At 57.0% G+C, this 69,016-nt stretch overlaps 2 protein-coding genes across 6 annotated transcripts in view; both read left to right on the forward strand.

Moving 5' to 3' along the window:
- The first annotated feature begins 10,579 nt into the window (after nt 1-10,579).
- H6PD (hexose-6-phosphate dehydrogenase/glucose 1-dehydrogenase) lies at nt 10,580-37,907 on the forward strand. 5 transcript variants are annotated; one of them, XM_043573722.1, is made up of 7 exons: nt 10,757-10,886; nt 11,339-11,488; nt 19,935-20,571; nt 21,623-21,740; nt 33,509-33,778; nt 34,897-36,155; nt 37,686-37,907. In XM_043573722.1, the coding sequence occupies exons 1-7, from the start codon at nt 10,807-10,809 to the stop codon at nt 37,728-37,730; spliced, it is 2,559 nt and encodes an 852-aa protein (XP_043429657.1). In that variant the 5' UTR covers nt 10,757-10,806; the 3' UTR covers nt 37,731-37,907. The 5 variants fall into 5 exon arrangements, with proteins under 5 accessions (XP_043429656.1, XP_043429657.1, XP_043429659.1 ...); XM_043573721.1 differs by having other exon boundaries at nt 10,580-10,886; nt 34,897-37,907; XM_043573724.1 differs by lacking the exon at nt 10,757-10,886 and adding an exon at nt 11,024-11,126 and having other exon boundaries at nt 34,897-37,907.
- A 21,646-nt stretch (nt 37,908-59,553) lies between these two features.
- Nucleotides 59,554-69,016, forward strand: part of SPSB1 (splA/ryanodine receptor domain and SOCS box containing 1) — a 69,740-nt gene continuing 60,277 nt past the window's right edge. The window contains exon 1 of the mRNA XM_043573726.1: nt 59,554-59,816. The gene's annotated coding sequence lies outside the window, so the exon portion shown is untranslated. The remainder of the gene's footprint in view (nt 59,817-69,016) is intronic.

Below are 69,016 nucleotides of genomic sequence, written 5' to 3' on the forward strand. Positions count from 1 at the left end.
AAAGTGTTTTCACTAGAATCAAAAGAACAGCAAGGGTGAGCCCTTCCAAAGTGCCCGGTTTGGTGGCACCGAAAGCCTGCTGGGGCGCCCGGGTGGCTCAGTCGGTTAAGCTTAAGTGGCTGACTCGATTTCGGCTCAGGTCGTGATCTCGCTGTTGGTGGGAGCGAGCCCTGAGCCGGGCTCTGGGCTGGCAGCTCAGAGCCTGCTTGGGATTCTCTCTCTTTCCTGCCTCTCCCCTGCTCACTCTCCCCCGGCCCCCACCTCTCTTGCAAAATAAATGAATAAACTTTATAATTTAATTTTTAAAATTTTTGTTAGGTGTGTTTATTTTTGAGAGAGAGCACGTGAGCAGGGGAGGGACACAGAGAGAGAGAGAGACAGAGGATCTGAAGTGGGCTCTCTCCGCTGACATCAGAGAGCCTGAGGCGGGGCTCGAACTCATGAACCATGAGATCATGACCTGAGCCGAAGTCGGACGCTTAACAGACTGAGCCACGCAGGCGCCCCTAGACACAAAAGCTTTAAAGACACGCCAGGGTTAATGTTGCAATGGCAGGGAAACACGATCAGCACACCGCGCATTAGGTAGGGCTCCATTTACGCTTCCCGCCTCACCTCTAAATACCTGTTTGGGCAGAGCCGCACCCCTTAGGGTTCTATTTGCAATGTGGATTTCTTCGAGTACCTGGGAGCCTCGCTCTAACATTACCCTGGAACTTATTACGGATAAACTCATTTGGGGCCTCATCCATGCAGTGCTTAATTCTAGAAGAATTAGGAGAACATCACTCTTGTCTTACCCAATTGCCTGCGTTCTGGGAATGCAGCGTTTCAGAGACCCCGGCATGTGCTTGAATTTCACGTGCCTTTTTTTTTTTTTTTTTTTAAATTTTTTTTCAACGTTTATTTATTTTTGGGGTGACAGAGAGAGACAGAGCGTGAACGGGGGAGGGGCAGAGAGAGAGGGAGACACAGAATCGGAAACAGGCTCCAGGCTCCGAGCCGTCAGCCCAGAGCCCGACGCGGGGCTCGAACTCAGGGACCGCGAGATCGTGACCTGGCTGAAGTCGGACGCTTAACCGACTGCGCCACCCAGGCGCCCCATCACGTGCCTTTTTATTTCGTAACAGGGACTCACATGTTCTCCCACACTGGACTGGTCATCAAGGCAAAGTGTCTGACTTAAACTAACACATAATTCGCCTTTTACAATAAAATTGCGGCTGGACAGGCATTGGTGGGGCGTCGGGAGGGACAGGGAGCAGGGGAGACGGGGGCTGGGCCCTCGAAGAAGTTCCCATTTCTGCCACATGAATGCTGTCCCAGTCCTGGCCGATGTCAGCCTCTGGGATAAACCTCCCTGTGCCCGACCCTCTCCAGACAAAGGTAGAGGGGTGGCTGGCCTGTCCTAATCCTGGGGTGCAGGAGAGACAAATGGGCACCCTAATTGAATGCTGCTCTATAAGCCAAGTGCCTCTCAGCATCTTGTCCACAGGACGCTGCCCCAATGTGACTTAACATTTCTTTTTAGTGACTTTGAAAATTGTGACAACAATTTACCATTTACCATTTAAATCATTTTTTGAGCGTACAATTCAGTGGCATTACACATTCACCACCTTGGGGTGCCTGCGTGGCTCAGTCAGTTGGGCGTCTGATTCTTGGTTTTGGCTCAGGTCCTGATCTTGTGGTTTGTGAGTTCAAGCCCCGCATTGGGCTCTGTGCTGACAGAAGAGCCTGCTTGGGATTCTCTCTCTCTCTCTCTCTCTCTCTCTCTCTCTCACTCTCTGCCCCTCCCTCTCTCTCTCAAAATAAAGAGATAAACTTTATTTTTTATTTTTTAAATTTCTTTAATGTTTCATTTCTTTTTGAGAGAGAGAGATAGACAGAGCTCGAGCCGGGGAGGGGCAGAGAGAGAGGGAGACACAGAATCTGAAGGAGGCTCCAGGCTCCGAACCATCGGCACAGAGCCCGGCGCAGGCCTCAAACCCACGAACTGGGAGATCGTGACCTGAGCTGAAGTCAGATGCTTAACCGACTGAGCCACCCAGACACCCCTAAGTAGATAAACTTTAAAAACAAAAACAAAACAACAACAACACCAAAAAAACCCATTCACAATGTTGAGTAACCATCACCGCCAACCAATTCCAAGACTTTTTTCCTGTCCCCAGACAGAAGCTCGGTCCCCATTAAACTTCCCCCTCCCCTGGCCCTGGCACCTGTCATTGTGCGTTCTGTCCCCTTGCATGTGCCTGACTTAGGTATCACATGTAAGCAGAGCCATACATTCTTTGTCCTTTTGTGTCCGGCTTCTTGCACTAAAACATAACGTCTTCAACATCCATCCATGCTGTGGCAGGTGGCAGAATGTCCTTCCTTCTCGTGTCCGAATATTTCCGTGTAGGGATAGACCACATTTCATTTATCTGTTCATCCGTTGACCGACACTTGGGTGGTTTCCACTTCTTGACTGTTGTGAATAATGCTGCCGGGGTCGTTGGTGTACAAGTGTCTGAGTCCGTGCTTTCCCTTCGTTTGGGGATGTACCTAGAATTGGCATTGCTGGATCATATAGTAATTCTATATTTGACTTTTTGAGGGACCTCGGGACCTTGGAACAGCAGCAGGTGCACGGCTGTACGACCCCACCAGCAACGCGTGACCGTTCCGTGTTCTCTGCGTCCTCACCAATGCTCGTTACTCTCCCCCTTTGTTTGTTTCGTTGGTTTGGTTGGAGTCTTCCTAGTGGGTGCGAGTGGTACCTCACTGTGGTTTTGATTTGATGGCTAATGATGCTGAGCATCTTCTCATGTGCCTATTGGCCATCATACATCTTACCATCTTCTTTAGAGAAATGTCTGTTCAAGTCCTTCGCTCATTTCTGAATTGGGTTGTCTGGTTTTTTGTTGTTGTTGAGTTGTAAGAGTTCTCTCTATATTCTGCATACCGATTCTGTATCGGACATGAGATTTGCAGCATTCTCTCCCATTCTGCAGGGTGTTCTTTCACTCTCTTGATGGTGTCCTTTGATGCACAACCAAATGTGACTTTTTGCGTGTGTGAAAAGAAGGTTCATCTGACAAAGGTCTGTCAGCTGCCAGCTGTGAAATATTAATTAATTCACCCATTTATACACGTATTACGGAGAGTATTTAATACAAATATGTGCTGAGGAGAGCCTGGCGCTGGGTGTTGGGGAGAGATTTGTGTTCCTAAGGTAGAGTTGCCACTGGACAGTTCACCTTCAAAGTGTTTAGAGTATAGTTGACAAGACACTTGCCATAAAAAAGAGGCTAAAAAACAATGACAATAGATATTTGATCAGCCTTTTTTTTTTTTTTTTGGACAGAGTGAGGGGTGAAGGGCAGAGAGAGAGAGAGAGAGAGAGAGAGAATCTTAAGCAGGTTCCACGCCCAGTGTGGAGCCCCACGTGGGGTTCGATCTAATGACTGTGAGATCATGACCTGAGCCAAAATCAAGAGTCGGATGCTTAACCCACTGAGCTGTCCAGGCGCCCCTGTATGATTATTTCCAATATGTGAATTCCAGTTGATGTGATGGGGCTGTTCAAACGTCAAGGGAGGCTGGGTAGGGAAAGCCACTCAAGTCCTTCATCACCTGGCCCAAACCACACAATCAAATTTGTCACCAACAGTCAATATTTCCACCCTCACAGTTGATGCCATGGGGCATCTAAATTATCAAGAACTGGAGAATGTTCACTTAGGTGTTATAACATCCCCCACTCATCTGGTCCCTTACCAGGTCGAGGTTATATTCTAGGGAGAGACTCCTTTCTAGCTTTGTGACGGGTATAAATACATCAGCCTATACCATCAAATCAAACCACACAGGAATTATTTTATGTCACGGGTGCTGTCCTTCAACTCTTGATTCAAAATAATGGGGAGCCTGGGTGGCGCAGTCGGTTAAGCGTCCGACTTCAGCCAGGTCACGATCTCGCGGTCCGTGAGTTCGAGCCCCGCGTCGGGCTCTGGGCTGATGGCTCAGAGCCTGGAGCCTGTTTCCGATTCTGTGTCTCCCTCTCTCTCTGCCCCTCCCCCGTTCATGCTCTGCCTCTCTCTGTCCCAAAAATAAATAAAAAACGTTGAAAAAAAAAATTAAAAAAAAATATGAGAAGTGATTTACTGTTATATGTAATGGAACTTAATGAAATACGATCTTACAAAACAAGAAAGTTAAAAGGCATTTATTTACACAGTCAAAAGAGCATATGTTTGAAAGGCTCATCTTAAATTCCTATGAAGAGATTTTCTAACACAGATAAGGTGGGTTTAGGGGAAGCATTATATTCCTGGACTATGGCAGCAGAAGCCCCCGCCATGGAAGTCACGGTCTCTGAAATGGATATAAGTCCATGGAGAGCAAAGACTTCTAAATGGTTACTATGAACTATGTATTCGTATGTATTCATAGGTACTATGTAGTATGCAATATTTTTTTAGCAACATTTCTGTGATTTAAGGCAAGGTCCGCTCATACTTCAGGGAGCCTAATGCCACTGACTTTGACCTGTCAACCTTCCCTACTTGCAGCTGGCCTTCCCTACAAGAGTTTAAGCTCCCTGGGGGATAGCTATGTCTCGTGGCCCCCCAAAGACTTGCTTCAACAGTGAGGGACCCAACTGCTTACACCAAAAGCCCCCCTATCCTTGGGGATCCTTCCTCTCCCATCCCTGTGTCTAACCCATCAGCCAATCCTGTCAGTGTCCTCTCCCAAGCTTCTCTCTACGAAACAGAGGAGCCCCCCCTGATGCTCTGACATCTGCAGCCTGGCTGGCTCTGGAAGGACTACCCTCCCAAGGCTAGCCAATTCCTAGAGATCGCAAACGATTTACCCTGGAGTGTGCATTGCACACACAAACCCACCAATCCAGAGCCTACACTCCCATCCACCTCCTCCGTGAGGCTTTCACACTTGAGGCCACCTGCTTCCCGAATCACCGGGAACCAGGTACACAGCGAGGGGGCAGCCCCCGTGCCCCAGAACCTGCCTCAACTATTCACACTAGCCAGTGCTAAGCCTGTGGAGCCTGCCTTGCCTATGCTTTCCCATGGGAAGGCCCTGCGCACACTTTCCCTGTCTCCCTCTGCCTTCTGACTGGCCCTGGGGCTTCCTCACGTGGCCCTGTGTGGACAGCACAGGGTCCTCCTTCCTGGGAACCGTAACAAACTACCCTTCCAATGACCTCCTAATCGGTTGGCCTCGCCATACCTGAGTACTCATCACACTTTTTTTTTTTTTTAAGTTTATTTATTTATTTTGAAAAGGCCAGAGAGAGCTCTGAGGGGCGGGGGCAAGGGCAGAGACAAGGAGGGAGGGGGAATCCCAAGCAGGCTACGTCCACGTGGTCGGTGCACAGAGCCCGATGTGGGGCTCGAACCCACGACCCCGTGAGATCACGACCTGAGCCGAGATCAAGAGTCGGATGCTTAACCAACGGAGTCCCCCAGGCGCCCCACTAATCACGCCTTTCAAAACCCCCTGGAGCTGTGCCCACCCCCCCGCCTGTCTGGACCCTTCGATGACCACTCCCCCCCCCCCCCCCCCTCTCAATGTGCTTCTCCTCTAAGCCTGTGGCCCAGGAACCCTGGGGACTCTTCCAAAACGAACACTGATCGTGTTGCTCTCCTCCTTACGATTCCCGGAGCCCTCTGCTGTAAGTTAGAAGAAAATCCACATTCCTCACGGGCGCCTACCACCAGTCTCAGGCCAATTCTCGCTCGGTGGTCTGGCCACACGGGATCCCTCCCGGTTCTTCCGAGATGCCACGCTGTTTCCTGTCTCGGGGACCTCTGTACTTTCTCTTTTTCACCTCCCCACCACACCCCTCCGCTTGGAGTAGAATAGAAGCTCCTCGAGGACAGGGGCCTTGGTCACAGTTGCCTCCCCGGAGCCTAGACTCCTGGCATGTCGTGAGTACCGGACAGATGAATGAGGGGCGCCTTACCTGTATTTCCGCGGCTGCAGAGGGGAGGGGTGGAGGGGGCCCGATGACTGTGGAGGTATCCCCTGCTGTGACCCTGTAGCCTCCTGGGAGCTGCTGGCTCACCAGAGGCTTCCAAACTCCCGGCCCCAGACAAGACAACTGCAGCGTCAGGGCTGGGAAAGGCAGACGGTGCCTGCTTCCTGGAGAGGCCAACGGGAAGCCGGCCTCTGTCTCGTGAGGTCCTGCTGACCATCACGTTTCCCCTGCAAGGGTGCCCTGTCCTTCCCCAGACCCCAGGCTCCTCCGGCGCCCGCTCCAGAAGCTTGGCCGTCCCCACGCTGCAACCCCACTTGGCCCGAAGGATGCGATGCAGCTTTTGTTGGTGCAGAGATGTCTGGGGCGGCTGCCAGCAGCCTTATCTTTTCATTTCATCTGCCAGCCAAGAGCTCTTCTGTGCTTTTGCCTCTTGAAGCTTGAGGCAAGAAACCCTGACCTTGATTGAGCACCGGAGCCCCTCGCTTTGTTACTCAAGGTCCCCCGTCCTGGTTCACATTCAGGCCGGCTGCTCCCCAGCCCTCTCTCTTCTTTTCCCTCGACCCCTTACCTCCCAGGCAGCCTCAAAACAAAATTTGGGACTTTTTTTTTTTTCCTGAGACCTGGCTCAGCCACTAGTGACATCATTGGTTTACCTCTCTTACTCAAGGGCACTGATGTACCTCCTCAGACTGCTGACTGCCGCCTGTCAGGTGGCTGCTTCGAGAAGACACCCTCAGAGTGACTCACGGCCACGCGCCAAGTGGAGGGGCCGCCAACACCCGAACCTGGTAGGGCTGGCTCCCCACCTTCCACCACATTCACTTGGCAAGCATTTTTTAAGGGACTATTATTTGCCAGGCATCGGTCTGCCAAGGGTCTGTCTCACCGGACTGGGCAGGGACTTTGGTCACGTCAGCATTGCACAGCTATCCAAACAGATGTTTCCGGAGCATCTTATGAGACAGTCCAACACAGCATCCTGGGAAAACTGGATGTCCACACGCAAAAGAATGAAGTTAGACTCGTTGCCTCTCAGGTCATATACAAAAATCAACTCAAAATGGACCAAGAGTCTAAATGTAAGAGCTGAAACTATTGAACTCTTAGAAGAAAATGCAAGCCTATATTTCCATGACATTGGATTAGGCAAAGCCTTTGTAGAATAGGACACTGAAAAGGCAAGCCACCAAAGAAAAAATAGAGCAGGTGGGCATCATCAGAATTACAACCCTTATGCTTCGAAGGCCACCATCAAGAAAGTGAAAAGACAACCCACAGAATGGGAGACAATTTTTGCAAACCATCCATCTGGGAAGGAACTTGTATCTAGAATATATAAAGAATTCTACCAACTCCATAATAAAAAGATAACCCAATTGACAAATGGGCAAAGAACCTGACTAGGCATTTTTGCAAAGAAGATAAACACGTGGCCAATAAGCCCATGAAAAGAGACTCAATGACAAAAACCATCGAGAACACATAAATCAACCCCGCAGTTAGATCCCAACTCACGCCCACGAGGATGGTTAGAATCAAGAAGTCAGATGATAACAAATGCTGGCAAGGAGGTGGAGAAATAGCAACTCTCCTACGTTATTGGTGGGAATGTAGACAGACCGGTGTAGCCACCGTCGAAAACATTCGGGCAGTTTCTCAAGAAGTTAATGGTCGTGTCACCATACGACTGGCCGATTCCACTCCTAGGTATGTATCCAAGAGAAATAAAACCAGGTCCACGGAAAATCACGGATACATATGTTCACAGCAGCGTTATTCATAATGCTCCCCAAGTGGAAATCCCCATCACACAGATGTCCATGAGCTGATGAACGGATAAACAAAATGTTGCATTCCCATGCAATCAAATATTATTTAGCGATAAAAAGAAGTATCAATACATATCACAACATGGATGAACCTTGAAAACATTATGTTGCTACACGTTATTTGTGTGTGTGTGTGGGGGGGGGGTGTGTGTGTATCATAGAAAGACACAAGAGGCCACCCATTATATGATTCCACATATACGAAATGTCCAGAATTGGCAAATCACAGAGACAGAAAGTGGATTAGTGGCCACCTAGGGTTGAGATGGTGGGGGAGAAATGGAGAGTGAGGGGTAACAGATACATGGTTTCTTGTTGGGGTGATAAAAATGTTCTAAATTGATCTTGGTGATGGCTGCCCCACTCTGTGGCTGCAGATGAATTGTACGCTTTATTTTTTTAACGTAAGTTTATTTATTTTAAGAGAGAGAGAGAGAGAGAGAGAGAGAGAGCACAAGCCAGGGAGGAGCAGAGAGGGAGAGAGAGAGAGAGAGAGAGAGAGAGAGAGAGAGAATCCCAAGCAGGCTCCACGCTGTCAGCGCAGAGCCTGATGGCGGGCTCTATCCCACAAACGGTGAGATTGTAACCTGAGCCAAAACCAAGGGTCAGATGCTTAACTGACCCAACCCCCCAGGTGCCCCTGAATTGTACCCTTTAAATGAGTAAACTATATAGTATGTGAATTATATTTTAGTAAAGGTATGTGTAAAAAGTCATGTGGTAAAGATCCTGGACAATCAAGAGGGTTTAGGAGTCTGGAAAGTTCTAGTTGGCGGTAGGCAGAATAATGACTCCCTGAAGATGTCCAGGCCCTAATGTCTGGAACCTGTGCTCATGTCACCTTACACGGCAAAAGAGACTTTGCGGATGTGCCTAAGGATAAGGGCTCTGAGATGGGAGATGATTCTGGGTTATCCAAGTGTGCCCAATCTAATATATGGGTTCTAAAAAGTAGAGGCCCTTTCCCAGAAGGGTCAGAAACATGAACCCCAAAACGGAGGCGAGATCAAAGCACTCAACCCTCTGTGGCTGGCTTTGAAGACTGAGGAAAGGGGACCATATGCCAGGGACTGTGGTAGCTTCTGGAAGCTGCGAATGGCCCTCAGCGGACAGGCAGCCAGGGAACGGGGATCTCAGTCCTAAACCACAAGGAACTGACTTCCGGAGGCACCCAAATGAGCCAGAAAAGGGCTGCCCTGGAAAGGAACGTAGCCGCCCTGCAACCCTGTGGTTTTAGCCCCGGGAGACCCACGCTGGACCTCTGACCCATAGGACTGTAAGATCATACGTTTGCGTTGCTTTCGTCACTCGATGGTGGTAAGTTGTCACCGCAGCAGTAGAAAAACAAACATATTGTCTGTAGCTACTTCACGCGGACGTCACAAAGCCCGTCTTTAGGAGAGAAAAAGCGCTGAGCTTTCTCATGTCTGGGGGTGAAAAACTCGACTTGTGGCTGCAAATCCACAACACCTGTTCTCCCCACTCCCCTCCCGGTGCAAAGAGCCGAGTGAACGAGCAGAGCTGACTTGGTGAGTCGTTCGGAAAATAGAACCCACCACGTGATTTTCTTTCTAACTCCACAGACCTCTCTCGTGAGTCATTCATCTTTCTGGGCCTCACTTTCCATGTCCGTGAAGTGAAGCGGTCTGAGTTAACCCTGACTCCTGCCCACCCCACAGTTTAGGAAGATTGAAACAAAAACAAACAAAAAAAGAGCTTGGCGAAGAGAGCCCCACGGTGCTCTTTGACAAGTCAGAAGCCACAGACACCGTCTGGGCCGCAACATGCCGGGGGGGTGGGGGGTGGGGGGGGGTGGGGGGGTATTGCTCTTCTCTTCCGGCTTCCTTCGGAGGGTTCTGGGCACACCTGGTCCCTGGTGATGTCGCCTGGAGCGTCTCGTAGCTGCTGGCAGCACAGAAATGAGCAAAGCTTCGGGTTGGCAAACGAGCGGAAGCCAATCACAGGCCCTAATGGACGAGGCTGCAGATTTGTGGGTTTGGCGGGGGCAACGCGCTTACAGCTGGATGAGACCAAAGTGTTTTCCTGATGGAAAGAAGGCAAAGCGATGGTCCAGGTCAGACTAGGAGGTATGGAGTTGGGACGAGCAGCTGTCGGTGGGGAGGACAGTTGTAACATCCTTGGCTCATTTCATCCTAGGTGCGGACCCCGCCCCCCTGACACCTAAGGGGACACGCGAATATTCTTTTTTTTTTTAATTTTTTTTTTCAACGTTTATTTATTTTTGGGACAGAGAGAGACAGAGCATGAACGGGGGAGGGGCAGAGAGAGAGGGAGACACAGAATCGGAAACAGGCTCCAGGCTCCGAGCCGTCAGCCCAGAGCCCGACGCAGGGCTCGAACTCACGGACCGCGAGATCGTGACCTGGCTGAAGTCGGACGCTCAACCGACTGCGCCACCCAGGCACCCCAGGGAAATTTTTTAAAGGTACCTGCAGATCACCCTTATGATGGCTGTACAGGGACTCAGGAAAGGTCCCCTTGGCTCATCTCAGTCTTTGGGCACCTGCCATCTTCCATAATGCCTCCCTCAGCCCCGGTTCGCACAGTTGTGGGAGGGCACGGTACACCTAGGGTTGCAGAACATGGGAAGGGCTCTTGGCCAAGAGTCCTGGCCTCTCCCAGACTGTTTTGCCTGGCCCCTCCCCTAGACCCTCCTGCCCACATCCAGCTGTGGAGGCAGCCCAGTGGGTACCTGGCTCCTCCATGCCCCGGCCCAGGTCCCACCCAGCATACCACCCGAATTCTTTGTGGGGCCTGCAGTGAGCTGTCAGCTCACTGCAGGCCCCCAGATGGCCCCCGGCCTTGATGACAGTGGGGCCCAGCCCCTTCCAGCTTCCCAGCCTTCCTGGAACCCTCTTGCCCAATATCCTGTGTGGTAATCAGGCCTGTTGGCCCCACACAGTTTTGCTGGCCACTGCCAAGTTCCTTCTGCTTTGCTCTCAATGCTCTACCTCTCGCGGAACCTTCATGAAAGAAAAAGCTGCTACAAGCTTTCTTCTCTGCAGTCAGAATCCCCTCTCCTGGGTGCTCTGCACTCTTCAGCAGAGGTGACCATGCATTCTCCTGTCCCTGCGGTGGGAGGAAGGTGGGCCTGGGGAAGGGGCGGAGCTAAGGTGCTCTGGGAGTAGGGATGGGGGGATCTACATCCGGGAGGTGGTCCTGGGTAGCCCTGCCTTAATTAGCCCGAGGTCACTCAGGACCTTCACTCTCAGGAAGGAGCAGGTGCCTCTCTAATGGCTGGGGCGCCACTAGGGGCCCTGACAGCCTGTAGGGCTGGGAGAAAGTAGGTACGAGGTTGCTGCAGGGTGAGGGTCAGATACTGCATGACACTGGCGAGGACGGGGGTAGAGGGCTCACATGCCATCGACTGGGTGCTGACAGAAGCAGCTGACCGTGTTATCTCACGTATCCACCTCACCACCGCCCTAGAGAAAAGGCCGTGCTCTCGTCGTCCCATTGTACAGACGAAGTAACTGAGCCTCCGGTTTGTGTCTTCAAGGTCGCACGGGTGTAAGCAGAGATTTGAAGCTGAACGTGGAGGCCCGGCAATAGCGTGCTCTCCGACCCCTATATCACGACTTCTGGGCTCTGAAAGCGAGACGGACCAAGCTGCTCATTGTACAGACGGAGAAGAGCGAGGCCCGAGGAGGCAAGTAACCTGTTCCAGGTCCGGCAGCTTCTGCCAGATGCTGGAGAGGACCCGGCCCCCCGGCTCCCAGGCTTCCTCCGCGACACCGCCACTTCCTTCCACTATTCGGGTGTCTCAGAGGGCAGCCCCTAAAGATGCACCGCAGAACCGCAGAACCCGGTGCGGGGGGGCGGCCGGCCGCTTGCCCGCCCACTTCACTCTGAAGTCCCGCCCTCTCTACGCTAACCAAGAAATCATCCGGGAGGCTCCGCCTCCCCCCACCCCTCGGTCGACCCCGAGCCGGGGGGCGTGGTCTCGCCTGCGCCTCCGCCTCTCGCCGGGGGCCTGACCGCGCGCGCGCGCGCGTGCCCCTGAGCCGGCCTGACCGCGCGGGCGCGCGCGCCGAGGCCGCGGTGGTCTGGGGCCCAAGCCCGCGGGGGCCCCCGCGCTCCCAGGCGGGCCGCGACTCGGGTGGGGCAGGGAAGGGGCGGCTGGGCCGGCCGACTTGGCCCCCCGGCTACGCTCGGCGAAACCAGAGCGCGCGGCGGCCGCGTGACGCGCACCTGTCGGGGCGGGCCGCGCCGCGCCTGCGGAAGAGGATGCGCGGGGCCCCGGCCTGGCCCGAGCCCGGCCCGCAGCGCCGCGCGCCCCGCGCCGCCGCCGACGTGTCCCGGAGAAGCGGCCGGCTCTGACGGGCGAGATGAAGTAAGCTGCCTCCCCCGCTTGGTCTCCGGCTCCTTCGGCCGCGGGCGTTGTTGACAGTCGGCCGGCGGCGGCGCGCTCGCGCCTGGCCGCGCCGGAGGTCGGTGCGGCGGCCCCGCGGCCCGGCCGCCTCGGGCTTTCGGCCGGGCAGCGTCTCCGCGGCCACCGCGCGCCCGCCCGCCCGCCGCTGCTCGCACTCCGGCGGGGGCTCAGCGCCGGCCCGAGTTGCCTCCCAGCCCCGCTTCCTCCAAATAAATTGTCCACTTCCTCCTCCGCAGAGCCCGTGGCGGCGGGGACCGGCCAGCCCCCTTGGCGGCTAGTTTGGAGGGGCCCACGGCGTCCCTTTCTCTAGGCTTTTCTGGAAGTCAGCCCGGTGAGAGGAGGAACCCCGTGCTTTCTTTCCCGAGATCAGCTTGATCTCCCTCCGGTTTCCATCAGCGTTTGCGACACACCCATCCAACGAAGAGTTTTCCAGAAGTAAACCTGTCCGCCTCTTTGAGAATCAGGTCACTTCAGCCTGAATGTTTGGTTGGAAATGAGAACTTCTGGAAAGGTCATAAACCTAAATTCTCTGCCCACCCGGCCGCCTGTCCTCCCAACGGGGCGCATGGCTCGTGGGAAGGTAGCGAATTAGGGGGAATTGGTGTCGAATGGGCAGATTTTCAGTTAGTTTCCACGTTCTCTGCCCTGATCGAAGGCGGATAGACGTTTTGAGTTTCTGAGGCTCATCTTTTGGTTAGTTTTAGGAACACTCGAGATAAATATGCTCCCTGCTTGGCATGAAGAGAGCTCATTCCTCAGACAGTAACTTTTCTTTGAGGTACGCGACTGCCCAACAAGTAACCCCTCTAGGCAGACATTCAAGTTATGTTTATACAAAGACCGGAGTTTACTAAGTTACTCTCGGGTCCGACAGTTTTAGGCCATCTGAAAGGGAAACCTCTAGGTCATCGGTGGCCGAGCCACTTCTGACTTTCTTGATGGAATTTGAGCAAGGTGAGGTGTCGCTGCATGGTGCAGCATTTCACGGTGGATTCTGCCAGAGAGACCCTAACCCGCGGGCAGAGCAGGAAGTGTCGTTTTGCTTTTTGCTGCCCAGGAAGTCCGGTTTTTGCTTTTTGAGAGCCTGGTGGCTCTTTGGGAGAGCTCTTACCACCATTGCCCTCTAAACTATTTTCACATCCGTGATCTTTTTTTTTTTTTTTTTGGGGCCCACTGTTAAAATGAGGTGGATGATCCGCATTTTGCAGCTGGGGTTCACGCCCCTATTCTTTGGGCTAGATTATAAATCCCTCAAGGGCTGGGCTGGGGACTTTGAAGCATTCTCTTTCTAGCATTCTCTTTCTTTGATTCCCGCCCCCCCCCCCCCCCCCCAGTGTGCCTGGAAGGTCATGAAAACGGTTGATGAGCCGTTTCTTGGTATGTCTTTTTTCTGTTGTGGGATGGTTAATTCATTTTGCGGCAGTTCCAAGAAACTGGCAAGAAAAGTACCTTTACTCACGATGCTGTTGGTTTCACAATGATAGAAACAAACATTTCTGGGGTGCTCACCGTCGGCTAACTCGTGCCAAGTGCTTTATGGGGATTGCCTCATCTTGTGCTTCTTATTGACTTGTTTGCCTTCCCCGTGGTTGAGACACGAGAGAGACAGACTGTTGGCACCACCGTTGAGCGCGTCTCCTAGAGGGGCAGAATCCGTGTCCGCACCAATGCGGTGTTTTAAATCCCACTGCTTGGGGTCGTAGTCACATGGTTTACTGGCACGTGGGACCTACGTGCTGAAGCCAGACTGCCCGTGTTTATAGCCGATCGCCTCTGAGCTGCCTGCCTTTCAGTAAGTTCTTTCCGCCGCCCTCCCCGTGCACCTCGGCTTCCCCTGTGCCCATTCTATAAATGGGCATAGTAATGGTACCAAGCTCCTGGGTTGTGGCAGGAATTTAAAAGCTTCGATGCATGTGAAGCTCTAGGATTCGGCATGTAGTTAGATGCTCTGTAAATGTTTCTTTTGTCATTACTGGTGTTGCTGCTGGGCCCGTGTACTGGGCCGTAGCGCTTGAAGTCACCAGTAGAGATTTCTTCCTTCGGGCCATCATTCTGATGCAGATAGCTCGCACACAGGCGACAGTGGTCTCCTACAGAATGGGATTTATTTGTCCATTCAGCACATATTTATAGTGCACCTTCTGTGTGCCAGGCCCTGTTTTGGATACTGAAGGTAATCAGCGAACAAAGCACAAAGCCCCCTGCCCCCGTTGGCACTTGCATTCTGACAGGGAGGGGCGGCAGGCAATAAAACAAATACGCTTTTCACAGACGGCGTATTAGAGAATGATACGCACTGCGGAGAGAACTAGATAGAGCAGGGGCTGAGGTGGAGGTGGGAGGTTTGCAGTTTGCCAGAGTCGCCTGAGAAAGGCTCACCGAGGTGACGTTTCAGCAAAGAATTCAAGTTAGCGAGGGAGTGAAGCATGTGGACATCTGCAGGGGAAAGTAGGTCAGGCAGAGCCAACGGTAAGTACAAAGGCCCTGAGGCAGGACGATGGGTGGCTGGAGCCTAGAGAGGGGCATAGTGGCAGAAGAGATCAAAGAGGTCATGGGTGGGGGGCCATAAAAAGGGCACCGAGGGCCATGTTCAGGAAAAGGCAGAAGAAACCGGAGGCCAATTAGGTGGTTCCTACAGGAACCCAGACAGGGGTGATGGTGGCTGGGACCAGAGTGGAGTGGTGGCAGGCGGGGGGTAGTTGTACTCTGGATTAATTTTGGTGATGGAAACTGTAGGATCTGCCGAGAGATTGGATGACCCCCAAAGTTTCTGGAAGGATAGGGTTACCATTTCTGGAGGCTGGAGAAGTGGAGCAGGTCAGGGGATAAGTCCCTTGAGTTTTGAACATAGTAAGTCTTGTAGACACCCAGTGAATGGTGTCGGAGTAGCAGTTGATTGTATGAGCCTGGAGTTGAGGGGCAGAAAACCCAGACTGGAGAGGCAGATTTGGTGTCCTATGTTGGTAAATGTGTAACAATTCTGCAGGGGTGGGGCTTGGGGAGGGGGGGCCCGATTTACAGCATTTGCCGGTATCTGTGGTGAAATATCCCTTCCCGGGCCGTTTCAAGCACCCCATCGTAGAATATCTTCACCTTACAGACGTAGTAGATGGAAACAATGTCAAGAACCCAGGTTAATAGTTAAATACAGTAAAATAGGAAATGGTAAACTGAAGGTATTTATTACCTTTGAATATAATTTTTTGGGTTATAAATTGGTGCGATTTGGTTTTAAAATTTTTTTGAGAGAGAGCAAAAATGCAAGTGGGGGAGGGGCAAAGAGAGAGGGGGAGCAGAGGATCCCAAGCGGGCTCTGTGCTGACAGCAGAGAGCCCAGCGTGGGGCTTGACCTCATGAACCATGAGATCTGGCCTGAGCCGAAGTCGGACACTTAACCGACTGAGCCCCCCAGGCGCCCTGATTTGGTCTTTAATTTAATGGCTGTGTTTAACAACTGGCTTGAAAAATTCCTAAAAATTCAGCAGGTGAATCTTGCGTGCAGGTACAGGGCGGCTCTAGCACACCTTTGGGTCATAGGGACCCAAGACCCCTGAGAAGGTGATAGGAATAAGGATTTTCTGAGAGCTGGGGAGGAAACTGGCCCCAGAGCCCGATCTTGCAACTCTTGTCCCTGACCCTTCCCAAGGGGCCCGGGAAGGGAGGAGTCGAGGCCGCAGAGTAGCTGAAGGGTTTGACTGGTTTGGGTGTGTCCTGTGCAGATGGGCCGGGACCGGGAGAGTTCGGGGAAAACACTGGGGTTAGTGACTGGAGAGGGCGCTGGGCCCCTCCCCTCGCACTCTGGTTAAAAATGATCTTTAGTTTGAACTCTTGTTTTACTCCCACACATTCTTTCAAAAATTCCAAACTCCTGGGCTATGATTTGAAGAAGACAGGCCCCTCCTTCCCGCTTGGCAAACAGAAGGTGGAGGTCAAAGGTGTCGATGTGGCACTGGGAGAGGGGACAAGGCCGCCGCAGCCACTGACCTTTACCTCTCCGCTCCTTGCCCCTGCCCCGTGTCTGCTGGGAATAGCAGACCAGTGCCACTCCCCCTGTGGTTTACCAGCAGCCACCCTGCCACCGGAGCGGGTCAGGCATAGCTGCGGGGCTGCGCCCCACACCCGCCTCTTTCGCTTGGGCAGAAACAAAGACCGGAAGCAGATTCTGATCCGGACCCCCAGGCCCGCCAAGTCGGTGTTCACAGCTTTGGGAGCGTTGGCAGAGCTGTTCTTCCAAAGGTGAACCGCCCAGGATGCCGGGCGGGAACCCCTCAGACCGGACTCGGGGGGCAGGACTGCGGACATGGGCCCAGCAGTCCTGACACCCAGACGAGCCTGTCTGGAGAAGGTCCTCTGCGCCTCCCTAGACGAGGCCCCGCGGCACCGCACGTGGTGGGGTAGTGTGTGTCTGGCAAGTATCTGAGTGTCATAAATGACACTGCATCCTTCACACACTTCGGTTAAAGCTTCAAGAGTCGGTTAAAGCTTCAAGAGTCTCGCCTTAGCTTCGGAAGGGCATGTGGTCATCAGCTCTTTGCTTCCCGTTTCAGCGCCCCTCTCCCCTCCCCCAAGGTGGGCACCCGGCTGCCCTACAGGAAGGCGGAGCTGGGGCCTCTCCCTGGTGAGAGAGGGGTTCTCTCCTTTCCTTGGAAAACCCGGGATTGGGGGGCAGCAGTCAAGTAGCGATCCTTCCGCTAAGTCTCTTCGTCTCGTAGGTGGGGCAGGGGGGCCTGGCCAGGACAGACGCCTCGGTGAGAGGTCATCGAGGTGGCGTGGTGATTCACGGCAGGAGCTGGAGAAGAACCACCACTCAGCCCAACACGCAGTCCCGCAGGCTGCCCTTCCTGCGCCGGAGCTCTGCAAATGAAACTTACTTTGAATGAAAGATACAAACGGTTCATGGCAGTATTAGCGGTTGGACTGTCACGTCCAGGCTTTTTGGCTCACTTCAGGTGTGTGATTTTAGGAGGCGCCTGTAGGCCCATTCCTCTTGGAGCAGGCAGAGAGGCAGTGGGAAGTGCTTCAAAAAACCCCGCAAAAGCCGAGCCATGCCGCGCGAGGGTGGTTTAGACCGTCGGTGGGTGTGTTGGAACCGTCTGGTATCCCTGTTGCCTCACCCCTGCTCCAGAGCTGGGGCCCTGTTCCTGACTTTGTTGGGCTTCGGGGATCCTGTTTATTTCCCTGTCGGGGCAGCAAGGAGGATGACCGTACTGGTCACTCTCTCCCTCCCCTCGGGGCCGGGCGTAAGGACCGGTCTGGGGAATGTGCCGTCAATGCCCGAGTTGGTTCCTCGGGGCTGCCTGCGGGGCTGAGCTCTGTAGCCGCTGAGCTGCGCAGTTCTGTCGGGCAGCGGTGGCATTATGCCCTCCCAGGAGCCAGGAAGCACCTGGCACTGAGCTAGGTTAGTTAATGTCCGCATAGGGCTTTGTCGCCTGCATCATCTCGGCTAATCGTCACAAGCCCCTCATTTAGTTCAGTGGTGTTAGCCCTGTTTTATAGTTAGGAAACGTGGACCCAAACTGACTAGGAGAGTTCATTAGATCACACAGCCAGGAGGTGGTCTTGAGCCCTGGTCCTCTGACCCAAATGCCACATTCTTCCACTTGACTGAGGAAGCCGTTCAGCACAGTGACTGGAGGCTCGGGCTTGGGGACACGACAGTTCTGCAGTCTTCTGGGCTTGGGGGAGAGGGACTGGTCCTTGGGGCTCCCTCACCTGCCCATCCAGGCTCTCTGAGGTTCCTGACTCCTCCTCTTGTCCCCGGCACTTGTCAGTCCAGAGCCCTGGCTCCGGGTGTGGGATCAGGAGCTCTGAAATGCAGCTCGCCAGCTGGAGGCTCCTCCTTCTCCAGGCTGTTCTCCGGGCTTCAGATTTCTCACCGCCTCTCTCCCGCACTGACCTTGCAGCTCTGTCTTCCCTCCAGACTGGCGATTGCCAGCCGAGAAGGAAATGCGTAAATGCATGAAGGGCCAAGGACAGGGATTGGGAAGCGGGAGAGGAAAGGCTGGTCGTGTGGCCCATCTGGTTCGGGAGTGAGTGCACAGGTTAAGGGAGAGTGCAAGGGGAAGGCTGGAGGCCTCGCAGCTGGTCTCTTTACCCTCCACATCAAGCTGAATAGTGGAAACGTCTGGTGTCCTGTAGATTCTGACGCACATCCTGTCGTTGGAGCCTCATCTTGGTTTGGCCGCTAACTGCAACCTCAAAAGAGACGAGGAGGAGGCAAAGGGAAAAGGGGGGGCTGGGGAGTGGGCTGTCAGAGGGTGGCCAGGTCCCTCTCAAGATGGGGGATGGTACAGGGATGCAGGAAGGTAAGGGGGCCGGGTATCGCCTCACACCTCCGTGTCCCTACCGTACAGCCAGACTCGAACCTCGTGGTGGAGGGTGTTGTTCACCCTTCATCCGGGAACACCAGCTGTCAGTCATCTTGGTTCCCTGTTCAGTGCTCCAGCGCCCCGGGCTGGGCCCCGTCGCCCCTTCGCCCCTTCGAGTTCTCAGAGCCGAGTAGCTGGCCACGCCTACTTTCCCCCCTCACTTCTCCCTTTCCCCCAAAGCACCGGCCTCGGTGGGAAATCGGAGAACGGGAGAGCCGCCGAGTAAGAATTGCACACAGTAAGCCCTACAACCTTGGTCAGAACAGAAGGCAAGTGAAAGCAGATCCTCCGGCGCATTCGTGGCGGGTCCGAGGCCTCTTGCCTTTCGTACGTGTCAGCGGCTTTAAGTTAGCCTGAAAAGCAGCCAAGACACGAGGGAGGATGCAGCACGCACTTGCTGTGTGTCAGCGCGGGGGCCAGAGAGCCTGGTGCCTGTTGGGCTCCCTCCTTCCTCACCTTCCTTCACCGTCTGAGCCTCAGCTTTTCTCTCTGCAAGAGGGAAACTATCACGGCACCCACTCCATTGGCTCTTTTGCCTGCCCTCAGTGGGATCTTATGCACGGAAGCGCTCCGTTCAGGGCCGCTGCTGTCATTAACATACCCTAGTGACACTTACATAGCGCTGGGGGGTGGTGGGCGGTGTCCTAAGCATCTGATAAATATTAACTCATTTTCTCCTTCTAATGACCCTGTGGTATAGGTCGCTGTCACCCCCATTTCAGATGAGGAACCCGAGGTTATGAGGGATTAAGTAATTGTCCAAGGTCAGACAGGGAGGAGTTGAGCTAGGATTCCACCTCGTTTGGTTCCAGAGTCCGTGTTGTTATTCACTGTGCCGTAGGAGATATTAGTAATCGTTCTGGGCCCGGAGCCCAGCAGACACGAGGGAAGCCAAGCGAGGAGTGACGGGGGTGATCCTGTCTTGTAGTTCCAGCCGTCACCCGAGGGCCGTCTACCATTCCCGAGCTCGTGGGCCTGGTGGCCTGTGCTCATGGATGAGGTTGGCGTCGATCTTCCAGTGGGCGGCTCCAAATCCCGCGGCAGCCCTGGGGGCCTCCCCGGAGCTTCCTGCGGCACCGCGGTCCGTCTCTAGCAACTGGCCTCCCCCCTCCCCGCGTACAGTCCCTGTTTACGGGGCAGGCTCCCTACGCACCAGCTTCCTGGCACAGAAGCCAAGTTGCTGAGGAGGGAGCAGCGGGGAAGCCGTGGGATTGTAACATTTTTCTGAGAAACGTGGTTGTTTCCTGCCAGGCAGGAAATGTTTGAGAGCCTGGAAGTGTGTTTACCTCCATGTCCCAGCCACCTGAACCATGTCTGATCTTTCCTTGTTCCTTGTCTGTCTCACCTCTGCCCAGGCACCCTGGCTGTTGGAAGATGCTCACAGTGGTGATGTGCATGGCCCTCCTGGGGTGCCTGCAGGCCCAGGAGCTCCGGGGACACGTCTCTGTCATCCTGCTGGGAGCAACCGGGGACCTGGCCAGGAAATACTTATGGCAGGGGCTGTTCCAGCTGTACCTGGATGAGGCGGGGAAGGACTACAGTTTCAGCTTCCATGGGGCTGCCCTGACGTCTACCAAGCAGGGCCAAGCGTTCATAGCCAAGGTCTTGGAGTCCCTCTCCTGCCCGGAGGACGTGGCACCCGACCGCTGCGCCGAACTCAAGGGCCAGTTCCAGCGGCTGAGTGCGTACCGCCACCTGGCGACGAGTGAGGACTATATGGCCCTGAGCAAGGACATTGAGGCACAGGTCCAACACGGGGGCCTCCGGGAGGCCGGCAGGATCTTCTACTTCTCGGTGCCACCCTTTGCCTATGCGGACATTGCCCGCAACATTAACAGCAGCTGCCGCCCGGGCCCGGGCGCCTGGCTGCGGGTTGTCCTCGAGAAGCCCTTCGGCCATGACCACCTCTCAGCCCAGCAGCTGGCCACGGAACTCGGGGGCTTTTTCCGAGAGGAGGAGATGTACCGGGTGGACCATTACCTGGGCAAGCAGGTGAGCTGCAGCCAGGAGTTGGAGTGAGCCGGGCGCGGGGAGACCCCACCGGCGGAGCCACACTGCTAAGGTGGGATTAGGTCTGAGCCGTCGTGAAATCCGAGGCGCCGTGGTCGTCCCGAGGGCGGGCAGGCGGCGACAGGCTGGAGGAGAAGCAGGGCGGCAAGGGGCAGGACTGCGTGGCCCTGGTCCGCCTGTCCAGCGCATTCTCGTCACTGCCCTGCATCGTCTACACGGGTGGCCCCAGGACTCTGGTGTTGGCCTGGCTTCCAGGGGGTCCCGGTGGGGAGATTAGAATTAACTTATTCCGCATCCGACTGCCTTTTTTCAGTATCCGTGTCTTCCTGAGTTCTGGTTTGAGCCGAAGGCTGGTAACAAGGTCTCGCACTGCGTAGGGACCCTAAGTCCATGTTCCTCAGCCGGGTTCTGTGGCGGAGCGTGGGGTGGCCTCCTGGGTGATGCAGGCTGGCTGGCCACTTCCCTCTGAGCAGGCCCTCGGAGCGCCTCTGGAACATCTCTCCCTAGAAACCCCAGCAGAGAGCACACAGCACGGCGCCCTCTGGTGCTGACCAGGCTGGTGAGCCCAGGGCCACGTGGGTGGGCACCTCATAGTTTTCCAGGACGGAGGCATTGCTTTCTGCCCAGCCCTGTTTGGAGCGGCAGCATCCCCAAAGAGTGGTCCTCAGACCAGTGTCTGACCTGGTGAGGTTTTCACCTGTTCCTGGGAAAATGAGAAAAGAATCTAAAGCTTTCCTTGCTCCATTTTTGGTGGTAAAAAGATCTCTTTCTTTTATTAAAAGTCGATGGTCATAGAAGATAAATAATCTGCAGTACTTTTTTCCTCGCAAAATAAAAAGCAGGTAACCCTGCGGAGGTCACTTACAAGTTTTTGGAGTGCGCGTAGAGCTGTGAGGCCCCAAAGCCCAGGGACTGTTGCATCCTGGGAGCGACTCCTCCGAGCAGAGGGTAGAGAAGCGTGGGCCCTTTCTGGGAGTCAGGATTCCTTCTTCACCCTGAGAACCAGCGCCCAACTGGCCTCCTTCCCCGGCAGGCCGTGGCTCAGATCCTGCCTTTCCGAGACCAGAACCGCAAGGCCTTGGACGGCCTCTGGAGCCGGCACCACGTGGAGCGGGTGGAGATCATCATGAAGGAGACCGTGGATGCCGAGGGTGAGTGAATGGCCCCCGCGCTCCGCGGCTCCCCGGCCTCCGCCGGCCCTGTGCCCGGTGAGATGGGAGGGCCGGGGGATCTGCCCAGCCTCTGCGCCCCGGCTGGTGCTTCTCGGAGGGAAGTTTCCGCCGGTATGTGTGGTGTTCCTGCGGGGCCTGCTGTGGCCCAGCTCTGGCCTGTGCTAACCCCCAGGGCAGAGCCCGCCCGGGCCTCGCTGCCCTTAGGGAACACAGGCTGGGTGAGTAAACTTGGCCTTTCGTGGCCAAGACCTTACGTGGGTTTGGTGGGGCCCGTCAGAGCTGCCCCAGGGCTGGAACCGGTGGTGCCCTGTGCCCAGATGCTTCTCCTCACCTCCTCCTCGCCTCCCGTCCCTCCTGTTCCTTCCCAGCTCGGCCATCACTTTCTCAGGGGGCCTTCTTGACGAGCTCCATTCCCCTCACGCCCTCGGAGTACCACGTGCCTCCTCGGTCCGCCCTCCAGTCTTTTCTGTGTCCTGTCCGGGTCCAGTGTGCCTCTCCCACCGGACCGAGGGGGTCAGGTGCCTCCTTTCAGGCTCCTGGCGTGCACGTCACAAGCGCTGAACGAATAATGAATGAGCAGCGTTGACCGGGGAGCCTCCGGCCTGTCTCTGCTGGGTGACCTCAGCACATCACTCCCCTCAGCTGCGAGATGGGCGGGCCATATAGAAGAGCGCTGCGGAGGCTCTGCGGAGTGCTGGCGTTCTGTGACTCCCTCCACTTTTTTGAGCCTTGACTGTATTATGGTCAGAGCAGCGGTTCTCAGCCAAGACCATAAAAGCTAATTCTTCTTGTGTCCGTCCCCCCCAGTGGCCATCTGAGGTGGGTCCTATTATTATTAGCTTCCACTTACGGATGCGGTTTGGTGATGTGCCCAAGAACACGCGGCAGGAAGCGGTGGGGACAGGTCCTTGGGGTGAGAGGTCTGGCTTTGGCACCCAGGCTCCGTAGCGGTGCGTCTAGCTCATCCCGCTGGCTGCCGTCTGCGGGGCCGAGGCCACTGTCCTTGGCCCACGGTGTGCCCCTGGGCAGAGAGGAGGGCAGACCCCTCGGGCCTGGCTGGGGGTCCAGGAGGTCTGTCTCCTGTTTGCCTGTTTCTCTTTTCCTTTCTCCTTCCCTTGGTTACTCTCTCCAGCTTCCCTCCTTTCCTCTTCAAACATGTATCTGGTGCTGGAGGCTCCGCGTGAGGGCCGTGAGGCACAGCCTCTGCCCCCCCGACACCTCTCGCTGGGGGGAGAGGGTCTATTAGGACAGACTCCGAAATGACTGATGCAGGCCGACAGTGCCGTGGGAGGCGGGCAGGAGCGGGGGTGCCGGGCTGGGGCAGTCGGGCAGGGCCCCGTGAACCCAGCCTCTGAGGGCGTTGCCGTCCTCGAGCGGAGCCGGGTTTCTCCATTCCGGAGCCCCTGTCGGGACACTGACCCTCTCCCCGCCGCATTGAGCCTTCGTGGGCCTCGGGAACCCGCCCCAGCGTTTCCGTTATTTCCCGTTCTGTCCTCAGCAGGGGCTCAGGCTGTGGGTCACCTCCTTGTGCCGCTGTGTGTCCGCCGCGCTCGTGGGGGTGCGGGCTGGGCCCGGCTCTTGCTTCACCGGCAGGGAGCTGAACTTCAGATCTGGTGCTGAGGGCGTGGGATGGTGACAGGGTGCCGCCGTCACCTTCTGCAGCCCAGCACCAGCCTCTGCCCAGACTTGGCTCAGCCACCGGCAGGGCCGGGACACCGGGACGCCTCCCCCGCTTCTGAGGCCCCTTCCTGTGCCCACCCTGCGCTGGGGAGGAGCGGTGATGGCTGGGGTTACCAGCTGGCACCATCGCCCCGTATCCCTTCCAACCTTCCACCGCATTTCCCTTTCGATACCTGAGGTCACTTGCAGGTCTCTTTGCGGGATCCCTAGGGAGCCAGGGGCTGAGCAAACCAGAGGCCTGCTTACCCAGCAAAGATACTTTTGGGTTTTGGAGAAAGGAAAAGAGAAGGCAAGGCACAAAGGCAGACAGAGGCCCGGGCAGGACTGTTTGCCAAAGCACGGCCGGAGGCGGGGAGAATCTAGGTTCGGACAGTACCAGACAGCCGCGGCCCAGGAGGGTGGGCACGGTGGCCCTGCCGTCAAGGCTGCCGCGTGGGACCAAGGCCCAGGCCCAGCAGCCTCAGGACGTGGGTTCAGAGGGGAAGGGGGTGCTGCTGCCACGCCCCAGAGCACAAGGCTTTTGCCCTCAGCTGGGCCCTGTGCCTTCAGCCCAGAGGCGCAGAGACACAGGGCAGGGCAGGCAACTGGGGTGGGAGGGGGGGGAAGGGGGGATTCTATACCCGCCCCCCCAGGTTCTCTAACCCATAAGGGTGTGGCCTGCCCCGTCCTCATCAGAGATGCCATCCTGGGGGTTGGATCTCCCTGGTCGGCCTGTCCGCCCACCAGTCGCCGTCACACTAGTTCAGGCTGGAGAGAGAGGACAGGAGACGTGGGCCCCGAGGCTGTGCCCCCGTGGCCAGTGAGTCCCGTGGCCAGCACATCTGGGCCTTGGCCGTGCCTTCCGCAGTCGGGATGGGAAGCGGGCAGGGGGAGGGAGGGGCTGGCCTCCTGCTGGAGGTCACCGTGCCTTGCCGTGGGTCCTCGTGGGTGGCCGGCCAGCTGCTACGGTGGGACTGAGGGCGGCCTGGGAGCTTCCAAGGTGGGATTCAGAGCGCAGCAGTCGGCGTCAGGCTTCAGAAGGCCAAAGTGCAGGGGCGGTCTCCCCTCACGGGGGGCAGGTGGCGTTTCAGCTGTGCGGCGTGGGGAGCCTCCGGGGTGGCCCAGCTCCGGGACCCTCAGGGATGGCAGGCTACACTGCCATTCCAGTGCTGCACGCCGGGCCTGGGCCCTGGAAAGGGACTTCTGAGTGGCAAGGTCGTTTGGGTGTCCCGTCCCCGCCCCTCCCCCGCTGCTGGGCCCCAGTCCAGTCATCCGAGTGGTTGAGGCTGGCTTCCCCAGCTCCCTCTCTCCTTGGCCCTTGAGTGGCTCTCTCCTTCCCTGCCGCAGCCTCTGGCCCAGAGGAGTCTGCTGCAGTGTGAAGGCTGCCGCACAGGCAGGAGGGAGAGAGTGAGAAGGGGAGGAGGAGAGGAAAAGCACTTCCTTCCCTGGCCCCAGGGCCCCCTCCCCAGTCGCACCCAAGGTGCCCCGCCCCCTCAGAGCCACAGAAAGCCTGGGGGGCCGGATCTCCTGAAGCAGCACCATGGGCTATACAAGGAGTGACCTTGGCTGTGTGGAGATGACCCCTGCTGGCCCTCATGGTGGCCGCCGGGAGGCTCTGCTGAAGGGAGGGCTGCGTCATTGATGGCCCGAGGGACAGCCGTCCAGACCGGGCTGCCCTTTATTCTGGGGGCTCCGGGATGGGATCCAAGTTCTGTGGCACCTCAGAACCCAAGCTTCTCACCCCTGTGCCTGTGGCGCAGTCCGTGCAGGCCCTTGGCAGTTGGCCTTATTGCCAGGATGTGCTCAGGGCATCTCCGCGCCCCTCTGCTGCCCTGCTTTCCCCTCTTGGTGGAAGGTTTTTCTTTCCTTTTCTTTCCTTTTCTTTTCTTTTCTTTTCTTTTCTTTTCTTTTTATTTATGTATGTATGGATGGATGTATAGATGTATGTATGTGTTTATTTATTTATTTATTTATTTATTTATTTATTTATTTTAAGATTATTTATTTTGAGAGAGAAAGCAAGCAGGGGAGGGGCGGAGAGAGAGGGAGAATCCCAAGCAGGCTCTGCTCTGTCAGCTCAGAGCCCGACGTGGGGCTTGATCCCATGAACCGTGAGATCATGACCTGAGCCGAAATCAAGAGTCAGACGCTGAACTGATGGAGCCACCCAGGCGGGCAGAAAGAGGGACACTTCGCGAGGGTGCCGTAACTGCCCCTGGCAGGGAGGGTTCCAACCACCCGTTCCCACACCGGGGAAAGGAGCACAGGGCACGCTGACCTCTGAGGGTTGGAGTGGCCATTCAGTGCCCCTCACGCAGGGACCGAGGCAGCCTGGGTCCTCCCAGGTGTGCACCAGCTGTCCTGCCCTCCAGCCCCGGGCCCCCCTTTCTGCAGGGCCATCTGCAAGGTGAGCTCAGGGCGGCTGGCAGGCCTCCTGACCGGGGAGAGCGCCGGCAGACCTGCTCTCTCCTTGGCCCTCCCTCCTCTTTATTTTTAGTTCTCCCCGAAGGTACGGGTGGGGATCACGGCTAGCTTTCAGTTTTGTGGTTCTTAAATCTGTGTTTTCCCGGGAAAATCTGGATCTCCCGCAGCGTGGAGGCAGTGGGGAGGGGGATTGCGGTCCCCGTTCTGACGGGTGCGATCCTCGGCACATCTCTGAATGACGATGACGATCTCTGTTGCCTCTCTCTTGGGGTTGTTTGGAGGCTTAAATGAAATCACATACATGGAAATGCTTTACCAGTGGAAATGCTGCTCTCCTTGCAAGTCGTCAAGGAGAGGAGGCTGCCTCTCTCTCTGGGGCTCCCTGGGACTCGCACGTGACTCGTGCCGGGTTACGCGAACACCCGTAGTTGGTCTGTGATACTCCTTTACGTCCAGCCTTCGCCTGGTTCATCTCTCTGTCACATATGGATGTGAACATGTGTTTCAGCTTCCACCTGTCAACAATCTGTAGAGTGTATACCTTGTAGTAACTATTTCTGTGAAATTTCGGTTTCTGTCACAGAATATGGATTGCTGTGTTCTTAGGCATTTCACTTTTTGCTATTTATTTACTTTTACTTTTAATTTTTTTAACATTTCTTTATTTTTGAGACACACACACACACACACACACACACACACAATGCAAGCAGGGGAGGGGCAGAGACAGAGGGAGACCCAGAATCCGAAGCAGGCTCCAGGCTCCGAGCCGTCAGCACAGAGCCCGACGCGGGGCTCGAACCCACGAACCGTGAGCCAAAGTCGGATGCCTCGCCGACTGAGCCACCCAGGCGCCCCCTTTTTGCTAGTTTAAATAGTACTTTGCAGGCTTTAAAAATTAAGATATAATTCATATATTATAAAATCTACCCTTTTAAAGTGTACAATTCAGTAGCTTTTAATTTATTCACAAAATTGTTTGACCGCCGTCATCCTAGAACACTTATGAGCCTTAAAAAAAATATTTTTTCCTTTGAGTGTACTTCTGAAGTGGAATTACTAGCCAAATGGTGGAAACTACGTTACAGCTCATTACATCTCATGAGACCGTTTTCCAGAACGTATCCAACAGTGGTGTTCGGACCTCGTGTTCCTGCAGCTTTGCCTGCATTGGTGCCAGTGTCCCTCCCGTCCTCGCCGGTGTGGTGGGCCTGTGGGAGCTTTTTTCAAGCACATGGGACACAGCTTGTCTCGCCTGCCGTGGGATGCTGCCCCCCGAGGGTCTGAGGGGTAGCCCGGCTGAGGGGCAAAGCGGTGGGTCTCCCGCGCTTGTGACCTTGTGATCCTGGGTAGCGCTGGCCTTGAGCCGTTTGGAAGCCAGGTTTGTGGTCTTGGTCCTAGTTGTCCAACCCGGTTGAGCTTTTTTCTGTCCTTATTCAGACACCAGTGGGTTTTTAACCCTCGACTTTTGATCTAGGAAAGGATACCAGGAGTGAATAGAGATCGTTTTCAGGAAGAATCAGTCCACAGTAACTGGTGGAAAACCGGAGTGGTTGGCATCCGCAGGGGAGCTGGTGCCCCGGCTGGACCCCTGTCCTGCGGTCGGCCGTGTGGTCTGTCCCGGAAAGGCGGTTCCGAAAAGGCAGAGCTTAACCGGGAGGGGCTGCAAGTCTCCGGGCGGTGCTAAACACGGCCGCCCCTGAAGCTTGAAATTAAGGAATAAAGGAAGCTCTCTTTTACACAGCGGGTAGTAAGCGTGTGAAGTGCATTCTCCCCGGCCTTGAGAGAGGATAAAAATAGGAAGAGGGCTACTGAGGGATTTGCTAAACTAATGAATGGTAAACAGATAACAGGGCCCTCGAAGGACTCTGCTGTGTTCCCTCCATCAACAATTCATCTGTTCTCCAAGCTTTAACTATCCTCTTTATACCCTTAAACCTGTAATCCATTCATTGCAGGGCGCACATTTTTGGGGGAATATTTGAACATCTCTGAAGTTGCATTCGCCGTTGACGGGGCACCATAGCTGACGTGGTTGGCAGCCCGTCTCTTTCTCAGCGGTAGTAAAACCGTGATGCTCTTGCCGTCGTCGGCATTTTGGACTTGATGAGATCCAACATGTCTCTGGCACCCATCGCCCACCCAAGCTCTAGTCTTAAACCTCCAGCTGTCTTCTTGATATTTGCACCAAACGTCACCACTTTCAGACTCAGCAGATTCAGAACTTAAGCCGCCGTCGAACTTTTCTCAGGAAGCACCACTTGCGTTGTCTAACTTCCTTATCTCCAAACGGTGACTGTTCTCTGCATTGCCGGCTGCTCGTCCGTCTTCTGCAGCTCCTATAATAATAAAAATACCAGCCGGTATCTCCCGGCACTTCCCGTGTGCTGGGCTCCGTTCCCAGCCTCGTAGATGTGTTAACTCGTTAATGCTCGCAGCAGCCCTGCGAGGGAGGGATGGGACTGTCCCTCTTTTATGTGTGAGACAGAGCAGCTCTCGTGGGGCTGCAGGGCTGAAAGATGGCAGAACAGGTGTTCGAACCCATACCTCCTGGTTCCACGGACCCCACTCCGGAGCCAGTCACCATGAAGCATGTACTCCTCCCCCGAATAACGTCTTTGTCTTTCCCGTTACGTCATCTGCCCTAGCCCTGCTTCCTTGCCTTAACTGCCCTGAACGCTGCTGCCTTGTCGGACCAGTCCCCTTCCCTGAAAGTTTGTCTCGCAGGTAGACCGGAGACGGCCTGATTGTCCCACGGCGCCTCTGTGACGGTTCTCCTTCCTGCTCTCACACTTATTTGAAAGGGTCGGATTTGACATACAATTCACATGTCAGACAATGCGCCCATTTAAAGTATCCAGGGCGGTGGATTTGTCAATTTGAGAGCATTTTCCACCCCCCAAGGAACCCCTGTGCCCCTTATCCTCATCCACATGCCCCTACCCCACGCGGTCACGAATCTGCTTTCCGTGTCTACGGAGCTGCCTCTTCTGGACATTTCGTATAAATGGAACCACACAACGGGTGGCCTTTCGTGTTTAGCTTCTTTCTCCGAGTGACGTGTTTTCAGGGTGCAGCCACGTTGCAGTATGTACCGAGACTTCATTTCTTTTTTATCGTGAATGATAAAATTTTACGTGTCCACCGGTGGATGGACGTCTGGGTGGCTGCCTCTTCTCGGCGATTGTGATAATGCTGCCGTGAACGTCCGCGTACAAGTGTTTGTGTGGGCGTGTGTTTTCACTGCTCTTGGGTGCACACGTAGGAGTGAAATTGGTGGAGCCTACGGTGATTCTGCTTAACTGGTTGTGGTCAGGAACTGTTGATAGCTCCTCAGACCTCTCAGTCTAGCGTCCAAGGCCCCTTCTGTCTGCTCTCGCTCGATTTCTGCTGTTCCGAGTCACAGACTGGCTGCTTCTGCCAGGCCGGGCTTGCGTCGTCGTATGAACCGTGTGTTGGGGCCTCCGTGGCCCGGCCCCAGCAGGCATCGGGTCCCTGACCTTTGACCTAGATCCATGCTTCCAGAGCCCGGCTCAGGTGGCTTCCTCCGCTCCACTCCTGAAATCCGCTGGTGCTCATGCCATTCAGCCCCCTCCCGAGTTGCACGTTCACCTGTATGGTTGTTAAAAACTGGGAGTGGTAGGAAGTTAAAAAGGAGGAGTGTGCGTGGTAAGAATTGCGGGCTCCGGAGCTAACAGCCCAAGTCTGATTGCATTTGTACCTCTTTGTCAGCTCTGTGGCCTTGGACGAGTTACCTGACTTCTCTGAACCTTCGTTTCCTTGTATTTTTAAAATTAAAATGTGTATTTTTAAAAAATGTGTATTTATTTTTGGGCAGGGCAGAGAGAGAGGGGGACACAGGATTCGAAGCGGGCTCTGCGCTGACCGCAGAGCACCCTGTGTGGGGCTCGAACTCACGAGCTGCGAGATCACGACCTGAGCCCGAAGTCGGACGCTCAACTGACTGAGCCACCCACGTGTCCCTTAAAACTTGTATTTTAAAAGTAAGACCTGCTTATATATCAGTATTGTGAGGAGTAAAGGGACTGATGAACACTGTTATTCTATAGTTACTATCTGTTCTTGATGTCCTTCTTCTCAGCCGTATCGTAAGAACTTTGAAGACCAGAGCCCTGTGGGGCTGGAGGAGCCCAGGCACCGTTTCAGCGGGGGGGGGGGGGGGGGGGGGGGGGCACTTTGGGCATTTCGGTTGGCACAGCTGGGCTGGATTCTCCCACCCTTTCAGGGCTTAGCGTGGCCAGGGTTGCACCCTCAAGTTCTGGCCGAGAGCAAGAGTCAGACTCCTGCCCCTGAGGACAGAGGTGCCTTCTGGCCAGCAGGCTCCTGGGTCCATTTCTTGCCCCGCGACACAGGTGCTCCGTCGGACGTGGCACATTGGGCTGAATTCAGGGCATGTTCCGCCAGTCATGGCCTGGCCCTCCTCGCTGCCCAGCTGGCGGGAGCACGTGCCACGAGCCCGGTTGGGGCAGGTGGTTCAGGACTGGTGCCGAGGACCCTGGGTGGCCCCTGTGAGGGAGCGTGCGGGGCCAGCCAGGTCTGAATTAGGGGCCATTCTTTTTGCTTGTTTGAATTCAATATTAACTAGATCAAAAAGAATTCATACTAAATATACGTAGGACGTGTAAGAACTATGATATAACACATCGAGTGTACCCACCAAGCCGTTTTTTCAAAAGTCTATTTATTTTTGAAAGAGAGGGAGAGTGAGCAGGGGAGGGGCAGAGAGAGAGGGAGACACAGGATCTGGAGCAAGCTCCGGATTCCGAGCTGTCAGCACAGAGCCTGACATGGGGCTCAAACCCACAAACCGTGAGATCGTGACCTGAGCTGAAGTCAGATACTTAACCAACTGAGCCACCTAGGCGCCCCCCAACCAAGCCATTTAAAAAATTTTTTTAAGTTTATTTACTCAGAGAGAGAGAGAGCACAAGTGGGAGGGGAGCAGAGAGAGAGGGAGAGAGAATCCCAAGCAGGCTGATGTGGGGCTTGAACTCACAAACGCTGAGATCATGACCTGAGCTGAAGTTGGCTACTTAGCCGACTGAGCCACCCAGGCGCCCTGTTTTTAAAAAGAGCTTTATTGTGTCTTTCCCCAAATTCTGTCCCATTTCCTCCCCTTCACTCTTCCAGATCTGGGGTAGGTTACTGTCTTCGTTGTTTGTGGGTAAGTCTGATTCCGTAAACAATATATTGTTTTATCCTGAAGGAGAGGCATACCGTGTGCGTGTGTGTGTGTGTGTGTGTGTGTGTGTGTGATTGTGTGTGAGTGTGGGTCTTTCTGCCCCTTTATCCTGCACTCAGGATAGTCTCGTCAGATCTGTCTTCTCATGACTGACTCTTTTCAGATGTTTCTTATCCATAAAACCCATCCGTTGAATTTCTGACTTCCAACCGTACTTTTCGTTTGTTGATGTTGTGTTTATACTAGTCATCTCCTAGCCTGTTTTCAAAATTTTTATTTTATCAAAGCAGTCCTGTTTCTTCCTCTTGACGTGATACCTTTGCAATTGATTCGTGATGACGTGTAGATGTCCGTTTTCTCTGCTGCCCGGTGTCCCGTGGGTGCGGCTGCGGGGACGTGTCGGGTGCGAGGCCAGCGGCAGTGAGCGGACGGGTGCGGCGCCTACTCTGCGGGAGCTCCTGTGCGTGGCAGGGGGAGAGACGGACGGGCACTGAGGCAGTCAGCGGGGCTTGCGGAAGACAGGGCCCCCGGACACCCCCGGGGGTACAGGCCAAGGGGTCAGTACAACCCTCCAGAAGCCGAGACTTGTAGGGCATTAGGAGTTGCCGGGCAAAAGAAGCAATCCTGAGTTCTAGATGATTCACACAAAGCCTTTGACGGACGATTGCCCCTCCTGCCGTGATGGCAGACTCTCTCTGTCCAAGGCTCTGAACCGGCCTGGGCGTTGGCCGGTCGGCGGAATATGAACCATGCCGTGTGAGGGGTTGTGCATTTGAATCCGAAGCTCTACGCCTGTTGGGTTGTGTGTATCCGAGGCACCGATAATCAGACCTCGTGCTGCGTCCGGAGGATATTGTGGAGTCGACCGTGGGCTCGGCCAGCTCCCGACTCTGCTGGGACGAGCCCTAGATGGCTGGCTCTTCCCTCCGGCGTGGAACAGAGATAATCGTGGGCGCTGCCCCTCGGGAGCCTGTGGGCAGGCGGGGGGCTGCCGCCGCGGGGCTCGGTGTTGTCCGTGTCGCTCTCCTTCACCCTCACTGTCACCCTGTCCACCTGCCAACTCGGCGTCCTCCCCTGGATGTCTTAGTCTTCAATACACCCAGGGGAACTCATGGCTTCCCCTCCGCCAGACTGTTCCTCTCCCCGTGGCCCCCTACCGCTGCCCGTCCTTGGCTCAGGCCCCCAACCTAGCAGTTCTCTTGTGCCTGCCCCCAGCGGTCAGCAGGTCCCGTCACTTCTGCCCCCAGAACAGATCGTCCACTCCCTCGGCTCCTCTGCTGCTCCATCAGCCCCGGCCTGGTTGCCTTTCCGCTGGGACAACCGCAGAGCCTCCTCCTTGGCCTCCTTGGCCTGCACCATTCTCCCCGCGGTGGGCCAGGATCTTGTCTCTTCCTGCATCATTCTCCCCACCCGACTCCTCTGAATGTAGACCCACGTGCCACCAGCCCCTGCCCTCCTGGCCTCTCCGTCTTGCTCACCTTCCGTTAGGCCCTCCCAGCCGAGCTCTTTCCCGCCTCGGGCTGTCTGCGCCCGAAGGCTTCCTCGCCAGTCTTTCCCTGCTTTTGGCAGTGCTGACTCTCCTGCCCTCAGAGGACCCGCCCTTTGCCCTCTTCTGACTCTCTGTCTGTAATTCCTTCGTTGACTTATTTTTTCCTCCCTCCCACCGAAAGCTGAGGACAGGGACCTCCTCGGCCCCTGCACCCTGCCTGGCACATTTGTGCCCTTGGTAACGGGGTGGCACCTGTTAGCCCCACTTAATGGCGGGACGCAGGGACAGACCCAGGGGTCGGGTAACGCCCAGGACCACGCTAGCAGGCGGCAGCCAGAGCCCAGAGCCCAGGCGCTCGCCTCGATGCTGCAGCCTCCTGCGGCGCCAGACCTCCCTCCCAGCTGACGCCTGGGGAGGGTCGGGAGTCCGGCCACAGATCTGCAGGTGAATGCAGTCTGGCCTTCTCCGGGACCAGACCCTTCCCCGTGCAGATTCCCGGGAAGGCCCAAAGGTTTGACAGCTTCACTTGGAGTGTTCAGAGACACCCTCTTTCCTTCTCTTAATTGAGATTTGCTCTGACATAAGTCATGTTTGGAAGTTCTACGGGCTGGGGGATGAAGACGGCAGGGGCAGGCGGCAGGGGCCGGGGGCCAGGTGTGCCTTGGGGAAGTCTGGCACGTTGCCCTCTTGTTTTTTTTTTTTTTTTAAGTTTATTCATTTTGAGAGAGAGAGTGAGCATGAGTGGGGAAGGGGTGGAGAGAGAGGAAGACAGAGAACCCCAAGCAGGCTCCACACTGCCAGTGCACAGCCCATCGCGGGGCTCGATCCCTGTGAGAGTGTGACCTGAGCTGAAACGAAGAGTCGGACGCTCAGCCGACGAAGCCCCCCCCCCCCCCCCCCCCGCCGCCGCCCCCATCACCGGGCGCCCCGCTGACTGTTCCTTACAGCCTCTGATTCGTCTCTGCTGTACAGGCCGCACCAGCTTCTACGAGGAGTACGGCGTCATTCGCGACGTGCTCCAGAACCACCTGACCGAGGTCCTCACCCTCGTGGCCATGGAGCTGCCCCACAACATCAGCAGCTCAGAGTCTGTGCTCCAGCACAAGCTCCGGGCCTTCCGGGCTCTGCGGGGCCTGCAGAGGGGCAGCGCCGTCCTGGGCCAGTACCGGGCATACAGCGAGCAGGTGCGCAGAGAGCAGCAGAAGCCGGACAGCTTCCGCAGCCTGACGCCGACCTTCGCAGGTGGGCTCGGGGGCCGGGCGTGGGCAGCCGCCGCCGGGGGCAGCTTTCCAGGCTCAAACACGCTTCGCTTTGGGTTGGAAGGGACCTCGGGTGGGGTGTTCACGAGGGTGCTTGTCGGCAAGGAGGAGATTCCTTTGCCTCTCCGGCCTCCCCCGTCTTAAAGTGGTAGATCACCTGTTGGGTCCGTGTGGGGGTAGGGCACCCGGTAGTCATCTCGGTTTGGGCCACGTCCGCACACACCCGCGGGGCTCTCTGAGCCGGGTTCAGACCCGGCCCCCCCTTACGCCCAGCCCCCAGTGAGGCTGCGGTTGTGTCCGGGCCCAGCCCGGGCCCCCTCCAGCAGGCAGCCACCCTGCAGCTCAGACAGATGTCCACCGGCGACGTCCCGTGGACAGTTCCACGGGCCCAGAGCGTTCCTGGAGAGGGCTGGCTCCCTAACGCTGCGGGCAGTAAACTCCACTACAAGAGCAGTGGCTGTTTATTGGGCACTTACGACGTGCCAGGCACTTCTTGTACGTTGCCTCGTTAAATCCTCGCATGCACAAACCCGCAAGGCAGGTACGATTATCATCCCCATTTAAAGGTCAGGAAATGAGAGGCTCGGTGAGGGTGGCACAGACTTGCCCAGGGTCGTGCAGAGAGGGGACTTGGGAAAGCCAGGCTAGGAACACGAGTCGGGAGCACGCTCAGCTTCTGGTCTTACGGCCGTGACGGCGCCCTGCAGGCCCCTTCACCCGCACACCACCCTGCCTCAGGTACTCCCGGGTGCTCTGCGGACTGGAGGGAAGCGTTCCTTCCCGGCAGGAGTCGGGGTTGGCCCGACCTCGCCCCCACCGTGAGACTTTGGTTGTCTCTCAGGGGGACTGGGACTCTAGGGTACCTCACTCACGGAGGTGGGAGTCCGAGATGGCCCAGAGGCTGCATTTTGAGCGCTGGCTGGCAGGAGAAGATGCTGGAAAGGGTGAGCATAGCAAGGTCACGGGTGCTCCACAGGCTGCCTGCAGGAGGGGGCAGCAAGGAGAAGGGCTGGCGGAGGTGAGGAAGGGAAGGCCGGCGCCCCGGGAAGTCCTCGGTTCTCTGTGCCAGAGCGTGAGCCCTGCCGTCCCCTGTCACCTCAGGCGTCCTCGTTCACATGGACAACCTTCGCTGGGAGGGCGTCCCTTTCATCCTGATGTCCGGCAAAGCCTTGGATGAGAGAGTGGGCTACGTTCGCGTCTTGTTCAGGAACCAGGCTTACTGTGTCCAGAACGACGAACGCTGGGTCGCCGACCAGAGCCAGTGCCTCCCTCGGCAGGTCGTCTTCTACATCGGACACGGTGAGCTGGGCAGCCCTGCCGTGCTGGTCAGTCGGAACCTGTTCAGGCCCTCCCTGCCCTCCGAGAGCTGGAAGGAGCTGGGGGCCCGGCCGGGGCTCCGCCTCTTCGGCCGCCCACTGTCCGATTTCTACGCCTACCGCCCCGTGAGGGAGCAGGACGCCTACTCCGTCCTCATATCTCTCATCTTCCACGGCCGAAAGGACTCCTTCGTCACCACGGAGAACCTGCTGGCCTCCTGGGGCTTCTGGACCCCCCTGCTGGACAGCCTGGCCCACGAGGTCCCGCGCCTCTACCCGGGAGGCGCTGAGAACGGGCACCTGTTGGACTTCGAGTTCGGCGGCGCCCAGCTGGGCTTCTCGCAGCAGCCGCCGGAGCGGCTGGTGCCGGGGCCCGGCCCCGCGCCGATGCCCAGCGGCTTCCAGGTTCTCAAGGCCAAGTACCGAGAGAGCCCGCTGATCTCGGCCTGGCCCGAGGAGCTGATCGCGAAGCTGGCCGACGACATCGAGGCCACGGCCGTGCGGGCCGTGCGGCGCTTTGGCACGTTCCACCTGGCGCTGTCCGGCGGCTCGAGCCCCGTGCCCCTGTTCCAGCAGCTGGCCACCAGGCACTACGGCTTCCCCTGGGCCCACACGCACCTGTGGCTGGCGGACGAGCGCTGCGTCCCGCTCTGGGACCCCGAGTCCAACTTCCAGCACCTGCAGACCCACCTGCTCCAGCACATCAGGGTCCCCTACTACAACATTCACCCCATGCCCGTGCATCTGCACCAGCGGCTGTGCGCCGAGGAGGACCAGGGCGCCCAGACGTACGCCAGCGAGATCTCGGCCCTGGTGGCCAACAGCAGCTTCGACCTGGTGCTGCTGGGCATGGGCGCGGACGGGCACACGGCCTCCCTCTTCCCGCAGTCGCCCAGCGGCCTGGACGGCGAGCAGCTGGTCGTGCTGACCGAGAGCCCCTCCAGGCCGTTCCAGCGCATGAGCCTCAGCCTGCCCCTCATCAACCGCGCCAGGAAGGTGGCGGTCCTGGTCATGGGCAGGGTGAAGCGTGAGATCACCATGCTGGTGAGCCGCGTGGGCCACGAGCCCAAGAAATGGCCCATTTCAGGCGTCCTGCCTAGTTCCGGCCAGCTGGTTTGGTACATGGACTATGAGGCGTTTCTGGGATGAGGGCCCCAGCGGCCTCTGCTCAGTCCCGCTCTCGCTCTCCCCGTACTGTCCCCTCTCCTCTGTCCTGCCACCTGCCCTGGCTGCCCGGAACCCGATGCCTCAGGGTTAGGCCGCCAGGGAGGAAAGGACGAGGCCTTATCCCAATCCCTTTGACGGTCCCTGTCTAGTTGTGGTGGGTAGACACAGATGCAAGGAAAAAACGGAGTTTCTGCTCTCGAGAAGTTCCCGGTCCTGTTCAGGAGAGAAGTATCCACCTTAAGAGCATACCTGTGGCCTTTCCCCATGAACACCAGCAGCACAGAACCGGGCAGGGGGGAAGGCTCCCAACTCCGGCAAGAATGCCGTGATCAGGTTAACCCAGGAAGGCTTCCCGGAGGGGGTGATCCTTGAGCTGGCTCCCATGGAGACAGACTATGGATGGTAGAGAGAGGGGACACAGGTGTCCACCGGGTGCAGAGCCCACGCAGAGCAGGTTGCCGGGAACTGTCCGGAGACCTCGAGTTGGCCGAGTCCCCGTTTCTTCTGTGCCCTCCTCCCCTTCTTCCCGAGCCTCTGACATTTAGCCTTCTGTTCTGGCCTCTTGGTGGCTGTCTCTCCTGCGCCCTCTGGGTTCCCTTCCTCTCGGTTCTGACTCTGACGGTGGTGGGGTCTTTTCTCATGGCTCGGTCTCTCTGCTGCCCCCCAGAGGGGTGAAGGATGGTAGTGTTACACAGCAACAAACACAAGGAGGTTAAAAGGTCCCAGAAATGTCGCGGCTTTCTCTGCGTGGGGGAGGTCCCCGCCTGCTCTCCCTCCTCCAGCCGGCCCCCTGCCCCCTTCGCGATGCACGGTGCGCAGAGACGATTCGGCCCTTCCAGGGATCCCTCACTTGTGAGGGTCCTCTGTACCGTGGGGGACTTCCGGTGGGCGTTTCCACTCTCAGTATACCCTCGAGCTTTACCAGGAAAGATCCAGTTAAGTCTTTCTCTGATGGTGACACATCATATGTGGGGAGAGACCCCATGCAAACGGTCTCCACCATCCAGGTGCTCTGACCTGACCAGACGGGAGTCAGGCCCCCTTGGTGGGGCAGCTGCGGCCTTCTCGGGGGGGACACGGCGGGTTCGCGGGGCCACGGGGGGCGGGGGGGAGGGGGCAGGCGTCCCACCGACTGTGCTCCCTCCCGGTGGATGATGCCGGATGGAGCGACCTACTTGCTGTCCACCGGCCCCTCCCGCTAACACGCTGTGAAAGAGCTGGGAAAAGAAATAGGCAGCTTCTCTTTAAGAGGAGGGTGGCTGCTCTGTTCCTGGTCAGCGGCGGGTCAGTAATGCCCGTTTTTCCGAAACCCCCAAGGTTCCGGCCGGGGGAGGGCGGGGGAGGGGGGCGGCGGTGAGTCTGAAATTCTTTTAAAAAATATTCTCACATATTGAATTTTTATTCCAGCTTCCCGCAGAGTCATGCCCCCAAGACAGGACTGTAAAGGAATGAGACCGATGTGTCTGTGACTGCTGTCTTGTTTTAAAGTCACACGTTGCGTCCGGTGTGGGTGCCCCGCAGAGAGCTTTCCTGGGGGAGGAGGAGCCCGGCCAAATCTATTTCTCTACTTTTGATTGTTTACGCTTTCTTCAAGGCGATGGATTTAAAAGAATTCTGGTCTCGCTTTGAGATGTGTGCGTGTGAATCTGGTGCCTGGGAGGGGGGCTCTCGATGTGGAAGGCTCTCTTCTTAAAATTCCCCTGACCTCCAGCGACCCGTCCAGACAGGACACCTCTCTTCGCACCAACAGAGCTCCCCTTGGCGAGGCAGGACCCCAGTGCCGGGTCGGGAGGTCTCTCTTTCTGGAGGGTCGGCATTTTAGCTTTTAGGCACCTGGCTGGCCAGCGGGCATGAGAGGACGTGGCTGGCTGCAGGCCGGGTGCCACCTGTGGCCACATGGGGGCGCTCTCGCGCCATCCCTGCCCTCTCCACGGGTGACCGGAGAGGAGCCCCTCGTAGCAGTTCCCGGGTGCGTTTCTTCCCATTTTCACGTTCTGCCTCCCTGGGCTGCTGGCTCCGAGCACCGCCCGTGTGTTCCTTGGGAACTTCGTCCTCTGCGGCTGCAGCACTGAGAGAAAGGGCCCCCCACGTGCCCACGGAGGCCTCCGGGATGTAGGGCCAGCAGGCTTCTGATGTCACCATTCTGAATTACAGTGAGTCGGTGCGGGGGTGAGCCCAGGACGTCCGGTGCTTAGAGGAGGGCCCTGCCTCACAATGCCCCCCTTCACCTGTGTGCACGGGATGGGGGCGGGCAGAGGGCCCCAGGATCCTCCTCTCCACGGTCAAGTGCCATCTTAAAAATCACACCAGCAAAGGCCACCAGGAGACACAGCCAGTAACTCCGCGTCTGCGTCTCCCTTTCCCTGCCTTGTCCCTGTGCTGGGAAGAAGCCGTTCTCAGAACCGGGCCCCCGGGGGGTGAAGGCCTTCACCCTCTCTGGACCCCGATCCTCAGCAAGAAACACACCTTCCCTCGGGAGTCAGCCATCACTCACTCAGGCTTTGCTCGCTGGGTCTCCACTACCCTGTCAGCCACCCCGTGAGGCAAGTGGAGGGGTCCTTGTTTACTGATGGCTTGGAAGCCGAAGCTGGAGGCCTCTGATGACCACAGGAGTGCTGGCCCCGTGGCGCCCCCTCCTGCCCAGAGCGGCGGTTCCGGTTTCGGAGCGGCTCCCTGGGGAGGCAGTCAGCGGCCTGTGTGCCCTCGCTGTGGACCTGGACGAGGCGAGGCGGAAGGGCCCCTCCTCGTCAAATTAGCATCTCTAGAACGAGCATATTACCATTTGTCGTGGGGAAAGAGTTGAGGGACTTTCCAGGTGGTTGTAGGCTGAGAGTCTGATTTTGATCTGGGAGCAAAGGTTTCTGCTAACCGCACGTGAAAATAGTCGCGTCTTGGTGACCCTCCCTGCTGCTTGTCTCTGCAGACAGCGGCTTCTTCCCACCGCCCCCCCCCCCACCTTTGCCGCAGAATCCAAGCTCTGCCAGTGACCTGGCTGGGAGCGCTCCTCCAGGGCAGTGCTCCCGAAGGCACAGGCTCGTGTCCCCGGGCCCAGGGCGCGCTCCTGCTTTGCCTGGGTCCCTCCTCTCCCCGTTGGCACAGAGAGCTGAGGACAGTGTGACAGAGAAAGGGAGAAGCTTCCACAGAACCATGTGTGTGTGTGTGTGTGTGTGTGTGTGTGGCAGGGCAGGGTGTTGCGTGCAATTCAGTTTTCCGGAACAATTTGTTCCCATAAAAACATATGCAGCCTCACATAAGCAGACTCGGCATCAGTTTTATCCAGTTCGATTTTGTCCTCAGCACCCGAGACCCTGCAGAACTCAGTCCACTTGAGAGAAGCTGCCTGGCAGCGTGTTCCGGAAGGAGCTCTACCTGGCAGCATTTTCGGGAAGGAGCAAGGCACAGGAAAGGCCAGTGGTGCCCTCGGTGGCAGGCTAGTGCCATCCGCACGCGCTCACCCTTTGAAACACAAAGGCTGGAGGGGCCAGGGCCTTAAGAGGGCGGCCGCCTCCCAGTGTCGCCAGGCCGGCCGCTGGCCGGCCGCATGCTTACCTGTAGCCTCTGCTGCCTGTCCCCCTCCCGTGCCCCCCTGGCCACCCTCCAGGTGGCCCCTCCTGGAGGAAGAGGGTCAGGGCCCTGCCTGCCGTCTTCCCTCTGCCAACCGGTGGGTCACCCAAGCCACAGTCCCCGCGGTCCGGCGTCCGCCTCGTGCTGCCGGCCCGGGGCTCGAGGTGGGCGCCGCATGGTCTTGGATCCCCCGCCTCTTGGCGCCCGGTCAGCTGGAGCAGGGCGCCGCCCCCGTTTAGAGCTGCCTTCCCTCCCCTGGGGAGCAGGCACCGGGGAGCAGCTTGTGTTCCCGAGGACCTTCCGCGGCCATGGCCGTGGCCGAGGTCCTCTCCGGGGCCGGCGCTCCCACCTCCCGCACCGGCAGCCCGAGGTGGGGGGTGAGCGCGGCACCTGAGGCCCCGGGCCCGTTGCTACGCAAGGTGCAAGCTCAGTAATGCTGTCACCAGCACGAGACAGGAGCAGCGAGAGATTTGAGGAGGCATTTCCGAAATCCTAGCAAGCTGGGGAGAACGATCCCTTTGGGGGGAACTTCCTCTCCAGCCGGCTTCCGGGGGCGCATCTGTTGGCAAAGCAGATCCCCTGCCCCCGCCCGGGACGCGTCCGCGCCTCTGTGTCTGCCCGGAAGGCTGGACGGGGCGGAGGAGGTCTAGATTAATTGTGCTTCTGCTCACTTGTTGGTTCCCAAGGCCGGTCTTTGCGCAGACCTCTCGTGCTGCTCTCAGGTGTTCGAAAGGAAGCCTCTGCACCTTGTCTGCCCCTCTGGTGTAGGGCCAAGGAAACGCATTTTCTTTGGCCGAGAGCCCAGGGGAGCATATTTGAATGTTAGCTTTGAAAGCGGAAGCGTAAACAGACACAAATTTGTCCAGTCTGGGTCTTTAGCTGTACCACTACGTAAGCCTGGAAAGGTCAGTCGTAAAACGTCATGATATTCGTAACTGGGAGAGGCCAGGACCCTGGGTTAGCGCTGATCGAGGGCCCCGAGGGCACCCGCCATGAGGTGTGCCCTGACCGCCTGCCCCTCCCGGGCCCGTCCTCTTGGAAGAACAGGGCTGAGCGCAGCCGGCAGGGCCTCTCCACTGGGCCCGAGAGCGATCGCTGCCCCGGACGGAGTGCGTGCTTCCAGCCGGGAAGGCCGAGTGGGTCCGGTGCCAGCGAGAGACCTGGAGGGGGTGTGGGGCCGGCGCGGGAACCAGGGCGTGATGCAGTCTGGGCCGTGTCCGGGCGCTCTCTGTCCCACACCGGGACACTCGGTCCTGGGCTTCTGTGCCGCCGGGAGCTCCGTTCCCAGAGGGACTGCGCCCCGCGTGCGGTGGGGAGACCGCGGGCACGAAGGCTCCTCTCCGCCAAACAGCAGGAATGTGCCCTGCCTTTTTGTGCAAAGAGAAACTGCCCCTGGCTTTTATGGAAATAGTGGCCACTTAAAGATGTCTCAGACCGTGAGACGCATTCAGAACCGAGTTTTTAAAATGACTTTTTGTATGTCAGACGTGACACTTATTTTTTAAACAATAAAATCGTTTTGCCAAAACCCTGGTGCTCGTCTTTCCTCTGGGAGATGGAGTGGGGCGGGTTACGGACCTGGTGCTGGGTACAGCACTGGGTTTGTTCTGGCGGTGGGGGAGGGACAGTTAGGTCCTGGGGGTGAGGGCCTGCTTACATCCTTACGTCCCCACTGCAGACACGGGCTTGTCTGGCCCCACCAGCTACATCCCATTTGCTTGAGGGCCCTCAGCCCCGCCCCCCCGTGACTGGATTTCATAGGTCCCTAAACGGTCCCCCCCAGCATTGGTGGCAGCGCGACAGGTGGGGAAGACCTTGCCCAGAGGGTGCGGTGTTGTGGTGTCTGAGGGGGCGGCACCAGGAGGGAGCATCTCTGAAGGCCGCAGGGCCTGATGGCGTTGTTGGTCTTCTCGTGCCCTCTGCCTGATTTTCACCTCCAACTCGTGCCATGTTCCCAGGAACATAAGGACTCTGGGGGAGTCAGACGAAACTCCAGAACTACTGGGGGTACAGGAGCCAGAGATTTGCTGGTTGTGGGACCCAGGCAGATTTGGTGACCTCACAAGGCGGCACCAGGAGCCGCAGGCACATCCACAAGGGGCGAGGTCCCCAGGGACCGAGAGGCACAGGGGACAGACACACGCCCAGAGTCCCCAGGGGAAGAAGGGAAGGCCCGTGGGCGGTAATGAAGGCTGGAAACCAGAGGCCGTAGTCAGTTCTAGACCGTGACTTACCCTGGGAAGTGCGCAGAGAACAGGCGTCCTGAGGTGGGGGGGTGGCCCTGAGCTGGGGGACAAATCAGTGTCAGTTTCCCACTCTCTGCAGGGAAGGTGGTGCCGTCCTTCCAGAAACACGGGGAGGCAGGCTCCCCGCCTACTGACACCTGAGGCTTCGCGGCCCAGCTAGTGTCCGTGAAGGCGGTCCTGGAGAGTCACCCGTACCTGCTCCCCCCCCCCCCCCCCCGGGGAGCCTCCCTGGACTGTGTCGGGGGGTCCTGGCGGCTCAAGACATCCAGTGCCCACAGCCGCAGCTACTGGTTCCGGGGGTCCTGTGGCCCAAGTCGGTCAAATCAGAGTGCGTCCAAGGACATGGCCAGAAGCGACTTCCTGTCCCTAGACCCCAGCCTGAGGGCGTGTCGCCCTGGAGCTGCTGGCAGCCATCTGCCGACCACTGGGGGCCGAGGGCTTCACCTCGCGAGAACTGGGCTGTCACCTGTGGCGGGGAACGCGAGAGCCACTGCAGCTGGGGGTGGGGGTGGGGGGGTGTCTCAGGAAGCCCAGCGGGGGCCCGACGCCGACCCGACAGGCGATCCGGGCCAAGCAAGAGGGCAGATCCGTCCGTGTGGGGCCAGGATTTCATCAGTCGGGGTGCCCGACCCGGCTCTGGCTGGCCCAGCGCTGTGCTGCTTTGGCTGTTGGTTAGCGCTTCATCTGGACCGTTCCTCCTGATTGGCCAAAGCTTTTTTTGTTTTGTTTTGTAAGTTTATTTATTTTTGTTTTGACAGAGAGAGAGAGAGAGAGAGAGAGAGCGAGCGAGCGCGCACAAGCCGGGGAGGGGCAGAGAGAAGGAGAGACAGAATCCCAGGGAGGCTCTGTGCCTGTGGCGGGGGCTCAAACTCACGAACCGGGAGACCACGACTTAAGCTGAGATCAAGAGTCAGACGCTTAACCGACCAAGCCACCCAGGCGCCCCTGATTGACCAAAGCTTTTGGAAAGCAAGTCAGAAGGGCGGGAGGGAGGGCTGTGCAGACAACAAAAGGAGGTTTTGGTGGACACGCTCAGGAGGTGCTGGCCTAAATGTCTCCTCCAGAGGCCCCTACCGGCTCTGCGGAGCCACTGCCAGAGCCCTGGAGGCCGTCAGCCTGCCTGCCCGGCCCCCGACAGAAGGGGACTGCCCTCTGTCCTCTCCCCCATCTGCCCACCCGTCCCTGACCTGTCCGCTGAGGACCCAGACCGCAGAGGCTCTGGGTGTGTACCGTGCAGGCGGTGTGTGAATGAGTGAATGAGTGAATGAACGAATGAATGAATGAAGGGCAGTCAGGAAAGCAGGGCAAGAATCATCAGCTGGAAGGGTTCAGGGCTTGTCCAGGCGTCATCGTCCACAGGTCACCAGACATTGGTGCCTCCCCCCGAAAGGAGGTGCTGGGTGGGGTCGTCTCGGTAATGCCAGGGGGCCACCCCAGCAGGGGCCTGGGGGAGAGTCACCGAGACAGGCTCGGGAAGTTGTGCTGTGGGGCCCCAGACAGGTGCCTGCGGGTGAGGAGAGGAGAACAGGGCTGGCGGCTGGGATCGCGAGGCTGCCACAGGGTGCGTCCAGCGCACGGGGCTCCTGGGTGGGTGTGGCAGGCAGAAGGGAGCCTGGTGGGTGTCATCATCTCCAGGGGGGACCGGATCCCCTCCGTTCACAGTGGCCGGAGTGGCAGCGGCCGCAACGGGGGCCAGCATTCGTGTTGGCACCAGGGAAGACGGGCACGGGCTGACCCCACGCCTGGCCCTTTCCCACTTACTGCGGGTGGAGAGCAAGACCGGGAGGTCCGTGCGGCTGCCGGGCCTTGGCAGGTGTGATGTGCCTGCTCCGCCTCACCCACCCCTGCGTCCTGCATGGACACGGCCCCTCCCCTCTCTCATCCCAAGCCCTGGGCCTGTGGCAACTGCCGATGTATTTTTTGTTGGACGAAGCATTGTTGGAAATAATCAGTTACGCCCTCCCTCCACTCCATGTGCTTTTATTATTATTTTTTTTTTTTTTGCTTATTTTTTGAAAGTGTATTTATTTTGAGAGAGAGAGAGAGAACGTGAGTGGCGGAGGGAGAGGCAGAGAGAGAGAGAGAGAGCGAGAGAGAGAATCCCAAGCAGGCTCTGCACTGTCAGCGTGGAGCCCGACGCAGGGCTCGAACCCGTGAACCGCGAGATGGTGACCGGAACCAAAATCAAGAGTCAGACGCTTAACCGACTGAGCCACCCAGGCGCGCCCCATATGCTTTTATCTTTAACTGAAAGAAAAAATAATACAGAAAAGCACAAAGATAAGAATGCCAATCCATACAGATCGCCTCCACCCAGCATTAACCACTGTAAGATCTTTGCATATTGGCTTTTTTTAGAGAAAAACAAAATCACACATATTTTTGTATAAATACCGCATGCTTGTCGTAACTGAATTCTAACAGTGGCGAAAAGTACCCAAAGAAATGTAGGGGGACAAAATTCATTTCAATCCCCCAGAAACGAGCGGTAGTGCTTCGAGGTGAACTTCTTGCAAGACACAGATACAAATAGAAGAGATAAAAAATATTTTAAGGGGCGCTTGGGTGGCTCAGTCGGTTAAGCATACTCAGGTCATGATCTCGAGGTTTGCGAGTTCCAGCCCCGCGTCGGGCTCTGTGCTGACAGCTCGGAGCCTGGACCCTGCTTCGGATTCTGTCTCTCTCTGTCTCTGGCCCTTCCCCACTTGTGCTCTCCCTCTCTCAAAAATAAATAAACATAAAAAATGTTCTAGAAAAATGAGGTCCTTTTCTTGGAGCTCATCTCAATTTCAATAGTGCATTAATAATTTTACTTCAAACCCAAGGGCTTACTGAATCCACATAAATATTTTTTTTTCCACACAATACCTACACTTTCCACAAAAGTCTCTTTAACGTTAGAAGGATGTGAAATGTTTAAGAGGCTGGAGTCCTCACTGATTTGTGTGTGTGTGTGTGTGTGTGTGTGTCTCCTGAGTGTGCATCCTCCCTCTCTGTGCCCCATCTCATCGAGGCCGGGGCCCCCCCGTGTGCTGCCAGCACTTTCGGGGGGTGCCGGCTGACCACGCAGCCCTGCACAGCCCAGCCTCGGGGTGCCAGGCCCCAGAGAAGGGGTGCTCAGTTTAGATACCAGGCAGCTACTGGCTCAAGGCTCTGCTCCAGCCCAGGGCATCCCACAGGGACCAAAGCCTCTTCTTCATGGAGTTTATGCTCCACCTTCTCTTGAACCGTCCACCTCTCCTTTTCTGGGGGGTTCGTACGCCCATCTTTGGGAAGCCCCCCCACCTCCTCTGTCAGCTCTCACCATTTTAACACACAGACCGTTCGGAAGGAATGGATTTCGTAGTGGCATCCTAGCTACGTCCACCCGCACTGCTCTGTTAAAAGTGCTCTCGAAGGTCACTAGTGACCTCTACCAGCTTGGAGCTCGTGGTCACAGGAAGCTAAGAGACCATTGCCACCGCACAGCAGCTAACACAGCGCGAGTGAGAAGCCTCGTTTTTCTGATGAGGTTCCCTAACTTGCCCAAGGTCATGGCTATCAAGTTGGTAAAGCCCAAGGTCTGTCCGGCCCAAGTCTACACCCTTAACTACTGGGTCGTCTCAGAAGCAGGTGCTCCGGGGACAGAAGATGCTGCCATTGGGCAAACCAGCGGCTCCCAGCCAGTGGCCGACCCACGACCAGTCCCCAGCCTCTGTCAGACTCCCAGACGCGGGCTCCAGCTGATAGGGGGGCCCCACCTTGGCCGGCTCAGCTCTTGCCTGCTTCCCCCGAGAGCGTGATCCACAGTAGAGAATGTCGTTAAGCCAGGGTGGTAGCCAGTGGGGAGGGTTACCACCAAAGCCTGCAGGCTGCACCAAACCGGGGCGACTTTGCCTGACGGCCAAGCGGGGGCTGGGCCAGAGGGTGACTCCCCATTTCTACTGCTATTATTTGCTCATTTATTCCCTGTGTTAATTGAATCACGGGGGCTGCAAAGCTGAGGTCTCTTCCCTTTCCTGCTTCCAACCGCGAGGGAAGTAAATTGGGAAAGGTGAAACTTCTCCCCTTGGATTTCTAGTTATGGATAAAAAATACCACACAAAAGACATGAAATGGGGAAAAATTACCCACGATGCCTGCCTGCCGCTCTGTCTGTTGTTCTCGCGTTCGGGGACCCCTCCTGGGACACGTGACCTTTGCCATCACAGGGGTGTGTGTTCTGCTTTATTTTATGCGTGTATTTTCATGAGCGTTCTCTGTGTTTCCTCACGGTCTTCGGACTTCGTTTCCACGCGTGCGTCACATCCCGAGGGACAGTGGCGTCCGGATGAACGTTCCCCGTCCTCTGTCACTGAACACGGATGTTGAATCTAACATTTGCCTGCTGGAGACAATGCTGTAACAGGAGGTATTCATGCGGGGGGAAAAAACCCCAACTTGTTTATTCTTTTAAATTTACAGAAATGTGGGGTTTAAAATGCCCCGGTAAACATGAATTACTTTGTAATCGGAAAACAAACTCCGATAGGACAGTAATTATAACCACGGCAATAACCAGTGGCCCAGAAAGAAAAGGAAGGGAGAGTTGGCAGCCAGGGCACCAGATCCCGAAACCCTCCTTCAAGAGTCTTGAGCCCCTGGTGCTACATTTTGAGTTTTCCGGGGAGTTTGAGATTCCCGGGCCACCGGGTTACTTTTTATCCGAATTGTGGCTTCATCACGGGCTATTTTCTAATTTAAAAAAAAAAATTTTTTTTTCCAAGTTTATTTATTTTGAGAGAGAGAGAGAGAGAGAGAGAGCACGCGCACACATGTGGGAGGGGCAGAGAGGAGGAGACACAGAATCCCGAGCCGGCTCAACACCATCAGCACAGAGCCCGACGCAGGGCTCGAACTCAAGAGCCTGAGAGATCATGACCTGAGCCGAGATCAGACTTGACCGACTGTACCCGCCAGGCGCCCCTTCGTCACCGACTGTTTTAACCTTGGGTTGCAAGTGACGGAAGCCCAACTTCAAACTAGGTCCGAAAGAACAAGGAGGTGCCGGGCTCCTGTCCTCGGAAGGCCCAGAGCGGGAGCCGTTTCAGCGAGGCTGGATTCAGGGACGTCGGGCGGTGTGGCCAGGAAGCCGGCTTCAGCCGGCTTTCGTTAGGGTTGCCGGACCCAGCGGCTAAATCTACGGGACCTGCAGGTGACTTGGAATTTCAGATAAAGAACAAAAATGCACTGTTGGTGGACCTGTGTCCCATGCAACATTTGGGACATGTTACGCTTAAAGCGTTACTCGTTGTTGAGTTGAAATTCTGATTTCAAGCACAGCAGCCCGTCCTGTGTGTGCAGATAGGCTTCCCTGTAAGGGAACCGGGGCTGCCTACGGCTCGCGGCACCGACTGGCTCGAGATGCCAGAGGGAGAGAGGGCGTGGGGCTCGTGGCTCTGCCTGGGACACCTTGGGGAGGACTTTGTGTCCAGTGTGGGGCCTTGTGATGACAGCACCAGGAGGTGTCTGCGTGTATCCATCACGCGGGCCGAACCCGTGCTAGAAAAGCTTCCCGTTCCTCGGCGCCTCTGGGTCCTTAGAAATCGGGGCCGCCTCGTTAATAGCAATAACCATCTTCACAGTTATCCCGTGTTCCGGAGAAGGAAACGTCCGCCACGAAGGTTTGCTAATTCTGAAGTTATTGCAGATGCAGCCATCCCCGCCCCGGGAAACCCAGGGGTGGTGGTTGCCAGCCTCGCAGGCAGGCGGCCTGTTGGACGCCCACCCCTGCTGAGCGCAGAGTTCCAGGGGAGACACTCAGAAGTGGCCTCGGGTCTCTCGCACACAGACGCAGCTCCCCCCCCCCCCCCTACAGGAAACTGCCGGAATGACTCTCAGTGCCTCCAAAATGCGGCCTCCACGGCTTCTCGTTCTCCGCCACGGTTCGATTCCTTGCAGGTGTTATAACTCAGGGCGCCGTCACGGAGAATTTTCGCAGACCCCAAGATGCGGCTGGGCGGGGGGCTGCGGCTGCGGCCTCCCCTCTGAGGGGCGCACAGGAGGGCCTCTTGGTGGCGAGCTTCCGGAGAAAGAGCGCCCTGGTGACCCCTCCACCAACAGGCTTCCTTCTTCCTGACCAGGGACTCCCTCGTCGCCCTCCCTCCTCCCCCTGCCGGCTCCAGGCCGCCCCGTCCTCGTGCTCCAGCCCCGGAACCCACTCAGGACCTCCCCTCCGGCAGGTCCCCCAGCCCAGCAGAGCAGCCTCCGAGCCCCTTTCTGGGGCCCGATCTTTAGCACAGCTCGGTTTGCTCCCCTCTCCATCGGCCTCCCCCCTACCCAATCTGGGCCCCAGGATGTGGGTCTACACGGGCCAATCTCCAGCCCCAGCCGGTCCATCAGTAATGGGACGGGAGAGGGGTGGGTAACTTACCGCCCAGCTGAGAAGGGTGGCCGCGTCCTTGCAGGAAGGTCCCAGGGTGCATGCAGCATGGCCTCCGTCTGTTCCCTGGGGCTTCAGTACCTGTTCCTTCCCACTGGCCCTTCAGGCCCGGGGGTGGGAATGCCCCCCGCCCCCCCAGCCCCGACGCCGTCAGCAGCCCAGGCCTGCACCAGCCCGCACGCTTTCCACCATGGGCTGGAGCTGGCGGAAAAAGAGCGTTCTCTCCTGTGGCTGGGAGCTGTTTGTGTGTCTTCCTGGGGAGCAGGCAGCCAGGGCTCCTGTCCCAGAGAAAGAAGCCAGTTAGACAAGAGGCACAGAGGGTTTCCAACGTCCCTGTCACCCCCGAGGCTTGCTCCTCTCGTCTCCGCTCCACTTTTTTGAGCCAATCAGTCTCACTTGTTTTCCAGCTTAAACCAATCGGATTGGATTGTTGTCATTTGCAATTAAAGGATCCTAGATAATACAGCGTGGATAGGAGGCATCGTTCTAGAACCAAATTAGAAGCCTGATGCTAGAGGGCGTTAGGGAGGACACAGGCAGAGCACTGGGCCCCACCTGGCGGTCAGGAGGGCTTCCTGGAGGAGGAGGTGCCGAGTCGAGTCTTGAAGGCTGAGTGGACATCGACCTGGAGAGGAGGTGGGGGGCCTCACGGGGAATCCCAGGCAGGAGGCCTAAAGCAGCCCGAATTGGGTACGGGGCCACACGCAGTCCTCTGCCGCTGGAGAGGGCAGTCCCAGTGGTGAGTGCGGGCAGCAGAGGTGACAGAGGCCAGACCCTCAAGCCTCGAAGGCCAACCAAGGAGTGTGGACCTTTTCCCAGGTCGTTCCCGACTTCTCAGACTGGATCACCACACAGAGTTGGGGAGACTTGAAGACACAGGACAAACGAAGCACCATGTTCTAGAAAAAAAAAAAAACTGTGCTCCCAGAATTGAAGGAAAATATTATTATTGTTTTAAGGTTTATTATTTTGAGAGACAGAGCACATGTGCACACGTGAGGGAGGGGCAGAGAGAGAGAGAGAGAGAGAGAGAGAGAGAGAGAGAGAGAGAATTCAAGCAGGCTCCGCACCATGAGCACAGAGCCTGAGGCGGGGCTCGAACTCATGAACCTTGAGATCATGACCTGAGCCGAGATCAAGAGTCGGATGCTTAACCCACTGAGCCACCCAGGCGCCCTGGAAGATATTATTTTCACCCTAAAACAACCCCTGGAGCAAAAAAAAAAAAAAAAAAAAAAAAAGCCTAATTCCATCCCTTTCCAATATAAAACCCGAGACTTCAAGAATAGTCCCGCTTGAGGTGGGTGAGGGTGGTTTGAGGGAAAACTTTGCGAATCACTTCCTGGGCGGTAGGGGTCCTTGAGGAGTTTCCAGCCCTGGAGGGGTCCCACCAGGTGGCCGTGGCGTGAGGGCCCAGCAAGAAGGGGGTGAGTCCAGCTGCCAAAACAGCTCACTCAAGGAGTCATTTGTTCAGTCTACAGATACCTATGAGTGCGGGGACTGGGGGGGGGGGGGCGCACCAGGGACTCAGCCGAGAGCCAGGCCAGCAGGGGCCTCCCTTTCCACACCAAGCTGTGATCTGTCACTGGGCACCCTCCCCATCAGCCCAGCAAGGGCCACCTACCCATCGCTATGGCCCCGTTACCTGGTATACAATCGGCGCCCACTAGGTGCTCATTGATTCTGTCAGCGTAGCGGCTTGTCAGTCCATGTCGCCGTGTGTTTTCCATCAGGGGCCGAGGACTGGGTCTGCCGGCTCTGCCCACACGGCCCACTCTGGCCCTCAGATGAGACCCGGCCCTGCACTGAGGAAATGAACGGAGCATTCTTAGGTGCTGCGGGTGACAGGGAACCTCGGGGCTCCAGGGAGAGGTGGCCTGGGAGCCACCAATGAGCTGTTTTGATTTCACATTTCCCCGCAAGTATGCGTTGGGCCCTTGGAGAGCACAGTCTTCTCAGTGCCTCCTTAACTGTCCACACCGTAGCCATTCGAGGCAAAGTTGTCCATCAGGCCGCCCGCTCAGCCTCTCCCCTGCCCTCGCTTTTCCGAAGGGCCCCGTCTCAGCAGAATGAAGCCTCTACCTCCCCCATCCGTTGCCCCAAAGCCCAGAATCTTCTAAGGGGGGGCGGTGGGCAGACAGCTTCTCTCTGGGCCTTTGCCGGTCCTGCGTCCTTCCCAGCTGTTCTGGGAGAATAGAGGTGACCTCCTCCCTCCCGACCGCCCCCCACCAACACACACACAAGCTGCAGAAGCACCTGGAACGCTTTCCTGCAACGGGCCCTTCTGGGCACAGAAAGACACAGGTTGAGAGCCCCGCAGATGGCCCTGGCCCTCGGCGTCCGCCGTGGAGCGTCTCCCAGATGTGCTTCCAGACAGAGCTCAGTCCACTCTTGCCAAGTGCCAGCTGCCTGGGTGGTCTGGTATCCGAATGCAACCCAGAGGCCAGAAGGAGCCTGGGTTCGAATTGCCACCAATTTCCTGCAAGTTTCTTCTGGAGCTCCGGGCCAACCCACTGGTTGAGGGGGGGGGGGGGGGGGAGGGGGCGGGGACAGACCCCTCCCTTAAAACCAGATGTCAGCATCTGTCCTGAACCAGCTCAGGGAGACGGAAACCCTCCCCACCCACTCCCTCCACCTCCTCCTCTTCCTCCTCTCCCCTCCCCAACTCTGCAGGCTGGGTCAGCCACCACCCAGCCGCGCAACAGACAATGACCCTGCGCAAAGGAAGCAACTTCTTAGCTGGCACCTAAAAATATTGACTTGGGTTTTTTCTTTAAATAGAAAGGAAATTCAGCTCACTCCGCCCGAGTCCTCCTCCTTCTGGGTTCTGAGTGGGCACCCCGGGGACCTCACCCAGACTCGGCTTCCTGGATACCGAGCAGATGCAACCCTGGGGGCGGTGGAGCCATGACAGGGCGGAGGACAGGGAGGGGGCTCCCTCTCTCCTGCGGCGATTCCTGGAGGCGTCTGGGAGGAGCAGGCTGGCACTTGGCTGACCCGGGAGCCCAGAGCACCACTCACCCAGAGAGGTACTGGGCATCTGTCACAGGACGAGGGAGGCCAGATGACCCCAAAACCAAGAAGGGGGCAGGGAGGCTCTGACGTTCAAGGCCACCTGGCTTGCTGACCTTGCCTCCCCCGAGATCCTCCGTGGGCCTGTGCCAATGGTAGCGAGTGGCCGGGACAGGAGCTCTCCTTCTGGGTGTGAACTCTCCCTGGGACAAAAGGCCACTGGGCTTGATGGCTCTGCTCCCACATGTTGGTGGCTGACTCCGTTTAGGTCCTCAGGCACCTGGGGAAGAGCTCACCTAGGTCCCCCTGCAGCTGGTAGACCTGGCTAGATGCTCATGGAACCATCCAGTGGAACTCTAGAGAGACCCCGAGGGGAGCCATCTCTGAGACAGATCATTAAGGGGAGAGATACAAAAGGGAGATCTGGTGGGTGTGGTGTGCAGCCCCCATGTTAGAGAGCCCAGACAGGTCTAGAAGACACACAGGAAGCTGGCCAGAGGCTTACCTCTTAGAGGTTGGTGGGGGGAGACTGGGGATCCCTTTTGTACCGTGGGAAGCTCCTTTTCTTGATTTGATTTGGTGTTTTTTTTTTAATTTTTAAAAATATTTATTCATTTTTGAGAGAGAGAGACAGAGTGAGTGGGGGAGGGGCAGAGAGAGAGGCGGAGACACAGAATCCGAAGCGGGCTCCAGGCCCCGAGCCGTCAGCACGGAGCCCGACGCGGGGCTCGAACTCACGGACCTCGAGATCGTGACCTGAGCCGAAGCCGGACGCTTAGCCGGTTGAACCACTCAGGCGCCCTTCTCGATTTGATTTGTATCTGAATCAAAATAAGACACGCAAGTAGTTTTTAAAATACCAGAGGGCTACCTACAAGCAAACCCAAACCATTTCCTGCCCCACCCCCACGCCCAAATGCTTCACCCAAGAAGTGACTACTTGTGATTCTTTTGGGCCATTATTTTGGATATCTACCGCCATATTTCTCAATAGCCTGCTCATACCACGGTTTCCTATGTCTTTTCACTTTAATATCACCTAAATGTCTAAAATCTAAGGAACTACCTAGAAGAGAATAATTCGAGCCAGGTTACCCGGGTTCGAAACCAGGCTCTGCCACTTACGGCGGAGCAACCCTGAACAAGTTCTTTACCTCATCTGCGCTCGGTTTCCTTAGCTGTGGTGTGGGGTGCTGGTATGCACCCCGTCGGGGTCGTGTCAGCAGGCAGTGGACCTGCCCGTGTGCTTTGGGCCTGGCACATAATAGGCTCTCAATGAGCGTTGGCCGTTAATATTATTATGTCAATCACCATCACCATCTTCCGCTCCGTGGTCTCCTCCCGGCTTCAGACTGGAGTCAAATCACGACACTGGAGGAAGTCAGTATTCGCTGTGTCCGTTATTACGATTATCTAAATATTCTTAACAGCTGAGCCGCGTAGTATGCTAAGATTACATTTCCTTTCTGGTATCTGTGTGTGTGTGTGTGTGTGCGCGCGCGTGTGTGTGTATTTTCTGTAGCCAAGTAGTGCTTTGTCTTTTAATTCCTTATCACTAATTCCCTCCGAATCTCTTGGGCAGTTGTTCCCAAGAAAAGTTGGGGGTGGGGAGCGGGGGGACAGCAAAGCCCAGGCCTGACCGGCCGGCAGCCGTGGGCAGTGAGGCACGAGGGGCCGGTGTACTGAAGGATAGATAGCGGGAGGGAAGGGGGGAGTGGTTCCTCTCCCAGCATGCCCCCCAGGGCCTAGCAGGGATGGTGCTTCTCACCCTGCGAGGAAGGTGGGGAGTGTCCTGTGTTCTCCCCACGGGAGCATAATGCTGACAGTTGTGGGGTCTCCTAGAGATGTTTTCATGAAGTCCATCCTGGGGACCGGGGCATGTCAACCGTGCAAAGGATTCAGGACCCTCCCAAGGAGTTCTTCCTCCCTTGTCCCTTGCTTTCCAATGACTATCCTTCCATTTCCGTATGACTAATCTTGTTCAAGCAAATGTATTTAGTCAACAAATCCTGAATGAGGACTGGACTCAGCCGTGTGACTGGTTTTGACCAATGCGGGGCAGGGGGGTGAGCAGACATGACTCAAGCAGAGACTGAAATGTGCTGGCACCATGGGGCTTCCCAGGGGTTTCCAGTGTGCCTTCTGCCTGAGTCCCAGGATGAGCATACAGAGCAGATCAATGAGCCAAACGAGGCAAAGTCACCCAAAGCACAGTCACCCGGTTAAGCCCAGCAGGACCAGCTGCTTCCCCACTCCCCGCTGCAGAAATGTGAGCGAGCATAAATGATCGTGGCTGGAAGCCCCAGTTTTGGGGTGGTTTGTTACACAGCAACGGCTGACCGTTACAAGGGCCCATGTGTGCCAAGGTCTGAGATAAGTAAGTATAAAATTCTCGCTGTGACGAGCGTGGGGTGGGGTAAATGGGAGAGGGGGCAGTAGGAGACAATGATCAGGTCAGGTAGAGCGGGAGCTGGGAGCAGGTGGAGGAACCAGTGGCGGCTGCAGAAAGCACACATGGGATGGAAATCCAGGTGGAGAGGCTGTGGGGCGATGCTCCCAGACAGGAGGGAGCGTGGAACTCGGAGGAAAGCAGCAGAGCCCGGAGAGGTGGGACGGGGCGCCACGCAGAGCTGGCTGATGGGGCAGCAGAAGCCAGACCACCTCGAGCCTGGGGGTGGGTGGGACGGTAAGAATCCTGGGCCCTGTGGGAAGAGCGTGAGTCGGGCCCACGTGCCGTAGGTATGTTGCAAAGATCACTTTCACTGCCAAGCGGGAAACGGATCGGAGGAGCCGTGAGTGCCAGCTCGGAGACGGGTGAGGAGGCCGTGGCGGCCATCCAGGGGACAGGTGATGAAGGCCATGTGCATCACTTCCTGCGGGTGGCTTTGGACAACAGGAGATGTATTCTCTCACAGTTCTGGGGGCTGGAAGTCCAAGATCGGGCTGTCAGCAGGGGCGCGCTCCCTGCGAAAGCTCTGGGAGAGAATCCTTCCTTGCCCCTGCTGGTTTGTAGTGGTTGCTGGCGATCCTTGGCGCTCCTTGGCTTGTAAACACCCCCCTCCAATCCCTGCCGTCACATCACACTCTCCTCCGTGTCCACACTCCCTCTTCTTATAAGGACACGTGCCATTGGGTTAGGTCCCACCCTAACGCAGCATGACCTCATCTTAACTTGAAGACAGTATGGACCTATTTCCATATAAGGTCGTATTCCCAGGTTGAGTGTGGGCAAGGATTTTGGGGGGCAAGCTCTTCAACCCCAGTCCCCATGGCATAGGATGGATGTGTAGAGGAGGTGGTAGGCAGTGGACGGTGTGGGGAGTTCCTGGAGGGGGGGTTGGCGTCAAATGAACGGAACGTGGAGCTGGGCCCACTGCCGGCCATCTTGGTACCTCACTCTTCTGACCTCCCTTCTTACCCTCCACCTGGCCGCAGAGCCACCCCCGAGAGGGGCCGTCCACTCATTTCCTCGTCGGGTCTGTCTCCCGTTTGGCTGTGGTTCTGTGCCTGACCCCTTCCGTAGGCTGATACGGTGGCACTTAATCTTCTCTCCGCCCCTTGGTGCTCCTGGCGCCCTGGGTTCACAGGCGTCGGTCCAGCCGGGGCCAACGGACGGCTGGGGCTTTTGAGTCCCTCCAGATTCAAGTCCTGGTCCTGCCACTTGCCGGCCGGGCGACTCTGGGTGATCTTCTTCGCCACGTTGTATCCCAGCTTTCCATTTGTAAAATGTAGATACTCATAGTACCTACCTCGTGGGGGGAGGTGGGGGGTCACAGGAGATGATACGTGTAAAGTGCAGAGCACAGTAGCTGGCACATTATAAGCATTCAACAAACGTTAGCTTAAAAAATATATATGTATCTGTGACCATCTTATGGGTTTGGATGCCTTAATCCTTCCTTATTGCAACCTGGTGTCCCCTAAGGAGAACAGCTCAGGGCACCCCTGAGGAGGAAACAGTCCAGCCAGAACGGGCATCACCAATCCCAGCCAGAATGTGCCGGGCTCTCTGCAGAAGGATGGCAGGACCAATGTTCCAAGATCTTAGAGATGCTCTTCCAGGATTCAGGATGGGAACTGGTCCATCTTCAGTCTTCAGACTGGTCTCTGTGAGACCAGTGTTAACTTCACAAGCTCCTGGCACAGAGGAGGACATAGCTCGTTCCCCGTAAGTGCTTGCTGAGGGAGTGAGGCAGCTGACCCCCTCGCTGGGGCTGGGGGACCCCGAGAGAGGCTGGACCAGTCAGTTTGGGCTCATTTTCAGGGTGTCTACCAAGCCCTGCTGTGGGGGACGGGAAGGAAAAACACGTTCCTGACTATTGGAGGTCTCTGATCTGTCATTCTGAGAACAGAAGGATGACCTTTCTAGAATCTTTATGTAGAGTCTGAAGCGAGTATGAACTGAGGCCACCAAATACAGATCTCTGTCCAAAGGAAAAATAGACCATGGAGCAAACTTACATAATAAGTGATTATTTATGATCACTTATTACTATCTGAAATGATCTCGCCTACCATTTACTGTCTGTCTCTCCCACTTAAATTGACATTTTCTAAGGTCAGGAACCGGGTCTATTTTTTTTTTTTTACTCTTCTTTCTCTTGTGTACAGAGTAGTGCTGTTTAATATTTATTCATTCAGTGCTTCACTATTTAATTTTTAAAAATACTGAAGGATTAAGTGAATAAATACTTCAAGGATTGCTTTACTTCTATTATGGGGTTTTCCTGTAATATTGAAGATGTCATCCCACGGGGAAAAAACACACTGAAAGTCTCTGGTAAAGAGTTAAAACAGGCACCAAGACCATAGCCTGCTCACTTTTAATTCACTGCAAGTGTTTTTGAAGAACTTTGCAATAATTGGTATCATGAGCCCAAGATCATCTCTTCTCAAGGTCACAGGAAGTCTCCTCAAGCTTGGTTATCACCTAGTGTCTCATTTAAAGTTCCCCCAATTTTTCTCCACATTTCCCCTTTATACTGATGATTAATAATGTCTGATAGAGCTACACTGCAATACCATAACGTACCAGCAGGTGTCACTGTCTAACAACACATGCCTCTGTGTGAAACCCAAAGCCAGTTAAGGCCAAGAGTTTGGGAAATGAATCAATATGTACTAATTCACGAAAGCTGTAAGATCAAAGTACTGTAAGATTAGGTCCACTGGATTTCAATTTCACTTCATGAGATAAGTGTATCTTATGTTAGGGATGCAGAATGGACCTACATTTTATTAATATGCTTCAGTGTTCTTTCTGTTCTGGTGAATCTTGCTACCCTTTCGTGTATGGATCCCATCCGTTTCCCCGGAAAGTTTGCTTTTGTTTTGGGGTTGGTTGGTTTGTTTTGTCACTAATAATATCCAAAATGTGTCTCTTGTTCTGAAATTCCTCAAAAACCTCTGATTTCATTCTAACACATTGCCCTGCACATGTTGTACTCAGTATTTGTGGGATGCTTGCCCCTCCCCCAGCAAATCATGGGAAACACATAGAGCTGTTCTACAGATGGAGAAACTGAGTCTCAGAAAGGTTAAGTAATTTGTTCTAGGTCATACAGGCAGTGAATGGCAGAGCTGGGGTTTGTCTAATTTTAAAACCCTTCTCCATTCACTCCAGGCAGCAAGAGGGACCCAGAGAAGGTGGGTGCCCTGGGAGATGAGAACTTGTGAGGGTAGAAGATTCTGTTCTAAGGGCTCAAAGGTGTCCAAGGTCTCCCTGGACAGATTTTCCATCGTCAGAAAAAAACAGCTGATGTTAATTTGCTGTCTAGTAATTTCTTCCTGCCATTTTCCTGAGGCAGATTACAGAAGGGAATGAATTATATGTGCCGATGCCAGTGATGAAAGGGGGAGGGGTTGGGGGGGGGGGGCAGGGGAATGGAGTTGGGGGGTGGCATCACCAGGCCCAGAGCCCCTCCCCTCCCTAATCACCCCAGTGGAGCACAGATCGGTTAAGACTTGAGTCAGTCCTCAAATTCCTGCATGTTTATCAGCTGATGTCACACTATTGCAAGGTTTTGTATCTTTTTAGCAAACAATAGTATCAGCACTGATAGGATGAGCATATATCCCTTTCTGGTCTCCACAATTGCTCAACAGCGTCCCGCACCACAGAGGGTCACCGCAAGATGACCAGCTTTCCAGCGTGGTCCTGCCTACCTGCCCCGAGTCCTGGAAGAGAGAAGGAAGGCTCACTTCCCCAGAGATTCCTTTGGGCAATTTAGGTCAACAGGATCTAATTAATTACCCAACTGGCTCAAAGCTGAGATTTCAAGATTAATGCTGAAGGAGGGTGGAGTAGGGGTGCTGAGGACTCCTAATTGGGAACCGTCTATTTCAGGGCCCACACATCAAAGGTGAGGTCTTCGGCTCTAAATGAACAGATCTCACCACTGGAATTAGACACAATCTGCTCCAGTCTGTCCCCAAAGGTCTCCTCCAGAATAAGAGGCAGAGCCTGGAGGACTTCGACTCCTGAGGCTGGGGCAACAGCCCCAGGAGAGGACAGCGGCTGGGAGGGGTGCACACCTCCTGTGTGACACACCCCTCCGTGCTTACTCCTCCAGGGGAGAGACCCAGAACCCAGAAGAGGCTGTGCTCTGCAGCAATCAGACTCCTCCCAGGTATACCAGTAACTAAGAAAGCCCCAGCCTTCCTGGATGTTTTCACAGTTGTCCCAAGTGCTATTACACCCTGGGCCAACTAACGTCCTCCCATTGCAAAATGGCGAGAGGGAGTCCCATGCTCTACATTCCAAGGGCCCCTGGGTTGCTGACAATGGCTGCCCACCCCAGCGGTCTGGGTTCCCAGACAACTGGAAGCAGGAATGTTAACTGAGCCTCCAGAATGCCCACGGAGGCTCACGCGGCCCACAGCAGTCAGTGGGGGCTTAGTAATTTTCTTAATGAAAAAAAAAAAAAACAAAAAACAGGGGCGCCTGGGTGGCTGAGTCGGTTAAGCGCTCTGCCCTTGATCTCAGCTCAGGTCAGGACCTCATGTTGGTGAGTTCGAGCCCCAGTACTCGCAGCGAAAAGCCTGCTTGGGATTCTCTCTGTCCCTCCTCCACTCACACTTTCTTTTCCTCTCTCTCTCTCTCAAAATAAACAAACTTTTGGGGCGCCTGGGTGGCTCAGTCGGCTAAGCGTCAGGCTTCGGCTCAGGTCATGATCTCGCGGTTTGTGAGTTCCCACCCCCCGCGTCGGGCTCTGTGCTGGCAGCTCAGAGCCTGGAGCCTGTTTCCGATTCTGTGTCTCCCCCTCTCTCTGCCCCTCCCCCACTCGTGCTCTGTCTCTCTCTGTCTCAAAAATAAATAAAAACATTAAAAAAAAAAACCACACTAATTTCTTTAGGACGTTCCCAGTTCTAGGGTTGAGGAGGAAAATTTCTGGGACGAGCCAAGAGCCCCAAGACTCTGTAAGAAGTTTCTTCGGGGGTGGAGGTCCTACAGCGGGCAATCGCTCGCCCATTCATTCAACACACACTCACGGAGCGCCGCCTGCTGTGTGTCCTGAGCCAACGTGCCCGGGGGCCCGCGAGGTCCGGGAGCCCAGAGAGCCCGGTCCCTTGTGAGTACGGTCCCTGCGTCTTCTGTGCCTTCGAATTGCGGAACTTTAAACTGCTGGGAATTTCGGATGAGGCAAGCAAGGCCTTGCTCCCAAGGTTATTGAAACAACCCCCACCCTCCCAAGAGGTTTTAAAAATTATTATTAGTAAGCCCCCCTCCCCCCGCCCCCCCCCCGTCTGCCCCCAGCCGCGGCCCGCCGGGTGTTGCAACCCCGGCCTCTCGCCCAGCGGAGGCTGCCCGGCGCTTCCCGAAGACGCCTCCGGAGGGACCGAAGCTCCGGTGCCGCCCCGCGCGCGCCCCGATGGCCTCCGGGTGGGGCGGTGGGGCGGGCGGAGGAGGGGGCGGCACAGGGGGCGCCCCCGCCGCCCGGCGCCCCGCGGCCGCCCCTGCGGCGCACAGCGCCCGGCGCGCGGGAGCGGGAGCCCGGGCCGGGGCGGGAGCCGAGGGGCGGGGCGGGAGCCGAGGGGCGGGGCTGGCGGGGTGGGAGGGGCGGGGCGGAGCGGCCCCGCCCCGCCCCCCGGCGCGTTTCTCTCCCTGCACTTTAAAGCCCTCGCCTGCTTTTTCTTCTTTGCACAGAAGTCGCGCTCGGGCTGCCCGCGCGCTCGCAGCAGGAACCAGGCTCCAGGCGCTGGCGCCGGGGCCGCGGGAGGAGACGACTTTGCTCCCTGCGGCGGGCGCGGCCCGGGGCGCCCCGGCCTCCTCGGCCCCGGAGAGCGGCGGCGGCGCAGGCGGCCCTCCCTGGCGCGGTAGGCAGAGCCGGGCACGGGCACGGGGTGGGTGGGGGGTCCGGGCGGGGTGGGCGCGGGCATGGCGGCGGTCGGGGACTGAGTGGTGGGCGCGGGGCTGGGCGCTGGGGACCTGGTGGCTGAGGGTCCCGCGGGGAGCCCTCCTCTCGCCACAGGTCCCGGGCGAGGGGGCCGGGGCGCCGCCCAGCGCCGCTGCCGCTGCGGACGCCTGCGGGTCGCGGCGGCCCCGGATCCCACCTGCGGGGGCGAGACAGGGCGGTGGTCCCCGGCGGCCGCGGCCACCGTCGCGCCGGGGGTCGAGGCTCAGCTACCGCAGACCCGGGGAGGGGACCCCAGACGCGCAGCGGTCCCCGCCGACTTCCAGGTGCCGGGGCGCCCCGCGGGGGGGAGCCTCTTGCGACCGCGACTGTCCCCGCGGTGGAGGCGGGGGCGCTGACCTGCCCCTCCCACACGGGGGCAGCGCGACCCCGCTCCGCGAAGTTAGTTTCGCTTTTCCCGCCGGTCGGGACCCAGCTCTGCAGCGCGGCCCTTACTGGCCCCCTCGGGGCTCCCCCCGCCCTGTCCTCCGCGCCTCCCCCGGGGAGCCCGCCGGGCGACAACCCCGGGCGGCGCCGCCCTCTCCGCCGTCCCGGAGCCGCCGCAGCTTCTCCCGGCAACCAAGGGGGAACCAAGGGGGAGCCAAGGGGGAGCCGAGTGTTGTGTCAGCAAATCGATTAAAACAGAAAAACCAGAGCAGTCTGGGTGGGTCGGTGGAACCGCGGGATGGCTCAGTCTGCGCGCCCGGGGTGTGTGCGGACCTGGTAGTTGTCCTGTTCAAGTTCAAGGCAAAGGTTCCTGGAATGTTAACTGGCCCCTGGCGCCGGGGCTTGCCCTGATGGGAGGCTACAAGAGTGTGTGTGTGTGTGTGTGTGTGTGTGTGTGTGCGCGCGCGCGCGCCTGAGAGCGTGTCTGTGTGCGAGAGGTCTGGTGACAGTGTGAATGTGTGTCTCTGAGCCTGCCTGTGTGGGTGTGTCTGAGGGTGTGTCCGTGTGAGATTAAGTGTGTGTCTGCACTGTGCTTCTGGGTCTGTGTGTGTCTCTGATGTTTCTGCATGTCTGTGGGTGAGTTAGGGCATGTGTCTCTGCGTGTGTGCCTGGGGTGAGTGTGAGTGTGTCGGTGCGGGGTGAGTGTGCTTCTCTGCGAGTGAGGGTGTGCATGCCCCCCATGGTAACCTGGCAGTGGGGCTGCTGGTTACTGAGGGCTGGTTACTTGACTTCCCTTGCTTGGTTCTCAAAAGTGGGCTGTGCGGGGACTGGGCGCAGGGACACCCTGCCGGTGGTGCCGGCCCGGGAGGACCCAGGCTCCTTCTCCCTCCCTCTCTTTTTCTCCGAAAATGAGCCGCACGGTTTGGGGGTGAGTTGGCAGGGGCTGCTTCCTGAGTGAGTAATATTTAATGAAACACTCCAGCCTGTAGCATCAGAAACCGGTCATGAGCTGAGTTTTAACAGGTGGCCATGGTAAAACAACGCCATCCCCCGGTGACTCCAGTTTGGTGTCTTTGGCAGAATTCTCTCCCGGGGTAGGACAGCTGGGGAGGGGGCCCAGAACTTCATCCCCGATTATTGAGGACAGCGAGCAAGGAAGGCGGCGGGGGGTGCTCCTCCCTTCTGTGTCCCATCCCTATCTGATACTGCCCCTCTGGGTGGTGGAAAGCGCTAGATTAAGCATGAGAGGCATAGACAGGCGTCCGCCCCCCCCCCCCCCCCCCCCCCCCCGCTAAGGAATCATGGAGCTGGGGAAGCCCTGTCTTACTTGCAGGGCATCTGCGTAGGCCAGCCTTTCCCTTCCCAGCAGAGGTCCAGAGAGGGTGGCTGGCTTACGCAAACAGCAGACCCAGGGCTGTGGACGGTCTCCAGACCCCTGGCTGTGGCTGCCGGTTACTGCCTCCCGTGCTGAGGTCACGGGCCAGGCACCTCGCAGCTGCCCAGCTGTCAGGTGATGGGCCCGATTAGATCATTTTAAGCACTTCTCGTTCTCTTAACTGCTTTTTCTTTTGCAGACAGGGCTTTGCCCAGTAAAGAGAGGGAAAGACAGAAAGAAAGAGAGAGAGAGAGAGAGAGAGAGAGAGTGCGTGTGTGTGTTTGCAGATGGGGAGGTGTGGGGTGGCCTAATGCGATAACTTCACAAATCCTTTTCTCTCCCAGCCTGGCTACCACCAGGGAAGCAAGAAGAATAAAAGCCGTGGCCCGTGGACCACAGTGGTTCTGCCAGTCACGAGCAGGGGCAGATCTGGCTTCAGGGAGGTCAGGGCCGCGGGGGCGATTGGTGGGGGCTGCAGGGCTCCTAGGAAGGAGTGGTCCTGCCAGGGGCCCTGGGTGATGTCACTCTGTTGCTGGGTGAGGCTGCCTTCCTTGGGCTGCTCCAGCAAGGCTAAAACCTCCCTTCAGTGGGCTCCTGGGGCTGCCCTCCAAAACTCTGTGGACCCCTGGGCAATCGGCATAGATGTTTAATTTCTCCACTGGGGCCTGGGAATGGGCTGGGGGTCCAGCCGGTGGAGGCCAGCGCTGCCCCTGCTCACTAAGGGCCATGCGGTGCTCTCTGTGCTCTCCTCGCTGAGCCTGGTCCCTTCTTGGACCTTCCCTCTCCTCGGGGGAGCAGAGACTTGCCTGCCGATGCATTTGCACATTCAGCAAAACCTCCGACTCTACGGTGTTCAGAGTTTTGTCCAGAAATTCCACACCGGTTCCTTTCAAGAAACATAATGCTTTCCCTTTTCCCAGTTATCTGATAGAGGGAGTTCCTCCTGATCTAAGAGTAAAAGTCTAGCTCATAGGCAGGTGCCGGGCATGTGCTACTAAGTGCTTTACAGGCGGGATGTTATTGGAGAGGATGATGCTGCTGCTGATGATGATGGCAGTGATAAGAAATGGTTTTGTAGAACATGCCAGCACTAGGCTGTGATCTGAGTCCTGGACGCATTAGCCCTGTGCTTTTCCTAAGAACCCGGGGCAGCGAGCTGGTTTTCCTGGGGTTGGAATGGCCACATGACTTGGCCAAAGTCTTGCCGCTACTGGCTGGTGGAACAAAACTCTAACACTAATTTTGGTGCGTAAGCTTTTACTCAGTACAGCATGCCACCGCCATCACCTTAGCCTTTTCTCCAAGAAGCGTGGGCTATTTTTTTTTTGTAAATTTTAATGTTTATTTATTTTTGAGAGATAGAGAGACAGAGCGTGAGTGGGGGAGGGGCAGAGCGAGAGGGAGACACAGAATCCGAAGCAGGCTCCAGGCTGTGAGCCGTCAGCACAGAGCCCGACGCGGGGCTCGAACCCACCAACCGGGAGATCACGACCTGAGCCGAAGTCGGACGCTTAACCGACCGGGCCACATAGGCGCCCCTGCTATTTTTTTTAATGAAAACTTTTTATTATGATGGAAAATTTCCAACACCTACCAAAGTTGGGAGAAGAGTATAAGGTGCCCTCACCAGCTTCAAGGGTCAGCACATACACACGCCCACGCTCACACACGTGTGCACGCATCCACACGCACGTCTACATACACGTGTGCACACTCAGGCTGGACCATTCTGAAGCAAACCTCAGGTCATCTGTAAGTAGTTCCTAAGCGTGTCAGGGGAAATATCAAGTCTCATAGAGGTGGAGTGTGATTCCCTGGGGGCAAGTCGGGGGAAGTGTATTCCTCCCGACTTGGAGTTGAGGGTCCCTCCTGGCTGTGGCTCACTGGGGGATCCGTCTTGTTGTCCCCCAACCCCAGAGTTTTGGGGAAAGCCGCTTGCTTGTTTTGTGTTTTAAAAATCCTGTTCAGGGGCGCCTGGGTGGCGCAGTCGGTTAAGCGTCCGACCTCAGCCAGGTCACGATCTCGCGGTCCGTGAGTTCGAGCCCCGCGTCGGGCTCTGTGCTGACAGCTCAGGGCCTGGAGCCTGTTTCCGATTCTGTGTCTCCCTCTCTCTCTGCCCCTCCCCCGTTCGTGCTCTGTCTCTCTCTGTCCCCAAAATAAATAAAAACGTTGAAAAAAAATTTTTAAATAAAAATCCTGTTCATTGCTCAACATGACAAATGAATCAGTCCGCTGGCCATCGGACAAACCACATCAGCTCCCCTGGGCCTCCCGTGGAGATGGGGAGGAGACCCTGAAAGACTCAGCCCTGCTTTGCCACCCCGCCCCCCCGCCCCCATGGAGGCTGGGCCTCGTGCAGGCACGGGCGTTCGAGATCGCACCTGGGTAGCAGGGGACGTGGGAGTCATTTGTCAACAAACATGGCACCCGGCCCAATCTTAAACCCAACCTTGACCATCTTGAAGTCACCGTGCGGGTGACGGACAGGCGGAGAAGTGTGGGGGCACCTGCCACCCTCGGGGTGCCTCTGGGAAAACGGGGGAGGCGCCGGGTGGTCTCGGCCCAAGACTCCGGGCATGTGACACGTAAATGCCACACGGAGGAGGAATCCAGGGTCTACCTGGTGACAAGGTCCTGACAGCTGTGCCAGCTGTGAACGGCCCTTGTCAGACAGGCTGCTTGTGGCCACACAGCTGCTGGCTGTTTGGGGGCCTGTGATTATTCAAAATGCTTCCTTGTGTCTGTGCATCTGTTTCCTGCTGGTTGGGACGGAGGCTGGCGGTGTTTTCAAGGTGAAATCCACAGGTTTGAGAGCTGTTTGGACATGCCGACGTCTGTCAGCCTCCTCGCTAGTTTGGGGGGGTCACAGTGGGTGGTGACCCCATAGCGAGGGCTGGGGGCCAGGGGCGTGGAGGTACCTTGCACCTGTCCCAGGTAGAAACGGCCTATGGGTGTGTCGGGAGGGCAGCTAGACCTGGGGCTCTTGTGGGAGGCCTGGGCTGAAGTAGAAACTTTGGAACCTTCTTTTCCAAGGGGTTACTAGAAGAGATTCTGGCATGAGCCGAGGCATGCCTGGGGTAGAACCCTCGTTCTGGCATTTTCTTCTAGAAACAGGGTCCCCGGGCCCCTGGCTGCCTCCATTCTGCCTCCGTCTCTGCGGGTTTGACTCCCAGCGCTCCCTCAGTTAGGCGGGGTCCTGCGGATTGTCCTTCTCTGACTGGCCGGTCTCCTCAGCCTGATGTTGTCGGGGGTCGTCCGTGTTGTAGCCTGCGTCAGAACATCTTCCTTTTCAAAACGGAATAATCCTCCATTGTATGGATCTGCCTCATGTTGCTTATCCGTCCATCGGTGTCAGTTCAGGGCGGGGGCCGCAGAGCCGGACGAGGGGCTCGAATCCACAAACCGTGAGATCGTGACCTGACCTGAGACCGAGAGTCCGATGTGTAACCGACCGACCAAACCACCCAGGTGCCCCCCGCTTGTAAAAGTGTCCCTCCCAGAGGGACACTTGCTCACGGGGTGTTCCCGTGGCGGGAGGCCTGCCTCCACCTTCCACCCAGAGACCCAGCCAGACACACGCTCACCCTCTCGAGGCACCGCGGGCAGCTGGCAGTTGTCCCGCTGGACAGCCTGGGTGGGGGGTGGGGTGGGCAGGGCCAGGCCACACGGGGTCTCGCTCACCGCTCTGTCCCCAGCGCTCAGCGCACACGGTAGGCGTCTCCTAGGTACCTGTTGGACGGGTGAGTGCGGGCAGGGCTGGTGGTTCAGTGGTTCCCAGCAGGGCTCGGAGAGACCTAATCTGGGCTCAGGGGCGGCCCAGACCCCGGCTTTCCCTCAGAGCATCGGCCACCCTGACTGTGCGGTGTGACAGCCGCCTCATGGGGTGGCCGTGAGGTTTCAGGGCGGTGACGTGCATCAGCACTGGCCGCAGTGCACAGCCCCGACATCCTGAGGGGCTGGTGGCTTCACTCCCCACGGACTCACCCGTCACCCGCCCCCTGACTGCCCAGAATGTCCCCCGTGACCCTGTGGGAGGTCCAGAAGTCCAAAACAAGCCGTCTGAGCTATTTTGGACTTCTTGTCATTCATTCTTTCACTCAAACATTTTTTTTTTTCAACGTTTATTTATTTTTGGGACAGAGAGAGACAGAGCATGAACGGGGGAGGGGCAGAGAGAGAGGGAGACACAGAATCGGAAACAGGCTCCAGGCTCCGAGCCATCAGCCCAGAGCCCGACGCGGGGCTCGAACTCACGCACCGCGAGATCGTGACCTGGCTGAAGTCGGACGCTCAACCGACTGCGCCACCCAGGCGCCCCCACTCAAACATTTTTAAGCCCCTACATGTGTGGCCAGTCTACTGGGCAGAGGATCCGAAGGAGGGGGGGGGGGCGGGCCTCACTCTCAGAGACCTGTCTGTCTAGTGGGGGAGACCGGCCTGTCTCCCCTGATGACCTTGCCTGGGCGTCGCGGAGAGGGTGACAAGGAGAGGGCAGGGGGAGGCGGGTGGGCACCCCAGGTGGGAGGATAGCAGGGCAGGAGGCGAGCACGGGCTGGCCTGTGGCTGGGGTAGGGCTGAGTGAGGCCGAGAGGCCGCAGGACGCCGGGAGGGGCCCGTGGGGAGAGGGGCCCGGGCGCGGGATGCTTCTTGAACGTGAGCTCTGACTTGGGCTCCTCGAGGCGGTGGCTGAGGGCCTCGGGGCGACTCCTCGCCTGGGTCCGTCGTCTTTACCGTCTCAGCCACGGGTCCCTAGAACCCGTCGGCCTCCTCGTGGTGGACGCTGTTTCCTACGGTACTTCGTCGGGCACACGTTCACTATAAATAGCCGGGTTTCGACCACAAAGAGCATCTGGGCACAGCAGAGCTGGTGTGGGAGAGAAACTCGTTTTCCTCCGGTTCAGACAGGAGAGGTAGAGGCGGATGGAGTGTTGGGGACCCGAGGGTAGGCAGAGGGGCCGGGCGTAGCGCCACCGGAAAGCCCAGCTGGGCGGTCTGGACGAAACGGAGGAGGAAGGGCCTGCAGAGAGGTCAGGTTGAAGGGCTGGTCTCAGAACTTCAGGCCCGGTGCTGGGCTCGGTGACCACTGGAGGCTGGCGGGAGGCTGGCGGTCCCGGTGGGCCCTCCGATGCCCCATGTGCGTATAGTTAGTCCTCATGCCGTCGGTGAGGCCTGTAGGGCGGTGCGGTCCCATTTTACAGACGGGAAGACAGACGTTCAGGGCCACTGGGGCCTGAGGGGAGGAGCTGGGAGCCCAGCCCCGCAGCCCGGCTCCGGGGTCTACACCCTCACCCGCCAAGCTCTGCCATGAAGAAGGGGAGCGGCGGAAGTGAGTGGCCAGAGGGGACAGGCTGGAAGACTGGATGTCACCGTGGCCTGAGAAATTGACATAGGGGGTCACAGAGTGACAGAAGGGACGCCGGGTTTGTGGGGATATGATGGCACCTGCAGCAGAAATGGGATTGGCGGCTCATTGGAGAGCCCTTAGGTGCAGGAGGCCCCTTAATATGCTCTGCGATACTGACTGCTTTTTTTTTTTTTTTTTTTGGGACAGAGAGAGACAGAGCATGAACGGGAGAGGGTCAGAGAGAGAGGGAGACACAGAATCGGAAACAGGCTCCAGGCTCTGAGCCATCAGCCCAGAGCCTGACGCGGGGCTCGAACCCACGGACCGCGAGATCGTGACCTGGCTGAAGTCGGACGCCCAACCGACTGCGCCACCCAGGCGCCCCGACTGCTTTTTTTTTTAATTGAGGTGAATTCCATACAACCTAAAACTAAGCATTCTTAGTTCTCAACATTTTTTTTCTTTTTTAAAACATGCTTATTTATTTATCTTGAGAGGGAGAGAGAGGGGGAGAGAGAGAGAGAGAGAGAGAGAGAGAGAGAGAGAGAGAGAGAATCCCAAGCAGGTTCCACACTGTCAGCCCAGAGCCCGACGTGGGGCTCGAACCCACGAACCGTGAGGTCACGATCTGAGCCGAAATCAAGAATCAGACTATTAACCGACAGAGCCCCCCCCACCAGGCACCCCACGTTCCCACCATTTTCATCACCCAAATGGAAACCCCGTAGCCCATGGCTATCCCCCCACCCGCCCCCTCCTCCAGCCCCCTGGCAGCCAGCAGTCTGCCTTCGTCCGTCTCTCTGGATCTGTGTATTCTGGACATTTCCTATAAATGGAATCATCGACTCTGGGACCTTTTGTGTCTGGCTTCTGGCTAATTACGTTTGGCGTGGAAAGTTCACTGTTTCCTGAATGGAAGCTGCGTTTCCCTTCCTGGCTCACGTGGGGGCCGCTTGAAGGTGGGGGTGGTTCTGTTCAGACAGCTCGTCTAAAACGTTCACCTAGAACTCTAAACACCTGCCTTCCTGTCCGCATCCATTGCCGCCCAAGACCCAGCCACCGCCCTCCTGCTCCCAGCCATCCTTTTCATTGTGTTAAACTTTTTCCAGTGATCTTTTTATTTTTTTATTATTTTTTATAATGTTTATTTATTTTTGAGACAGAGAGAGACAGAGCATGAACGGGGGAGGGGCAGAGAGAGAGGGAGACACAGAATCGGAAGCAGACGCCAGGCTCTGAGCAGAGGCTCTGAGCCTCAGCACAGAGCCCGACACGGGGCTCGAACTCACGGACCGCGAGATCACGACCTGAGCCGAAGTCGGACGCCTAACCCACTTAGCCACCCAGGTGCCCCATCCAGTGATCTTTTTAAAACGAACACCCGACGATGCCCACTCCCTTCTCAAAGCCCATCAACAGGGACATTGCTCTTAGGGAAAATTCCCCAGATCGGTGATGTGGCCTTCAGGGCATGACCTGGCCTCAAGCTCACTTTGTGCAGCCATCCCCCACCTCGCTCAGCGATGCCCCATGTGTCCCCACGCGGACCGGCTCTGGGGCTGGGGGGCCAGTATCTCACAGAGCTTTTTCTCGCCCCCCCCCCCCCCCCGGCCACCTGGGGCTGGCGGCTGTTTCGAGAATGGATCACTGACAATATAATTTGGTGCCACTTTCAAATCCCGCCGGCCCGTCTGCCACCAGAGCTGCAGCTCTCGTGAGTCACGCTTTCTCCTTCCCTCCCAGTGGTGGCTGAGACCTGACCATCGGGCCCCAAGGGGATGGACTGTCTCTGTCTCGTTTGAGCTAGGACCCAGAGCTCTGGAGCAGGGATGCCCCGACGGGCGCACCGTTTGCTCTGTGGCCACCCTTGGCTGGGTCACCGGCACTCCAGCAGCGGGGCCCTGGCTCGGGACAAGACCTGACCTGTCGCCGCCTCGGGGAACGTTGGCTCTTCCGTCATTGGAGCCCCTGACAGCTTCTTCCCCGCCTTTTCCCTCCCAGCCTCCGGCCAGCATTT

Source organism: Prionailurus bengalensis, chromosome C1, assembly GCF_016509475.1.
Source record: "Prionailurus bengalensis isolate Pbe53 chromosome C1, Fcat_Pben_1.1_paternal_pri, whole genome shotgun sequence".
Classification (NCBI taxonomy): Eukaryota; Metazoa; Chordata; class Mammalia; order Carnivora; family Felidae; genus Prionailurus; species Prionailurus bengalensis.

What these genes read in the sequence shown, in the direction of transcription:
- H6PD (XM_043573721.1), top strand. Translation starts at nt 10,645, where the DNA reads ATGACAGTGGGGCCCAGCCCCTTCCAGCTTCCCAGCCTTCCTGGAACC. An exon ending in GAAGAGCGAGGCCCGAGGAG is followed by an intron (nt 11,489 to 19,934) that starts GCAAGTAACCTG and finishes ACCTCTGCCCAG; the next exon opens with GCACCCTGGCTGTTGGAAGA. An exon ending in GGAGACCGTGGATGCCGAGG is followed by an intron (nt 21,741 to 33,508) that starts GTGAGTGAATGG and finishes TCTGCTGTACAG; the next exon opens with GCCGCACCAGCTTCTACGAG.